This window comes from Arachis ipaensis, chromosome B9 (assembly GCF_059453495.1).
Source record: "Arachis ipaensis isolate K30076 ecotype BB chromosome B9, ASM5945349v1, whole genome shotgun sequence".
Taxonomy (NCBI): Eukaryota; Viridiplantae; Streptophyta; class Magnoliopsida; order Fabales; family Fabaceae; genus Arachis; species Arachis ipaensis.
Window position 1 is genome coordinate 129,152,238 of NC_142444.1, and position 72,089 is coordinate 129,224,326.

The 72,089-nt window shown below is 40.2% G+C and overlaps 1 protein-coding gene and 1 non-coding gene across 2 annotated transcripts; one reads left to right on the plus strand and one right to left on the minus strand.

Moving 5' to 3' along the window:
• Positions 1 to 25,376: 25,376 nt before the first annotated feature.
• LOC148546292 (small nucleolar RNA R71) lies at positions 25,377 to 25,484 on the minus strand. The gene has a single exon (XR_015900332.1). It is a non-coding gene; the product is annotated as a small nucleolar RNA R71 (small nucleolar RNA).
• Positions 25,485 to 45,564: 20,080 nt separating this feature from the next.
• Positions 45,565 to 46,077, plus strand: LOC148546293 (uncharacterized). The gene has a single exon (XM_088499175.1). The coding sequence runs from the start codon at positions 45,565 to 45,567 to the stop codon at positions 46,075 to 46,077; it is 513 nt and encodes a 170-aa protein (XP_088355301.1).
• Positions 46,078 to 72,089: the final 26,012 nt, after the last annotated feature.

The window sequence follows — 72,089 nt, forward strand, 5'->3', positions numbered from 1 at the left end:
TTTTGGAGGAACTTCAGCACTGTCTTAGTATCATTAGTGGGTGTTGCAATCGCCTCTACCCATTTAGATACATAGTTTACTGCCACCAGAATATACGTGTTTGAGTATGATGGTGGGAAAGGCCCCATGAAGTCAATACCCCATACATCAAACAACTCAATCTCCAAGATCTCTTGTTGAGGCATGGCGTAACCATGAGGCAGATTACCAGCTCTCTGACAACTGTCACAATTACGTACAAACTCTTGGGAGTCTCTATAGAGAGTAGGCCATTAGAAGCCACATTGGAGAACCTTGGTGGCTGTTCGCTCACCTCTGAAATAGCCTCCATATTGTGATCCATGGCAATGCCATAAGATCTTCTGTGCCTCTTCCTTAGGCACACATCTATGGATTATTCCGTCTGCACATCTCTTAAAGAGATTTGGTTCATCCCATAAGTAGTACTTTGCATCAGAAATCAATTTCTTTATTTGCTGCCTGCTGTACTCTCTGGGTATGAATCTTACAGCTTTATAGTTTGCAATGTCTGCAAACCATGGTCTTTCCTGAATGGCAAATAATTGCTCATCCGAAAAGGTTTCAGATATCTCAATAGAGGGGGAGGACACCCCTTCTACTGGTTCTATCCGGGACAGATGATCAACCACTTGGTTCTCTGTCCCTTTTCTGTCTCTTATTTCTATATCAAACTCTTGCAGAAGAAACACTCATCTTATGAGCCGGGGTTTTGAATCCTGCTTTGTAAGTAGATATTTAAGAGCAGCATGGTCAGTGTACATAATCACTTTTGATCTTACTAAGTATGATCTAAACTTGTCAATGGCATAAACCACTGCAAGCAGCTCTTTTTCTGTGGTTGTGTAATTTTTCTGTGCATCATTTAAAACATGGCTAGCATAATAAATAACATGCAGAAGCTTGTTATGCCTCTGTCCTAGTACTGCACCAATGGCATGATCACTGGCATCACACATTAGTTTGAATGGTAATGTCCAGTCTGGTGTAGAAATAACTGGTGCTGTGACCAACTTAGCTTTCAGAGTTTTGAACGCCTGTAGACACTTTGTGTCAAACACAAATGGCGTGTCAGCAGCTAGCAGATTGCTTAGAGGTTTTGCAATTTTTGAAAAATCATTTATAAACCTCCTATAGAATCCTGCATGCCCCAGAAAGCTTCTGATTGCCTTAACATTGGCAGGTGGTGGTAATTTTTTAATTACTTCCACTTTAGCTTGATCCACCTCTATTCCCTTGTTTGAAATTTTATGCCCAAGGACAATTCCTTTAGTCACCATAAAGTGACATTTTTCCCAGTTTAAAACTAGGTTGGTCTCTTGGCATATTTTCAGAACAAGTGCTAAATGGTCAAGGCAGGAGCTGAATGAGTCTCCAAATACTGAAAAGTCATCAATGAAGACTTCTAGAAATTTTTCTACCATATCAGAGAAGATAGAGAGCATGCACCTCTGAAAGGTTACAGGTGCATTGCACAGACCAAAAGGCATCCTTCTGTAGGCAAACACTCCAGAAGGACATGTGAATGCTGTTTTCTCTTGGTCCTGAGGATCTACTGCAATTTGGTTGTAACCTAAATAGCCATCCAAAAAGCAGTAATATTAATGACCTGCTAGTCTCTCTAGCATCTGGTCTATAAATGGTAAAGGAAAGTGATCCTTCCTGGTGGCTGTATTGAGCCTTCTGTAATCAATACACATACGCCACCCTGTAACTGTTCTTGTAGGAACCAGTTCATTCTTTTTATTATGAACCACTATCATGCCTCCCTTCTTAGGGACAACTTGGACAGGGCTCACCCAGGGGCTAACAGAAATAGGATAAATAATCCCAGCCTCCAGTAACTTGGTGACCTCTTTCTGCACCACCTCCTTCATGGTTGAATTTAGCCGCCTCTGTGGTTGAACCACTGGCTTAGCACCGTCCTTCAATAGGATCTTGTGCATGCATCTTGCTGGGCTGATGCCCTTAAGATCACTTATGGACCACCCAAGAGCTGTCTTATGTGTCCTTAGCACTTGAAGTAGTGCTTTCTCTTCCTGTGGATTTAAAGCAGAGTTTATGATCACCGAAAAAGTGTCACCTTCTCCCAGAAATGCATATTTCATGGATGGTAGTAGTGGTTTAAGCTCGGATTTAGGAGGTTTCTCCACTTCCTGAGGAATTTTCAGAGGCTCTTTTATTTCCTCTGATTCCTCCAGATCAGGCTGAACATCTTTAAAGATGTCTTCTAGCTCTGATTCGAGACTCTCAGCCATGTTGATCTCCTCCACCAGGGAGTCAATAATATCAACACTCATGCAGTCTTTTAATATGTCTGGATGCTTCATTGCCTCAACAACATTCAGCCTGAACTCATCCTCATTGACTCTCAAGGTCACTTCTCCTTTTTGGTCATCAATGAGGGTTCGTCCAGTTGCTAGGAAAGGTCTTCCTAGAATGAGAGTTGCAGTCTTGTGTTCCTCCATTTCCAGCACTACAAAGTCAGTGAGAAAGGCAAATGGCCCAATCTTGACAATCATGTTCTCAATTATGCCTGATGGATATTTAATGGAGCCATCAGCAAGTTGAAGACATATCTGGGTTGGTTTGACCTCTTCAGTCAAGCCAAGCTTTCTGATAGTAGATGCAGGAATTATATTGATACTTGCCCCAAGGTCACATAGAGCTGTCTTGGTACAAGTACCCTCTAATGTGCATGGTATCATAAAGCTTCCGGGATCCTTAAGCTTTTCTGGTAAGCTTGTTAGAATAACTGCACTGCATTCTTCAGTGAGAAAAACTTTTTCTGTTTCTCTCCAATCCTTCTTATGACTTAAGATCTCTTTCATGAACTTAGCATAAGAGGGTATTTGCTCAAGTGCCTCTGCAAACGGAATCTTTATTTCAAGAGTCCTGAGATAGTCTGCAAAGTGGGCAAATTGTTTATCCTATTCTGCTTGGCAGAGTTTCTGAGGATAAGGAATCTTGGCTTTATACTCTTCAACCTTAGTTGCTGCAGGTTTACTTCCTACAGAGGCAGGTTGAGAAGCCTTCTTGAGGGAGTTATTATCAGCACTTGCAGGTGTCTGATCCCTCACTGGCGTTTGAACGCCATAATTGGACATGGATTGGGCGTTTAACACCAGATTCCTACCCTTTTCTGGCGTTTGAACGCCAGAACTGGACATCGATTGGGCGTTTAACGCCAGTTTTTCACTCTTTTCTGGCGTTTGAACGCCAGAATTATTCCTCTCTGGGCGCTTACTATCCTCAAAGGGATTTTGGGTAACAGGTTGCTCATCCTCTGTCAGCTGTTCTTTTCTTGGCTTTCTGCTGCTTTGAGTTGAGGTATTTAATGTTTTTTCACTTCTTAATTGAACTGCTTGGCACTCCTCTGTTATCTATTTTGATAACTGCTATTTTATCTTATTCAATTGTAATTTCATATCCTTGTTGGCGATTTTGGTTTCTTGTAGCATCTCCTTAAATTCTGCTAACTACCTTGTTATAGAAGATAGTTGCTGATTGAGTTCAGCAACTTGTTCCTGAGGACTAAAGTCAGTTGATACTGCTTTAGCTTCTTCTTTCGTAGAGGACTCACTACTTATGTACAGATGTTCATTTCTAGCAACTGTATCAATAAGCTCCTGAGCCTCTTCAATAGTCTTTCTCATGTGTATAGATCCGCCAGCGGAGTGGTCTAGCGATATCTGAGCTTTTTTTGTAAGCCCGTAGTAGAAGATGTCTAATTGCACCCACTCTGAAAATATTTCAGAGGGGCATTTCCTTAGCATCCCTCTGTACCTCTCCCAGGCGTTATAAAGGAATTCATCATCCTCTTGTTTAAAGCCTTGGATGTCCAGCCTTAGTTGTGTCATCCTTTTTGGAGGGAAATATTAATTCATGAATTTGTCTGATAGCTATTTCCATGTTCTTATGCTTGCTGTAGGTTGGTTATTTAACCATATCTTAGCTTGATCTTTTACAGCAAATAAGAACAGTAATAATATGTAGACATCCTGATCTACTTTCTTGTCACGTACTGTGTCAGCAATTTGCAAGAACTGTGCCAGAAACTCAGTAGGTTCTTCCTGTGAAAGACCGAAATACTGGCAATTCTGCTGCATCATGACAATGAGATAAGGATTTAGCTCAAAACTGCTTGCTCTGATGGGAGGTATACAGATGATACTCCCATATGCAGCAGTAATGGGGTTAGCATATGACCCCAGAGTCCTTCTGGACTGTTCATTTCCACTTTGGTCCATGATGGAAAAAAAAGGGAATTGATGTGAATTGCAAATAAAATATATTTTTATTTTTATTTTATTTGATTAAAAACAAACCGCATAGATAAATAAAAAAAGATGAAATAAAATAATTAGAAGTTAAAATATAAATTTCGAAAACTAGAATAATTACTTAATTAAGAAGATTTTTGAAAAAGATTTTGAATTTTGAAATCCCAAAACTAGGATAAGATAAAATAAGAAGTTTTAAAATGAAAATTTGAAATTTTAAAGGCAGAATTCGAAAATCAATTAAAATAGAGAGAGAAGATAATTTTGAATTTAATGAAGAAAGAGAAAAATAGTAAAAACGACACCAAACTTAAAATTTTTTAGATCAAAACAAAGAAAACAAACAAGGACGCTTTGAATATCAAAACGAACACCAAGAACAAATTTTAAAAATCTTTAGGAAAATAGAAACACAAAAGACACCAAACTTAAAAATTTTATATTTTGGACACTAATAATTCGAAAGAAAAAATGAAAGAAAAATAAAATCATGCAATTGACACCAAACTTCAAATATGAAACTAAACTTAAACAGAAGACTAAATTATGAAGTTATTGGTTTTGAAAATTTTCGAAAATAATTAAGAAAAATAAAATAAGGATTCTAAAATTTTAACCAAAAATAATAATAGAAGACTCTAAACCAAAAAGAAAAATTTTTCCTAATCTAAGCAAGAAAATAAACCGTCAGTTGTCCAAACTCGAACAATCCCCGGCAACGGCGCCAAAAACTTGGTGCACGAATTGTAAATCACACTTTTCACAACTCGTACCACTAACCAGCAAGTGCACTGGGTCGTCCAAGTAATACCTTACGTGAGTAGGGGTCGATCCCACGGAGATTGTCGGCTTTAAGCAAGCTATGGTTATTTTGTAACTCTTAGTCAGGAAATCAATAATAATTCTCAGTTTTAATTGGAATGAATAAACGAACACAAATTAAATAATACTTGTTATGCAGTAATGGAGAACAGGTTGAGGTTCTGGAGATGCTCTGTCTTCTTTATTTCTGCTTTCCTACTGTCTTCTTCTTCACGCATGTAGGTCTCCTTCCATGGCAAGCTGTATGTTGGTGGATCACCATTGTCAATGGCTACCAGCCGTCCTCTCAGTGAAAAGGGTCCATGTACATGGCTAATCATCTGTCAGTTCTCACTAATGTTGGAATAGGATCCATTGATCCTTTTGCACACTGTCACTGCGCCCAGCATTCATGAGTTTGAAGCTCGTCACAGTCATCCCTTCCCAGATCCTACTCGAAATACCATAGACAAGGTTTAGACTTTTCGGATCTCAGGAATGGCCGCCAATAGTTCTAGCCTATACCACGAAGGTTCTGATCTCACGGAGTTGAATGCTCTGTTGTCAGGAGAGGCAGTCAAACTCGTGAACCAGGTGTCCAAGAGATATACATTCAATCTAAGGTAGAACGGAGGTGGTTGTCAGGCACGCGTTCATAGGTTGAGAATGGTGATGAGTGTCACGGATCATCACATTCATCATGTTAAAGTGCGAATGAATATCTTAGAATAGAAACAAGCGTGATTGAATGAGAAACAGTAGTAATTGCATTAATCCATCGAAACACAGCAGAGCTCCTCACCCCCAACCATGGAGTTTAGAGACTCATGCCGTAGAAGATACAAAATTCAGATGTGAAATGTCATGAGGTACATAGTAAGTCTCTAAAAGTAATTTTTATACTGAACTAGTGACCTAGGTTTACAGAAAATGAGTAAACTAAGATAGATAGTGCAGAAATCCACTTCCGGGGCCCACTTGGTGTGTGCTTGGGCTGAGCATTGAGCTTTACACGTGTAGAGGCTTCTCTTGGAGTTAAACGCCAGGTTGCAGCCTGTTTGTGGCGTTTAACTCTAGTTTGTAATCTGTTTCTGGCGTTTAACTTCAGAATAGGGCAGGAAGTTGGCGTTTAAACGCCAGTTTGAATCATCAAAACTCGGGCAAAGTTTGGACTATTATATGATGCTAGAAAGCCCTGGATGTCTACTTTCCAACGCAATTGAGAGCGTGCCAATTGGGTTTTTGTAGTTCCAGAAAATCCATTTCGAGTGCAGGGAGGTCAGAATCCAACAGCATCTGCAGTCCGTTTTTAGCCTCTGAATCAGATTTTTGCTCAGGTCCCTCAGTTTTAGCCAGAAAATACCTGAAATCACAGAAAAATATACAAACTCATAGTAAAGTCCAGAAATATGAATTTTGCTTGAAAACTAATAAAAACATAGTAAAAACTAACTAAATCATACTAAAAACTATCTAAAAACAATGCCAAAAAGTGTATAAATTATCCGCTCATCAAAACCTAAACATCCAAAATCACAAAATCTCACTTATCCCAAAGCCCTAGATTTTCGAAACTTTGTAGAGAAGAACAGGAAAGATTTCGTGGTTACCTCGCTACTTTCTTGTATGGGTTTTGTAGAGCTCTTCACAAGGAACACGTAGCCACAAACGGTGCGGCGATCGGAGCTCCGTAACTCAAGATATGAGCTTGGGAAGAAGAAGATGTATAGTGCTCATGGGGGTTTCTTCTCTTTCTCCCCTTTCAGTTGGTGTTGGTGTGTTTGTGATTGTGTTGTGCTGAGTTGGTTCATTAATGAACCCTTTTATATGTTGGGCTTGGTCCCAACATGGACCCGGTCCAACCCGTTAGTGTTTTTAGCCCGTTTGGCCCAACTTTGGGCCAAACCTTTAACACTAATGCCCAGTTTTCCATTTCTAACATTTTTCTAAGGTTTTTGACAGTTTTCACTTTTTTCTCATGCGGTACTAGGCAGACTTGAACCGGTTCAACTGCCGGTTTGCGGTTTTTCACAGTTTTTCGCAGAAAACACATTTTCTAACTCAGAAAAACCTACTGAGTTCAAAAATCACCTTTAAATCCTCAGATTCTCTCTCTAACTTTTCGGAATCTAATTTGGGGCAATATAATCACTTAATTAACCGGTTGATTAATTGCGGTTCTTACATTCTCCCCTCCTAAAAAGATTTTTGCCCTCGAAAATTCGAATCACGCGATGTAATATATATATATATATATTCTCATTCTCCATGAAGAGGCCTACTTTCAACGTTACAAACCCAACAAGTTGCCAAAGCATCTCATTCACTATCATCCCACCGTGTCGATGTTCTCTTTCGCCTTTCGCTACGTTACTCTGATTCTCGTCATTAGGAATCCAAAAATTCTTTCTTTTAAACCAATTACCGATTTTGTAATACTTTTCAAAACCTTTAAAACAAGTTCTATATAAATGAGCTCATTGTTAAAACTTTTTCAAAAGATTCAAAAATCATCTATTTGTAAATCAATTATTTTAAAGCATGATTTTCCTAAATTCATTGAAACCCTTAAATCAAAACCCTTTCTATTTGAATCCCTTTCTATAAGTGAAATTACAAACCCAAAGTCACAAGTCAACAAAATCATAGAACTCACTTTCCCTTTTAAACCGTATCATTTGATCAAAATTTTCAACCCTATTTTTAAAACCAAATCATTTAAACCAAAGCTCCAAATCAGATTTGAAAGTCATTCTAAACCTTAAAACCGCAAAAATTATAGTTAAAAACCGCAAAGGCAGTAGTCGGTACTTCCGTTGTCACAGGTGCTGAACTGCACCCATCACCCATACCGAAAACCGTCAAGACTTCTAATCATGTCTGGTAATCCTTCTGGCACGTACACTCTGGTCATTCGTCACCAAAATCCCGAAATCTTCGGCTACCACCGCTAGAACCCTCCTTTCCCATGGTTTACTTCCAACAAAACTCTAAGCTCTTGTAATCCTAACGAGGACTTGCCAAGGATAGAACCAAGCTACCCTCTGGTCTAGGTAAAATTAATACTCAAGAACACGCTTACCTTTCATCGGAGGATCCGACCCCGTCGTATCACGTGCATCCAAAGCAAGCACACGGCCTGACTGTTGTTGTTGACTGTAATAGCCCAGACCACCCGCTAGCACGATATTGTCCGCTTTGGCACAAAAGGCCTCACAGTTTTGCCTTTGACGATAGGGATGATAACCAAAGCCCCCATACTCACTCGTCAAAATGCGTCATGCTAGGGAAAGGTATCCACACCCTTATAAGGCATGCTTCGTTCCCCTCCCCAACCGATGTAGGACCTTACAATCCACCCCCCTAAGGGAGCCAGCGCCCTCGCTGGCACATCGATCTGGGCTCCGGCTCTGATACCATCTGTAACAGCCCAGACCACCCGCTAGCACGATATTGTCCGCTTTGGCACACAAGGCCTCACGGTTTTGCCTTTGACGATAGGGATGATAGCCAAAGCCCCCCACACTCACTCGTCAAAACACGTCATGCTAGGGAAAGGTATCCACACCCTTATAAGGCATGCTTCCTTCCCCTCCCCAATCGATGTGGGATCTTAAACACACCATCGTGCGGACGCACACCCTGCAAAAATTTTGACCTGTGCGGATGCACACACCTGTGCGCACGCACAGGCGGGGAGATGTGTTCTGTTTGTAGCACTAGCACAACTTGTGTGCGTGCATATCTAAGGAAGGATTTCAACCTGTGCGGACGCACACGTTGGGAAGGCCAGTCTGTTAGGGGCACTGGCACAGGTTGTGCGAGTGAACAGATTCTGTAAGTTTTGCCACTTGTGCGTATGCACACCCCTGTACGTATGCACACATTTTAAAATCTTCTAGGCGTGCGCACGCGCACACCCCTGTGCAGCCGCACACCCCCTGTTTCTCAAATTTTACTTATTTTTCAACTATTCTACCTCCCCAACAAGGTTGTAAGCTTCTATAATACTATTTTAAGACTTTTGGGCCTAGTTTTGAGTATTAGAACATGGGATATAACCTAGGGGTTCTAGTAAATGATTTTAGGATAAATTAAAAAATAGAGGCCTAGGTTTCTGGTGTACTGAGAATGGGTTGGGTGGAGATTAAAGAAGAATTGGTATATGAGATGAGAACTGAGGAACTATGAGTTCGGAATGGAAATCATGAATTGAGGACGGTTGATATGAGTCAAGGACTCGAAGAGAAATGATGATATTGATGAATATTGAGAATTGATAACTGAGAGTGAATTGAGATGAGGAATGGTAAAATCTGGTGATGATTTGATGATGAGGAAATGATTGGATTATATGAGAGTGTGCGGAGCCTATATCTCCGGCATAGCAGATTGTTCTACTGCATGACTAGTTGTTGTTGAGAGTGTGTGGAGCCTATATCTCCGGCGTGGCAGATGTTCTGCCGCATGATTTGTTGGATGTTGAGAGTGTGCGGGGCCTATATATAGAAGATTGTTCTGCTGCATGATTTGTTGTGGTTGGTTCCTTCTCTGCTGCAGGAAGTGTGCAGGGCCTATATCCCCGGCATAGTAGACTCCCTACTACATGAGTGTGCAGGGTACTATATCTCTGGCGTAGCAGAAGAGCTACTACATGAGTGTGCAGGGCACTATATCCCTGGCATGGCAGAAAAGGCTACATCCGGGAGGATGTGTCGGGTTGGCATTTACGGACCGACAAGTGATATCACGAGCCAGTAGGATAGACATTCATGATATGCATCTTTTCCATGCTTGTTTACTTTGATTACTTGAGTTTTCCTAAATGTATAATATGCTTACTTGCTTCTTGAATTACCTGTTATATATATGAATATTACCTGTGTTTTACTTGCTTGTATTATCTGTGTTTGTATGGACCTTGAGGAGGTTAGGTAGGCAGTGGCGATGGGATCGTACGGAGGGTAGGATGGCGAAGGCTGTGGGACAGCGGTGAAAAGTTTAGCTAGTAATCCCCTAAGATAGATTTCCCTCTATATGCTGTTAAGGTTTTAAGTCCTGATAAGATTTATGTATATATGCTTTATGGTTTTAGTATGCTTTAAGATGAAACATTGTAATGGATATGGACCTTAGGATTGCCTTCGGCATCCCGGGGTCTTATATCCTACATCACTAGGCACTGTTACCATACTGAGAACCCCCGGTTCTCATACCATATTTCTGTTATGTTTTTCAGATGCAGGTTGCAACCCACCTCGGTGAGTTGCTTTGGATGGTGACAGAAGCAGAGGATCTTGGATTCTTTTGGAGTCTTTTTGGTTTATCTTGTTTATACATCTCTCTTTTTGTATTTTGTCTTTTTCTAGAGGCTTGTATTATGAGAGAAAAATTTGTATAAGCTATTTTTAAACTGTCAGATTTCTGTATGGTTCTGTATACTTGTATATGGCTAGTCGGCTTAAACTCCGCGAGCCGTGGCTAGATCCTTATGATGTCATACAACTATCTTTCGATATATTTTATCCGTACCTTGTGGTTTAAGCTAGTAGCTTCGTTAGTACGTTTTGCGCCTTTCAAATCCAAAATTTTGAGCTATATCTTTCATCGGGCTTCTAGATTATACTATTCCTTCTATACATATTATGTATGAGTTTAGAACTGTCGTAATCTCTGATTAACCTTTGCTTTACATCGCGAGGTAAGGCTTAGGCTAATTAGGGTGTTACATTAGTGGTATCAGAGCGGTTCGTCCTCGTGAGCCTGAGGGATGGACCGATTGTGCTTCTTTGCATACTCTGTGTGTCTTTTTCCTTAATACTATTAGGCTATCTACTTATTATATGCATAGCATGCTTGTTTATGAGTGCCTGCTTGGGATAATTGAAGCATTAGACTTTTGATATTGAGACTGATCATCTTGATATCGATTGTTTGGTGTAGACAGGAACCCTACATGGCCACTCATGGGCGAGGTCGAACACGTACCCGAGAAAGTAGGAATGAGCAACCAGCTGACAATCATGCAGAATTCATGGCGGTAATGGCAAATTTCGCTAATACCATGGAAGTTAATGCTGCTGCGACTCTGCAAGCTGTGCAAAGGTTAGGCCAACCAGCGGGGAATGGCAATGGGAACAAAGAAGGAAATGCCAATGATAATGATGAGGGAAATGGCGATAACACGGGAGGAGTTCCGATGACCTTGGCGATGTTGCTCAAGGTTCATCCGCCAACTTTCCGAGGGTCCACTAATCCTACTGAAGCGGATCACTGGTTTCAGGCTATGGAGCGTGCCTTACAGGCACAGCATGTTCCCCTCAATCAATATGTCAAGTTTACCGCTTATTAGCTAGCGGGAGAGGCCCAGCCCTGGTGGTAAGCAAAGTGTCGCTTGCTACAACTTCAGAATGCCAACATTCCATGGGAGGTGTTCCAAACGGCCTTGATGGGAAAATTTGTGGAAAAATGAATTTCCAAAGCACCCAAAACTCACCGGCAAGTATACCGGGTTGCATCAAGTAGTAAAACTCACGTGAGTGAGGTCGATCCCACAGGGATTGATGGATCAAGCAACTTTAGTGGGTGATTAGTTTAGTCAAGCTAACATTGATGTGAATTGTGTGAAATTGTAACCAACAGGAAGTAAAGGACAATGAATTTAAAGTTGCAGAATGTAAATTGGCAAGTAACTTAAGGGGCAAGAAATGTAAATTGCAAGAATCTTAAATTGCAAGAAATGTAAATTGCATGAAATTAAAGGGGAGTGGGTGCTGAAAATTAAAGAGAGAAGTAGATCAAGTAACTGGAAAGTTAAATTGCAGGAAGAATAAATCAAGATCCCAACAACTCACATGTAAAGTGCAGAGGAACAAAAGTGCTGGAAAGTAAATTGGGAACAAGGAGATCAGAGAGCAATCAATCCAAGAATCAGAATGTGAAATCAAATGCAGCAGATTTTAAACAGAAGTGCTTGAAGAATTAAAAACAGAAAGTGACTGTGCTTAATTTGCAGCAATTTAAAAGGATGTTGAAGATCTCAGGAGTGGATCCTTCCTTGATCCAACAAGAGAAAAGTTGCAGAGAATTAAAAGAAAGATTGCAGAAGAAGTAAAGAGAAGTTGCAAATAGAGAATGAAAACAGAATTCCTTCCAATCTCAATTCAAGATTCAAAATAGAAAATGAAAATTCAGAGAGAGAGCTCTCTAGTGGAGTCACCCTCCCTTCTCTCTATTCGGGCTTTTCAAAAATGAGAATGATGCCTTATATAGGCTTTTTTTTACAAAATAAAAATAAAAATGAAAGTGAAATTAAAGAAAAATTACAATTAAATGAAATTCCTATTTTATCTATCTCTTGTGCCTTTGAGTGATGATAATGGGCTTTGCGTGCTTTGGATTTGGGTTGAAGATGGCCTCTGTTGATTGCACTTGGAGTTGGAGAGAAACCCATTGTGAATCGGGACATAAAGCACAAAAGCTTGAGTCAAAGTTTGAGGCAAACTTTTGCTCAAACTTTTTATATCAGCCACCCCCTTTTGCTGATATCCACGTTTGAGCTAAAGTTTGAGGTCAAACTTTTAGCCAAACGTGGATCACCTTGTATGCATGTGTGGGGTGTTACTTTGTCCTCTTGTCAACATTGCCAATTTCATGCCAACTATAGACTATTATATATGGTTGGAAAGCTCTGAATGTCAGCTTTCTAACCCACTTGGAATCATCTCAATTGGACATCTACAACTCAAGTTATGCTCCTTTGAAGAGGACAAGGTCGCTGGCTTTGGTGTGCAGCGTTTGAGGCGACGTTTGCCTCAAACGTGGTCGAAAACGCCAGATTTTGGAGACTCAAACACATTGTCCACCCCATACTATTATACATTGTTGGAAATCCCTGAATGTCTACTTTCCAATGCCGTTGGAAGCGCATCATTTGGAGTTTCACAACTCGAGTTGTACTCCGTCGAAGGTGCAGAGGTCAGTTGGCCTCACTGCAAGTTGCCACCATGTTCGTTTATGCACATTTCGGGGCAGTTTTCTCCCTCAATTTTAGTGTCCACCATGCAGTGCCATATATGCTTGGAAAGATCTCGATTCCTACTTTCCATTGCTTTTTGAATCATCTCATTTGGAGCTCTGTAGCTCAAGTTATTCTTGTTGGAAGTATACCCCTTCAGGCTGTTGTGGTGTGTGGCGCCAACGTTTGCCAAAAAGCTTGAGGCAAACGTTGGCGCAAGCTTTTTCCTCCAGGGTGTTTGTTTTGTGGTGCCAACGTTTGCCAAAAAGTTTGAGGCAAACGTTGGCTCAAGCTTTTCTCCCAAAAGTTTGAGCTAAAGTTTGAGGCAAACTTTGGCTCAAGCTTTTTTCCTCTGGGATGTTTTCAACTCTTCTAAAAGTTTGAGCTAACGTTTGAGGCAAACTTTGGCTCAAACTTTTTGTTCTCTCTTGCTCCTAGCCATTCCTTCTTCCTTCAACCTTCTTCAAAACTCTTTTCACCTATCATCAATCAATCAAAACAATCAAAGCTATGCCCCAAATCATAAGATTGTGTTTCTTTCATAATATATGACAATTATAGCACAAAATCTCATGAAAGTGCATTAATTCATCCATGGTTGATTGAATCAAAGGAAACATGGAAATCTACCCAATTGGCTTGCTTATGGCTTAAGAAAGTTCATAAAACCTATTGAAAACAAAGGAAAAAGCATAGAAAAACATGACATGGTGGCATGTCATCACAACACCAAACTTAAACCTTGCTTGTCCCCAAGCAAGAAAAGAATCATGCAGTAGAGATTGACAATCCAAGGTAAGAAGAATAGCAACTCAATGTTCATGGTAAGCTAGTTTTCTAAGCATGCTACAATCACAAAAGAAATGTAAATGATTGATGCTTCTATCTAGCTCATTTTATGAAATCTTTTCCTTATATTTCTTCCTTGAAACAAGCTTTTTGCTTTTCTTATTAGCTTCTCCTTTTGGGTGCTTTGCCCCATGAGTTAATAACAAAGCTACGACTTCTAAATGCTTTGTTTCAAGTATTACCACTTGATACATAAGCACCACAAGCATTTGATTAGAGGACTTCATTAAGCTCATTTTTCTTTTCTTTTCTTGACTCTCTAATCATTGATGCTCAGAGCCTTGAGCTTTGAGGGAGTGCTTTTGCACTTTGAGCCTAACCTTGACTTCTAAGTGTTTTGTTTTCAAGCATTTGGCTTGATACATAAACACCACAAGTACTTAACAAATAAATTGCCATTGGTACTCAGAGCCTTCAGCTTTTTCATTCTTTCCCTTTTTCTTTTCTTGCTTTAATTGCTTCTTCAAGGTTTTCATGATTTTCAAAAGATTTCACAAAATGTCCTAGTTGAAAACTTCAATTAAATAAAATCCAATGCAATTGAGCAACAATTAATCATACTAGCTTTCCAATACTTATATGCTCATGCTAAACTCTTCTTTAATTCCTTGTTTGTTTATGATCATGATGCTTTACTGCTTTTGAATTCACAAAACTCAAGTTGGTAATCATAATGGCACAGCACCATGTTGCAATTTAGAAATCAAACTATGCCTTTTCATACACACATGCATACAGAGAAGGTAAAGACAATCATGCAGTTTATAGTGCTTGAAACAAATGAGGAGAAAAGGAACTCTACAACCTTGTAGTTCATCTTCATTATTGTTGTCCTTTTTCCTCTATTCTTCCTCCTTCCCTTGCCAAACTCAGAATGCTTGCTCTTCCTCAAGCAACAATTAGAACAATGGCTATGGGGCTAAGATGGATCATGAATGTCTTATACAATGAAATGTTAGTAGCACATGTGTTTTAAGCAAGCAAAATTAAAGATATGAAGGCACAGAGACAGAGACATTTTGATTGCATAGATAAGAAGGTGTGCACAATACATTGCATAAAAGATAAGTGGCACACCAAACTTAGTGTGACACTTTCACTTGGAATTGATGCAAGTATCTTGTAAGGATTAGAACCAAATTTTGTTGCATAGCAACACCAAACTTAGAATGCAACCATATGCCAATTTATTGAATTTAAACAAAGCAAAGAAAAAGAAAACAAATCAGAGAAGAAATGTTACCTATGGTTGGGTTACCTCCCAACAAGTGCTCTTTTAGTGTCATTAGCTTGACATGTTGTTCTTCACTTTCTTCCTCTTCTTCCAGTTTGTTAAGAGGAATGACCTCAAAGGAGGGAAGGATTCAGCTAGTGTCCCTTGTCTTGGCCTTTCCTCAGCAAGCTTCCTTTTGCAAATGGCTTGATTGATCTTGCTTGCTGGATTAGGGACCGAATTGGTGTTCTTGCTAGTTGCCTTCACTTCTTTGGATTCAAGACTTGGTTGCTGTGTGATTATTGGAGTTTTGTATTCATCCAGAGCCTTTTGAATTGGTGGTTCCATGAGCTCTTCCTTCATGTACTTCTCTGCCCCACTTGAGTGTGAATTTTCTTGAATGACTTCCTCACTTTTTTGTTCCTCCACTCCTTTCTTTGCACCCAACATTTGACTTAATAGTTCTTTTATGGAGGAGGTTTGTTGTTCTTCCCAAGATTTCTTCATCTCTTCTTCATATTTTTCGATCACAGATTCAAGGGAAGTTTGTGAGGGTTGTGAATGTTCCTTTGTTACCTCAAGTACAGTTTCATTTTCAACCACCTCATTCTTCATTGGAAGTTCACTTAATACAGTAGCCTCCACATCATGCTCTTCCACTTTATCCTTCACATCCATCAATTGGTCTTCATCCTTACTGTTTGATGGTTTTAAGTTTCCCCTTGTTTGTTCTAAGGGCTCATTCATCTTCTTGAAGATGATTTCTTTCCAGGATGGGGATTTTGTGTATCTTTCCACTAGTTTTCTATGTATTTCAATGGCTTGAAGGTAATCCTCATCTGTTGGTTCAAGAGATGAAGGTTGAGAATAATTTTGGTGACATGGATGTATTGTGGTGAAGTTGTGTTGAGGGGTGTGGAATGAGTTGTGTGATTGATGGGATGACTTGTATGGATTTTGGGAGAAACTTTGTGTTGAGGCATAATCAAGTGATGAAGATCTTTCAACTGAGAAACTGGGACGTGAGGGTGGATGCTCTTCCATTCTTTGGTGATGCTTCCATCCACCATGAGGATAATGATATGAATCATTTTTGTGGTGGTGGTTGGTATCCCATATGATTTTCTTGCTCATCTTGTGTCTCTGAAGCAAATCTCCATGAATTGGAGTGCTCAGAATGTGTATTCTCTTGGTGATATTCCCAGCCACCATTAGAGATTGGTGATGGTGGGTAATATCCCATAAAATTTGTTTGATCATAAGATGAGTTGAACTCCATTTGAATTTTGTAAAACATAACACCAAGGAAAATTGAAATTCATATCTCAGAGATGAATTTCTTAGTGAGGCAATAACTCAAACACCTTGGTTTCAACTTAGAACAGAGAACCAAAATAAAGAAAATGCTTGATCTAGACTTCTCACCCACTTAATCATTGTTGATCTGAATCAATCCCCGGCAACGGCGCCAAAAACTTGATGGGGAAATTTGTGGAAAAATGAATTTCCAAAACACCCAAAACTCACCGGCAAGTATATCGGGTTGCATCAAGTAGTAAAACTCACGTGAGTGAGGTCGATCCCACAGGGATTGATGGATTAAGCAACTTTAGTGGGTGATTAGTTTAGTCAAGCTAACATTGATGTGAATTGTGTGAAATTGTAACCAACAGGAAGTAAAGGACAATGAATTTAAAGTTGCAGAATGTAAATTGGCAAGTAACTTAAGGGGCAAGAAATGTAAATTGCAAGAATCTTAAATTGCAAGAAATGTAAATTGCATGAAATTAAAGGGGAGTGGGTGCTGAAAATTAAAGAGAGCAGTAGATCAAGTAACTGGAAAGTTAAATTGCAGGAAGAATAAATCAAGATCACAACAACTCAAATGTAAAGTGCAGAGGAACAAAAGTGCTGGAAAGTAAATTGGGAACAAGGAGATCAGAGAGCAATCAATCCAAGAATCAAAATGTGAAATCAAATGCAGCAGATTTTAAACAGAAGTGCTTGAAGAATTAAAAATAGAAAGTGACTGTGCTTAATTTGCAGCAATTTAAAAGGATGTTGAAGATCTCAGGAGTGGATCCTTCCTTGATCCAACAAGAGAAAAGTTGCAGAGAATTAAAAGAAAGATTGTAGAAGAAGTAAAGAGAAGTTGCAAATAGAGAATGAAAATAGAATTCCTTCCAATCTCAATTCAAGATTCAAAACAGAAAATGAAAATTCAGAGAGAGAGCTCTCTAGTGGAGTCACCCTCCCTTCTCTCTATTCGGGCTTTTCTAAAATGAGAATGATGCCTTATATAGGCTTTTTTTACAAAATGAAAATAAAAATGAAAGTGAAATTAAAGACAAATTATAATTAAATGAAATTCCTATTTTATCTATCTCTTGTGCCTTTGAGTGATGATAATGGGCTTTGCGTGCTTTGGATTTGGGTTGAAGATGGCCTCTGTTGATTGCACTTGGAGTTGGAGAGAAACCCATTGTGAATCAGGACATAAAGCACAAAAGCTTGAGTCAAAGTTTGAGGTAAACTTTTGCTCAAGCTTTTTATATCAGTCACCCCCTTTTGCTGATATCCACGTTTGAGCTAAAGTTTGAGGTCAAACTTTTAGCCAAACGTGGATCACCTTGTATGCATGTGTGGGGTGTTACTTTGTCCTCTTGTCAACATTGCCAATTTCATGCCAACTATAGACTATTATATATGGTTGGAAAGCTCTGAATGTCAGCTTTCTAACCCACTTGGAATCATCTCAATTGGACATCTACAACTCAAGTTATGCTCCTTTGAAGAGGACAAGGTCGCTGGCTTTGGTGTGCAGCGTTTGAGGCGACGTTTGCCTCAAACGTGGTCGAAAACGCCAGATTTTGGAGACTCAAACACATTGTCCACCCCATACTATTATACATTGTTGGAAAGCCCTGAATATCTACTTTCCAATGCCGTTGGAAGCGCATCATTTGGAGTTTCACAACTCGAGTTATACTCCGTCGAAGGTGCAGAGGTCAGTTGGCCTCACTGCAAGTTGCCACCATGTTCGTTTATGCACATTTCGGGGCAGTTTTCTCCCTCAATTTTAGTGTCCACCATGCAGTGCCATATATGCTTGGAAAGATCTCGATTCCTACTTTCCATTGCTTTTTGAATCACCTCATTTGGAGCTCTGTAGCTCAAGTTATTCTTGTTGGAAGTATACCCCTTCAGGCTGTTGTGGTGTGTGGCGCCAACGTTTGCCAAAAAGCTTGAGGCAAACGTTGGCGCAAGCTTTTTCCTCCAGGGTGTTTGTTTTGTGGTGCCAACGTTTGCCAAAAAGTTTGAGGCAAACGTTGGCTCAAGCTTTTCTCCCAAAAGTTTGAGCTAAAGTTTGAGGCAAACTTTGGCTCAAGCTTTTTTCCTCTGGGATGTTTTCAACTCTTCTAAAAGTTTGAGCTAAAATTTGAGGCAAACTTTGGCTCAAACTTTTTGTTCTCTCTTGCTCCTAGCCATTCCTTCTTCCTTCAACCTTCTTCAAAACTCTTTTCACCTATCATCAATCAATCAAAACAATCAAAGCTATGCCCCAAATCATAAGATTGTGTTTCTTTCATAATATATGACAATTATAGCACAAAATCTCATGAAAGTGCATTAATTCATCCATGGTTGATTGAATCAAAGGAAACATGGAAATCTACCCAATTGGCTTGCTTATGGCTTAAGAAAGTGCATAAAACCTATTGAAAACAAAGGAAAAAGCATAGAAAAACATGACATGGTGGCATGTCATCAGGCCTTTTACAAGAAATATTTTCGTGAGTCTGCAAGGGAAGCAAAGGAGATGAAACTAATGCAGCTGAAGTAAGGTTTCCTATCTGTGGCGGAATACACCAACAAGTTTGAGGAGCTCTGTAGGTTTTCAAGGGTATGTCAAGGTGCCCCGGAGACTTACGAGAGCTGGAAGTGCATTAAGTACCAGAGGGGTTTAAAGGATAACATTATGACTGCTGTGCCTCCTATGGAGATCCGTACTTTTTCTGATCTGGCGAACAAAGCAAGGGTGGTTAAGGAGTATGCCAAGGTAGTAGCTACATCCAAAGATACCCATGGAGGGAATACTAATAGGGGACGTGATGATTACCTCGGACTAAGCGGACAGAACTTCAAGAAAGATGGACAAACTCCTCAGCATCTGCAAGGTCAAGGGAACTTCAGAAGGGACAACAATGCCCAGTTTTACCACATGAAAGGAAGTCGTCTGTGTTTTACTTGTGGGAAACCTAGACACATATCCAAGTATTGCGCCGTGGGAGAAACTGAGATGAGGGTCAGTGTAAGAACTGGAGTTTTCACGAATAAAATAATTTAAATACCCAAATTAGGTTCCAGAAAGTTGGAATGAGAATTTGGGGATTTAAATATGATTTTTGGACTCAATAGGTCTTTCCGAGTCAGAAAATGTGTTTTCTACGAAAAATTGTGAAAAACTGCAAACTGGCAATTGAACCGGTCAAACCAGTTTAAGTCTGCCCGGTTCTATGCGAGAAAAAGTGAGAACAGTCGAAAACGTTAGAAAAACATTAGAAATGAAAAACCAGGCGCTAATTTTAAAGGTTTGGCCCGAAGTTCGGCCAAACGGGCTAAAAATGCTAACGGGTTGGACCGAGCCCAAGTTGGGCCCAAATCCAACATATAAAAGCACCCTTTAATGAGCTTTGAGCTCATTTCAGCACACCCACAAGGAGAGGGGCGCTGGTGTTGAGAGAGGAGAGGAGAAAGAAGAACACTATTCACCTACTCCTTCAAAGCTCCATAACTTTTGATCTGGAGCTCCGATTGATGAGCCGTTTGTGGCCACGCGAAGCTCTCAACGAGATCTTACTTTCTATCTAAAGAAATCTGGTAAGATCCCTCTATTCACACCCCAGTTTCGTGCCCTAGGTTCTGTTCATTTTTGGGTTTAGTTTTTGAGTAGATTTTGTGATTTTGCTTGTTTAGGTGACCTCTATTAGCGGGTAATTGATGAATTTTACCCCTACTCACGTTGGATAAGATAAGGTTTCACTAAACCTTTGTGCTTAGTTATTTTATGTATCTTAGGTTTTGATTTTGGTGATATATGTGTTGTTAGTTTGAGCCTTGGTGTTTGTTGGAGTTGGTTGAGGCTTTGGATCAAGTTTGGTGGTTTTGTTTTGGTATTTGAAGCGTTTGGAAATTGGCCAAGGTATGGTTTTGGTTTTCTTTATGTAATATGTAATGTTTCTGGAAACTTAGGCTAGTTGACCCTAAGATAGGATTGAATGTTATTGGTGTACGAATATTTAAATGTGAATTGATGTTAATTGTTGGTTGTATTGGATTAGTGTGGTTGATGATGATTATTGGAGATTGTTGGTGTTAATGAGTATTGATGATTGGTGTTGTGGATGAGGGTTGTTGATATGATTGTTGAGAAGTATTGGTGATAATGATGAATTTTGATGTTGAGTGATGTGGGTGAGTGTGTATGTTGATATGGGTAACATGAATGTTGATTTTGATGACTATTGTTTGGAAGATGTGAGTTTTATGAGATTAATATAAATAGTTGTAGTAGTTGATGTTGTTGATGATTCATGGAAATGCCATTGTTGAATGAAGAGAATTATGATTGTTTATGATATCTTGAATGTTGAGGAATAAGGAATTTGATGGTTCAAAATGGTGTTGATGAGTTATGATGTTAATTGTGTGAGAAGGGTGAAGTTGAGGTTTAAATTTGTGAATTATGAGTTATGGTGAAAAGATTGAGTTGGAGAGGTTTGATGGTCGAGAATGGTATAATATGTTGTAAATGGTACATTATGATGGAAATTGGAGTTTGAAGTGGTTTTGGTTTGGCTTTGGTTGGAAATGTTGGTAAGTTGAGGTTTTGAGACTTTTGGTAAAAGTTGGTTTTTGGAAAAATTTGTCTGATCATAACTTTTGCCTCGGTTTTCAAAATTGATTGAAATTCGTTTAGAATTAAAGATATTGAAAACCCTTTAAATCGATATACATTTTGTGAAAATTAGAATTTTGTAGAGGAAGTTATGATCATTCAAAGTTGGTTTTAAAAATTTGAAATTCTGCAAGGTTGCAGAATTTCATGATTTCTGATATGGGCGAAGCGCACACCCTTGTGCGAACGCACACCCTGCGAAAATTTTGACCTGTGCGGATGCACACACCTGTGCGCACGCACAGGCACGGAAATGCGTTCTGTTTGCAGTGCTAGCACAGCTTGTGCGCGCACATATCTAAGGAAGAATTTCAACCTGTGCGGACGCACAAGCCTGTGCCGCACACGTTGGGAATGCCAGTTTGTTAGGGGCGCTGGCACAGGTTTTTCGAGTGAACAGATTCTGTAAGTTTTGCCACCTGTGCATTAAAATCTCCTGGGCGTGTGATGAGCTGATAATTTATACGCTTTTTGGCATTGTTTTTAGTATGTTTTTAGTAGGATCTAGTTACTTTTAGAGATGTTTTCATTAGTTTTTATGTTAAATTCACATTTCTGGACTTTACTATGAGTTTGTGTATTTTTCTGTGATTTCAGGTATTTTCTGGCTGAAATTGAAGGACCTGAGCAAAAATCAGATTAAGAGGTTAAAGAAGGACTGCAGATGCTGTTGGATTCTGACCTCCCTACACTCAAAGTAGATTTTCTGGAGCTACAAAACTCCAAATGGCGCGGTTCCAATTGCGTTGGAAAGTAGACATCCAGGGCTTTTCAGCAATATATAATACTCCATACTTTGAATAAGGATTGATGACGTAAACTGGCGTTCAACGCCAGTTCCATGCTGTAGTCTGGCGTCCAGCGCCAGAAACAAGTTGCAAAGTGGAGTTCAACGCCAAAAACACGTTACAAACTGGCGTTCAACTCCAAGAATGATCTCTCCACGTGTAAACTTCAAGCTCAGCCCAAACACACACCATGTGGGCCCCGAAAGTGGATTTCTACATCAATTACTTATTTCTGTAAACCCTAGTAACTAGTTTAGTATAATTAGGACTTTTTACTATTGTATTTACATCTTTAGTTTCATATTTAGATCACGTTTGGGGGCTGGCCATTCGGCCATGCCTAGACCTTCATCACTTATGTATTTTCAACGGTAGAGTTTCTGCACTCCATAGATTAAGGTGTGGAGCTCTGCTGTTCCTCATGATTTAATGCAAAGTACTACTGTTTTTCTATTCAATTCAACTTATTCCGCTTCTAAGATATCCATTCGCATCCAAGAACATGATGAATGTGATGATTATGTGACGCTAATCATTATTCTCACTTATGAACGCGTGCCTGACAAACACTTCCGTTCTACATGCAAACAAGCTAGAATGAGTATCTCTTAGATATCCAATACAGAGGACCGAGTCCGAGATATTAGAATCTTCGTGGTATAAGTTAGAACCCATGGATGGCCATTCCTGAGATCCAGAAAGTCTAAACCTTGTCTGTGGTATTCCGAGTAGGATCTGGGAAGGGATGGCTGTGACGAACTTCAAACTCGCGAGTGTTGGGCGTAGTGACAGACGCAAAAGGAGGGTGAATCCTATTCCAGTATGATCGAGAACCTCCAGATGATTAGCTGTGCCGTGACAGAGCATTTGGACCTTTTTCACAGAGAGGATGAGATGTAGCCATTGACAATGGTGATGCCTTATAGAAAGCTTGCCATGGAAAGGAGTAGGACTGATTGGATGAAGACAGCAGGAAAGCAGAGATTCAGAGGAACGAAAGCATCTCTATACGCTTATCTGAAACTCTCACCAATGATATACATAAGTATCTCTATCTTTATTTTCTGTTTATTTATTATTATTATTCGAAAACTCCATAACCATTTGATATCCGCCTGACTGAGATTTACAAGGTGACCATAGCTTGCTTCAAGCCGACAATCTCCGTGGGATCGACCCTTACTCACGTAAGGTTTATTACTTGGACGACCCAGTGCACTTGCTGGTTAGTTGTACAAAGTTGTGAAACAGATATAAAATCATGAACGTGCGTATTGAGTTTTTAGTGCCGTTACCAAGGAATGGAATGATCACGATTTCGCACACCAAGTTTTTGGCGCCGTTGCCGGGGATTGTTCGAGTTTGGACAACTGACGGTTCATCTTGTTGCTCAGATTAGGTAATTTTCTTCTTGTTTAAACTTTTATTTGGTTTTCAAAAACTTTTTCAAAAATTTTTTCTTTGTTTTCGCTTTTCTTAAAATAAATTTTTGAAAAAAAAATTTTAATAAAATCATAAAATTAAAAATATTTTTTGTTTCTTGTTTGAGTCTTGAGTCAATTTTTAAGTTTGGTGTCAATTGCATTTTTTCTAAAAATTTATGCATTTTTCGAAAAATTCATGCATTCATAGTGTTCTTCATGATCTTCAAGTTGTTCTTAGTAAGTCTTCTTGTTTGATCTTGATGTTTTCTTGTTTTGTGTCTTTTGTTGTTTTTCATGTGCATTTTTGCATTCTTGGTGTCTGAACATTAAAAATTTCTAAGTTTGGTGTCTTGCATGTTTTCTTTGCATAAAAAATTTTTTAAAAATATGTTCTTGATGTTCATCATAATCTTCAAAGTGTTCTTGGTTTTCATCTTGACATTCATAGTGTTCTTGCATGCATCACATGTTTTGATCCAAAATTTTCATGCATTGAGTCTTTTTGATGTTTTTCTCTTTCATCATTAAAAATTCAAAAATAAAAAAATACCTTTCCCTTTTTCACTCATAAATTTTCGAAAATTTGAGTTGACTTTTTCAAAACTTTTTAAAATTTAGTTGTTTCTTATGAGTCAAATCAAATTTTCAATTTAAAAATCTTATCTTTTCAAAATCTTTTTCAAAATATCAAATCTTTTTCATTTTTCTTATTTATTTTCGAAAATTTTAAAAATATTTTTCAAAAATATTTTTCTTAATTTTATCTCATAATTTTCGAAAATATCATCAACAATTAATGTTTTGATTCAAAAATTTCAAGTTTGTTACTTTCTTGTTAAGAAAGATTCAAACTTTAAGTTCTAGAATCATATCTTGTGATTACTTGTGAGTCAAGTCATTAATTTTGATTTTAAAATTCAAATCTTTTTCAAAACTAATTTTAATCATATCTTTCTATCATATCTTTTTAAATCATATCTTTTTCAAAAAAATTTGATTTTAAAATATCTTTTCTAACTTCTTATCTTCTAATCTTTTCAAAGTTGATTTTCAAATCTTTTTCAACTAACTAATTGACTTTTTGTTTGTTTTTTATCTTTTTCAAAACCACCTAACTACTCTTCCCTCTCTAATTTTCGAAAATACTCCCTCTTTTTCAAAAAATCTTTTTAATTAATTAATTGTTTTAAATTTTTAATTTTAATTTTATTTCATTCCTAATTTTCGAAAATTACTAACCTTTTTCAAAAACTATTTTTGAAATTTTATTTTTCGAATTCTCTCACCTCTCATCTCCTTCTATTTATTTATTCATCTACTAACACTTCTCTTTCACCCAAAAATTTGAACACCACCTCCCTCTCTGTGTTCGAGTTTTCCCTCTTCTCTTCTTTACATTACATTCTTTTCTTCTTCTACTCACACAAAGGAATCTCTATACTGTGACATAGAGGATTCCATATTTTCTTTGTTATTCCCTTCTTTGTCATATGAGCAGGAGCAAGGACAAGAACATTCTTGTTGAAGCAGATCCTGAACCTGAAAGGACTCTAAAAAGGAAACTAAGAGAAGCTAAAATACAACAATCCAGAGACAACCTTACAGGAATTTTCGAACAGGAAGAGGAGATGGCAGCCGAAAATAATAATAATGGAAGGAGGATGCTTGGTGACTTTACTGCACCTAATTCCAATTTATATGGAAGAAGCATCTCCATCCCTGCCATTGGAGCAAACAACTTTGAGCTGAAACCTCAATTAGTTTCTCTGATGCAGCAGAACTGCAAGTTTCATGGACTTCCATCTGAAGATCCTTTTCAGTTCTTAACTGAATTCTTGCAGATCTGTGATACTGTTAAGACCAATGGGGTTGATCCTGAGGTCTACAAGCTTATGCTTTTCCCGTTTGCTGTAAGAGACAGAGCTAGAGTGTGGTTGGACTCTCAACCTAAGGATAGCCTGAACTCTTGGGATAAGCTGGTCACGGCTTTCTTAGCCAAGTTCTTTCCTCCTCAAAAGCTGAGTAAGCTTAGAGTGGATGTTCAAAACTTCAGACAGAAAGAAGGTGAATCCCTCTATGAAGCTTGGGAGAGATATAAGCAACTGACCAAAAAGTGCCCTTCTGACATGCTTTCAGAATGGACCATTCTGGATATATTCTATGATGGTCTGTCTGAATTAGCTAAGATGTCATTGGATACTTCTGCAGGTGGATCCATTCACCTAAAGAAAATGCCTGCAGAAGCTCAAGAACTCATTGACATGGTTGCTAATAACCAGTTCATGTACACTTCTGAGAGGAATTCTGTGAGTAATGGGATGCCTCAGAAGAAGGGAGTTCTTGAAATTGATACTCTGAATGCCATATTGGCTCAGAATAAAATATTGACTCAGCAAGTCAATATGATTTCTCAGAGTCTGAATGGAATGCAAGCTGCATCCAACAGTACTCAAGAGGCATCTTCTAGGGAAGAAGCTTATGATCCTGAGAACCCTGCAATAGCAGAGGTAAATTACATATGTGAACCTTATGAAAACACCTATAATCCCTCATGGAGAAATCACCCAAATCTCTCATGGAAGGATCAACAAAAGCCTCAACAAGGCTTTAATAATGGTGGAAGAAACAGGTATAACAATAGTAAACCTTTTCCATCATCCACTCAACAACAGACAGAGAATTCTGAGCAGAATCCATCCAGCTTAGCAAATTTAGTCTCTGATCTATCTAAGGCCACTCTGAGTTTCATGAACGAAACAAGGTCCTCCATTAGAAATTTGGAGGCACAAGTGGGCCATCTGAGTAAGAAGATCATTGAAACCCCTCCTAGTACTCTCCCAAGCAGTACAGAAGAAAATCCAAAAGGAGGGTGCAAGGCCATTGAAATGACCATCATGACCGAAACCACAAAAAAGGAGGAGGATGTGAATCCCAAGGAGGAAGACCTCCTGGGACGTCCAGTGATCAACAAGGAGTTTCCCTTTGAGGAACCAAAAGAATCTGAGGCTCATCTAGAGACCATAGAGATTCCATTAAACCTCCTTATGCCCTTCATGAGCTCTGATGAGTATTCCTCTTCTGAAGAGAATGAGGATGTTACTGAAGAGCAAGTTGCCAAGTACCTTGGTACAATCATGAAGCTAAATGCCAAATTATTTGGTAATGAGACTTGGGAAGATGAACCTCCCTTGCTCATCAATGAACTGAGTGATCTGGATCAACTGACATTACCTCAGAAGAAACAAGATCCTTGAAAGTTCTTAATACCTTGTACCATAGGCACCATGACCTTTGAAAAGGCTCTACGTGACCTTGGGTCAGGGATAAACCTCATGCCACTCTCTGTAATGGAGAAACTGGGAATCTTTGAGGTACAGGTTGCTAGAATCTCATTAGAGATGGCAGACAACTCAAGAAAATAGGCTTATGGACTAGTAGAGGACGTGTTAGTAAAGGTTGAAGGCCTTTACATCCCTGCTGATTTCATAATCCTAGACACTGGGAAGGATGAGGATAAATCCATCATCCTTGGAAGACCCTTCCTAGCCACAGTAAGAGCTATGATTAATGTAGACAGAGGAGAATTGATCCTTCAACTGAATGAGGACAACCTTGTGTTTAAAACTCAAGAATCTCCTTCTGTAACAATGGAGAGGAAGCATAGAAAGCTTCTCTCAGTACAGAGTCAACTAAAGCCCCCACAGTCAAACTCTAAATTTGGTGTTGGGAGGCCTCAGCCAAACTCTAAGTTTGATGTTGAACTCCCATATCCAAACTCTAAGTTTGGAGTTGGAAAGTCTCAACAATGCTCTGAACATCTGTGAGGCTCCATGAGAGCTCACTGTCAAGCTATTGACATTAAAGAAGCGCTTGTTGGGAGGCAACCCAATTTTTATTTATCTAATTTCATTTTCATTCTTATTGTTCTTTCATGTTTTATTAGGTTCATGATCATGTGGAGTCACAAAATAAATAGAAAAATAAAAAACAAAATAAAAAATAGCAGAAGAAAAATCACACCCTGGAGGAATGGCTTACTGGCGTTTAAACGCCAGTAAGGAGCATCTGGCTGGCGTTCAACGCCAGAACAGAGCATGGATCTGGAGTTGAACGCTAGAAACAAGCAGCATCCTGGCATTCAGACGCCAGGAATGCACACTGAGGAAAGCTAGCGCTGAACGCCAGAAACAAGCATAGAACTGGCGTTCAACGCTAGAAACATGCTGCATCTGGGCATTGAACGCCCAGAACAAGTATCAATTCGGCGTTTAAATGCCAGAATTGCATGCAAAGGCATTTTACATGCCTCAATGGTGCAGGGATGTAAATCCTTGACACCTCAGGATCTGTGGACCCTACAGGATCATCTCAGCATCTGTGAACCCCACAGGATCCCCACCTACCTCCACTCATACTCTCCCCTCTTCTCATTCATCCTCTCTTCCCAATAAACACCTTTCCCAAAACCCTTCACCAATCACCTCAATCTCTCTTTTCCCTATTACCCATTCACCACTCACATCCATCCACTCTTCCCCATAAACCTACCTCATAAACCCCACCTACCTTCAAAATTCAAAATCACTTTCCCACCCAAACCCACCCCTATGGCCGAACCTTAACCCCTCTCCCTCCACTATATAAACCTCTCCATTCTTCTTCATTCTCACACAACACAATCCTCTCATCCCCTTCTTGGCCGAAACACAACACTCTCTCCCTCTCTTCCATATCTTCTTCTTCTTCTTCTTTTTTTTCTTCTCTTACTCAAGGACGAGCAATATTCTAAGTTTGGTGTGGTAAAAGCATAAGCTTTTTGTTTTTTCATTACCATTGATGGCACCTAAGACCGGAGAATCTTCTAGAAAAGGGAAAGGGAAGACAAAAGCTTCCACCTCCGAGTCATGGGAGATGGAAAGATTCATCTCCAAAGTCCATCAAGACCACTTCTATGATGTTGTGGCCAAGAAGAAGGTGATCCCTGAGGTCCCTTTCAAACTCAAGAAAAATGAGTATCCGGAGATCCGACATGAGATCCAAAGAAGAGGTTGGGAAGTTCTAACAAACCCCATCCAACAAGTCAGAATTCTAATGGTTCAAGAGTTCTATGCTAATGCATGGATCACTAGGAACCATGATCACAGTAAGAACCCGAACCCAAAGAATTATCTCACCATGGTTCGGGGGAAATACTTAGATTTTAGTCCGGAAAATGTGAGGTTGGCGTTCAACTTACCAATGATGAAAGAGAACGCACGCCCCTACACAAGGAGAGTCAACTTTGATCAAAGGTTGGACCAAGTCCTCATGGACATATGTGTGGAAGGAGCTCAATGGAAGATTGACTCAAAAGGCAAACCGGTTCAACTGAGAAGACTGGACCTTAAGCCTGTAGCTAGAGGATGGTTGGAGTTCATTCAACGCTCAATCATTCCCACTAGCAACCGGTCTGAAATTACTATAGACCGGGCCATCATGATCCATAGCATCATGATTGGAGAAGAGGCGGAAGTTCGTGAGATTATACCTCAAGAACTCTACAAGGTGGCTGACAAGTCCTCCACTATGGCAAGGTTAGCCTTTCTTCACCTTATTTGCCATCTATGCAACTCGACTGGGATTGACATAGACGGAGATATCCTCATTGATGAGGACAAGTCCATCACTAAGAAAAGGATGGAGCCAACAAGAGAGCCTATTCATGGATCTCAAGGGACGTGGTAGCACAAATCACGAATCACACTTTTCACAACGCGTGCCACTGACCAGCAAGTGCACTGGGTCGTCCAAGTAATACCTTACGTGAGTAAGGGTCGAATCCCACAGAGATTGTTGGTTTGAAGCAATCTATGGTTATCTTGTAAATCTTAGTCAGGAAATCAATTATGTTTATCAGTTGAATTATGAATAACCAGTAGAGCATAAATTAAAAGTTACTTGTTGTGTAGTAATGGAGAATATGTTGGAGTTTTGGAGATGCTTTGTCTTCTGAATCTCTGCTTTCCTCTGTCTTCTGATTCACGCACGCACGTCCTCCTATGGCAAGCTGTGTGTTGGTGGATCACCGTTGTCAATGGCTACCTTCCATCCTTCCAGTGAAAACTACGCTCACGCGCTCTGTCACAGCACGGCTAATCACCGGTTGGTTCTCGATCCGGTTGGAATAGGATTTACTATCCTTTTGCATCTGTCACTAACGCCCAGCCTTCAGGAGTTTGAAGCTCGTCACAGTCATTCAATCCTTGAATCCTACTCGGAATACCACAGACAAGGTTTAGACTTTCCGGATTCTCATGAATGCTGCCATCAGTTCTAGCTTATACCACGGAGATTCTGATTAAAGAATCTAAGAGATACTCATTCAATCGGATATAGAACGGAGGTGGTTGTCAGGCACATGTTCATGGTTTGAGGAAGGTGATGAATGTCACAGATCATCACCTTCATCACAATTAAGCGCGAATGAACATCTTAGATAGGAACAAGCGTGTTTGAATGGAAAACAGAAATACTTGCATTAATTCATTGAGACACAGCAGAGCTCCTCACCCCCAACAATGGGGTTTAGAGACTCATGCCGTCAGAGAATACAAAGTTTAGATCTGAAATGTCATGAGATACAAAATAAGTCTCTAAAAGTTGTTTTTATACTAAACTAGTAGCCTAGGGTTACAAAATATGAGTGGACTATGATGGATGATGCAGAGATCCACTTCTGGGGCCCACTTGGTGTGCTGGGGCCCACTTGGTGTGTGCTGGGGCTGAGACTTTAAGCAATTCACGTGCAGAGGCCATTTGTGGAGTTGAACGCCAGTTTTTGTGCCAGTTTGGGCGTTCAACTCCAGTTTTTGATCCTTTTCTGGCGCTGGACGCCAGAATTGGGCAGAGGACTGGCGTTGAACGCCAGTTTACGTCGTCTATTCTTGTGCAAAGTATGGACTATTATACATTGCTGGAAAGCCCTGGATGTCTACTTTCCAACGCAATTGGAAGCGTGCCATTTTGAGTTCTGTAGCTCCAGAAAATCCACTTTGAGTGCAGGGAGGTCAGAATCCAACAGCATCAGCAGTCCTTTTTCAGCCTAAATCAGATTTTTGCTCAGCTCCTTCAATTTCAGCCAGAAAAATACCTGAAATTACAGAAAAACACACAACTCATAGTAAAGTCCAGAAATATGAATTTTTCCTAAAAACTACTAGGAATAGATTAAAAACTAACTAAAACATACTCTAAACTATATGAAATTATCCCCAAAAAGCGTATAAAATATCCGCTCATCACAACACCAAACTTAAACTGTTGCTTGTCCTCAAGCAATTAGACAAATAAAATAGAAGACTAATAGGTTGAGAAGCAATAATATCTCAGAGTTTTTGATTGAAGCTCAGATTCTAATTAGATGAGCGGGACTAGTAGCTTTTTTGCTTCTGAACAGTTTTGGCATCTCACTTTATCCATTGAAGCTCAGAGTGATTGGCATCTATAGGAACTCAGAATTCAGATAGTGTTATTGATTCTCTTAGTTTAGTGTGATGATTCTTGAACACAGCTTCTTTATGAGTCTTGGCCGTGGCCCTAAGCACTTTGTTTTCCAGTATTACTACCGGATACACAAATGCCACAGACACATAACTGGGTGAACCTTTTCAGATTGTGACTCAGCTTTGCTAAAGTCCCCAATTAGAGGTGTCCAGAGTTCTTAAGCACACTCTTCTTTTTGCTTTGGACCTTGACTTTAACCGCTCAGTCTCAAGTTTTCACTTGACACCTGCACGCCACAAGCACATGGTTAGGGACAGCTTGGTTTAGCCGCTTAGACCAGGATTTTATTCCTTTAGGCCCTCCTATCCACTGATGCTCAAAGCCTTGGGATCCCTTTTAATTGCCCTTGCCTTTTGGTTTTAAGGGTTATTGGCTTTTTCTGCTTGCTTTTTCTCTCTTTTTTTTTTCTTTTTTTTTTTCTGCAAGCTTTGTTCTTTGCTGCTTTTTCTTGCTTCAAGAATCATTTTTATGATTTTTCAGATCATCAATAACATGTCTCATGTTCATCATTCTTTCAAGAGCCAACATATTTAACAGTCTTAAACAACAAATTCAAAAGACATATGCACTGTTCAAGCATTCATTCAGAAGACAGAAAGCATTGCCACCACATTTAACTAATTAGAATTTCTCTTATTAAAACTCGAAATTTTATTGCCTCTTATTCAAAAGATCTACTACTTTATTCATGTTTGCTGATGATGAGAAAAATAAACTATAGCTTAATTGGAGATAAAATCAAAATAGATACTAATTACTACTATATGACTCCTAAGGTAAAATTAAAATAAGAACAGTTATCACAGAGTTAAGGCTAAGATTAGAACTCAACAACCTTGAGGTTTGGGAAGTGGATGTTCCTCTAGCCTGTGAGGTGCTTGGTCCTTCAAGAGAGAATTTTTGGCGCTTTAGTTCCTTTAAATCACGCCCTTGCTCCTCTTGGAGTGGGTTGTTTTCCTTTAGGGGCCATGATCTTAGTGATCATGGATAAGCACACCAAACTTAGAGCTTTGCTTGTCCTCAAGCAAAAGAAAAAGAAGGAGATGGGTAGAAGGAGAGCTCCTCCCCACCATCCTGGCGTTTGAACGCCCAAACACTGCCTGTTTTGGGCGTTCAACGCCCAAATGCTGCTCTCTTGGGCGTTCAACGCCCAGTTGTTGCCCTTTTCTGGCGTTGAACGCCAGATAGCTATCCTTACTGGCGTTCAGCGCCCACTGGATGCCCATTTTGGGCGCTGAACGCCCAAAATGGCCTTCACTGGCGTTTTCTTGCCAGTAAGCTCCTTATCTTTGTTTTGTGTGTAGATTCCTTCTGTAACCCTGTAAACTTATGCAAATGATTCTTTACCTTAGTGTCAGTGAACTTTATATAAACAAATAAAAATAAAAATAGGGCAAAATGCTTAGAGGATTGTTGCCCCATGGCTGGGTTGCCTCCCAGCAAGCGCTTCTTTATTGTCTTTAGCTGGACCTTGCTGAGCTTTTAATCTAGCTTCAGCCTTGAGCATTCTTGCTCAGTGTTGCCTTCAAGATAATGCTTGATTCGCTGTCCATTGACAATGAACTTCTTATCAGAATCAATATCTTGAAGCTCCACATAACCATATGGTGACACACTTGTAATCACGTATGGTCCCCTCCACCGGGATTTCAGTTTCCCGGGGAATAGCCTGAGTCTAGAGTTAAACAACAAGACCTTCTGTCCTGGTTCAAAGATTCTAGATGATAGCTTTCTGTCATGCCATTTTTTTTATTTTTCTTTATAAAGCTTGGCATTTTCGAAAGCTGTGAATCTGAATTCCTCTAGCTCATTTAGCTGGAGCAATCGTTTTTCTCCTGCTAATTTGGCATCTAAGTTTAGGAATCTGGTTGCCCAATAGGCCTTATGTTCCAGTTCCACGGGCAAGTGGCATGCCTTACCATACACGAGTTGGTATGGAGAGGTCCCTATAGGGGTCTTGAATGCTGTTCTGTAAGCCCACAGAGCATCATCCAAGCTCCTTGCCCAATCCTTTCTACGGGTATTTACTGTCCGTTCCAGGATTCTCTTTAATTCTCTGTTAGAGACTTCAGCTTGCCCGTTGGTTTGTGGATGATATGGAGTGGCCACTTTGTGGCGAATTCCATACCGAACCATGGCAGAGTAAAGCTGTTTATTGCAGAAGTGAGTGCCCCCATCGCTGATTAACACTCTAGGGACACCAAACCTGCTAAAGATATGTTTCTGGAGGAATTTCAGCACTGTTTTAGTATCATTGGAGGGTGTGGCGATAGCCTCAACCCATTTTGATACATAGTCAACTGCCACCAGAATATAAGTGTTTGAGTATGATGGTGGGAAAGGTCCCATGAAGTCAATTCCCCATACATCAAACAACTCTATTTCCAAGATTCCTTGTTGAGGCATGGCGTAACCATGAGGCAGATTACCAGCTCTTTGGCAACTGTCACAATTACGTACAAACTCTCGGGAATCTTTATAGAGTGTGGGCCAATAGAAGCCACATTGGAGGACCTTGGTGGCTGTTCGCTCACCTCCGAAATGGCCTCCATATTGAGATCCATGGCAATGCCATAGGATTCTCTGTGCTTCCTCTCTGGGGACACACCTACGGATAATTCCGTCTGCACATCTCTTAAAGAGATAGGGCTCATCCCACAAGTAGTACTTTGCATCAGTAATTAGTTTCTTTTTTTTGTATTCTATTGTACTCCTTGGGTATGAACCTTGCAGCTTTATAGTTTGCAATATCGGCAAACCATGGTGCTTCCTGAATGGCAAATAGATGCTCATCAGGGAACGTCTCAGAGATCTCAAGGAAGGGGAGGGACGTCCTTTCCATTGGCTCTATCCGGGACAGATGATCAGCCACTTGGTTCTCTGTCCCTTTTCTGTCTCTTATTTCTATATCAAACTCTTGCAGAAGCAATACCCATCTGATGAGCCTGGGTTTTGAATCCTGCTTTGTGAGTAGATATTTAAGAGCAGCATGGTCAGTATACACAATCACTTTTGATCCTACTAAGTATGATCTGAACTTGTCAATGGCGTAAACCACTGCAAGTAGTTCTTTTTCTGTGGTTGTGTAATTTTTCTGGGCATCATTTAGAACGCGACTGGCATAATAAATGACATGCAGAAGCTTGTCATGCCTCTGTCCCAATACTGCACCAATGGCATGATCACTGGCATCACACATTAACTCAAATGGCAATGTCCAGTCTGGTGCAGAAATGACTGGTGCTGTGACCAGCTTAGCTTTCAGCATTTCAAACGCCTGCAGGCATGCTGTGTCAAACACAAATGGCGTGTCAGCAGCTAGCAGATTGCTTAGAGGTTTTGCGATTTTTGAAAAATCCTTTATAAACCTCCTATAGAATCCTGCATGCCCCAGAAAGCTTCTGATTGCCTTAACATTGGCAGGTGGTGGTAATTTTTCAATTACCTCTATTTTTGCTTGATCCACCTCTATTCCCTTGTTTGAGATTTTATGCCCAAGAACAATTCCTTCAGTCACCATGAAGTGACACTTTTCCCAGTTTAAAACTAGGTTGGTTTCTTGGCATCTTTTCAGAACAAGTTTCAGGTGATCAAGACAGGAGCTGAATGAGTCTCCATATACTGAGAAGTCATCCATGAAGACTTCCAGAAATTTTTCCACCATATCAGAGAAAATAGAGAGCATGCATCTCTGGAAGGTTGCAGGTGCATTGCATAGCCCAAAGGGCATCCTTCTATAAGCAAACACTCCGGATGGACATGTGAATGCTGTTTTCTCTTGATCCTGGGGATCTACTGCAATCTGGTTATAGCCTGAGTAGCCATCCAAAAAGCAGTAATAATCATGACCTGCTAGTCTCTCTAGCATCTGGTCTATGAATGGTAAAGGAAAATGATCCTTTCTGGTGGCTGTATTGAGCCTTCTGTAGTCAATACACATGCGCCACCCTGTAACTGTTCTTGTAGGAACCAGTTCATTTTTTTCATTATGAATCATTGTCATGCCTCCCTTTTTTGGGACGACTTGAACAGGGCTCACCCAGGGGCTATCAGAAATGGGATAAATAATCCCAGCCTCTAGTAATTTGGTGACCTCTTTCTTCACCACTTCCTTCATGGCTGGATTTAGCCGCCTCTGTGGTTGAACCACTGGTTTGGCATTATCCTCCAATAGGATTTTGTGCATGCATCTAGCTGGGCTTATGCCCTTAAGGTCACCTATGGACCACCCAAGAGCTGTCTTGTGTGTCCTTAGCACTTGAATAAGTGCTTCCTCTTCCTGTGAATTTAAGGCAGAGCTTATGATCACTGGAAAAGTGTCACCTTCTCCTAGAAATGCATATTTCAAGGATGGTGGCAGTGGCTTGAGCTCTGGTTTAGGAGGTTTTTCCTCTTTCAGAAGAAAGTTCAGAGGCTCTTTCATGTCCCCTGAATCCTCCAAATCAGGCTGAACATCTTTAAAGATGTTTTCCAACTCTGATTCGAGACTCTCAGCCATGTTGATCTCTTCTACCAAAGAGTCAATAAGGTCAACTTTCATGCAGTCTGTTGATGTGTCTGGATGCTGCATGGCTTTGACAGCGTTCAACTTGAACTCGTCATCGTTGACTCTCAGGGTTATTTCCCCTTGCTGGACGTCAATGAGGGATCGTCCAGTTGCTAGGAAGGGTCTTCCTAGAATGAGAGTAGCACTCTTGTGCTCTTCCATTTCCAGCACAACAAAGTCAGTGGGAAAGGCGAATGGCCCAACTCTGACAATCATGTCCTCAATCACGCCTGATGGGTATTTAGTGGAACCATCAGCAAGTTGGAGACATATCCGGGTTGGTTTAACTTCATCAGTTAAGCCAAGCTTTCTGATAGTGGATGCAGGTATTAGGTTGATGCTTGCCCCAAGATCGCATAAAGCTGTCTTGGTGCAATCACCTTCTAATATGCATGGTATCAGAAAACTCCCAGGGTCTTTAAGCTTTTCAGGAAAGCTTTTCAGAATGACTGCACTGCATTCTTCAGTGAGGAGAACTCTTTCTGTTTCTCTCCACTCCTTTTTATGACTCAAGATCTCTTTCATGAACTTGGCATAAGAAGGTATTTGCTCAAGTGCCTCTGCAAATAGAATCTTTATTTCAAGAGTCCTTAGATAATCTGCAAAGCGAGCAAATTGCTTATCCTGCTCCTCTTTCCGGAGTTTTTGAGGATAAGGTATCTTGGCTTTATATTCCTCAACCTTAGTGGTTAAAGAAGCCTTTTTAGAGGGGTTGTTATCAGCACTTATGTGTGTCTGATCCCTCACTGGCAATTGCGTACCAGAGTTAGAAGCTGGAGTGACGTTAGACGCCAACTCACTGTCTGTTCCTGGCGCCTGAACGCCAGAAATGTGCCCCTGTTGGGCGTTCAACGCCAGATTCTTGCCCATTTCTGGCGTTGAACGCCAATCCTGCCTTGTTTCTGGCGCTGAACGCCAGTTTTGGGCATGGTCTAGGCGTTCAGCGCCAGCCTTCCACCCATTTTCTGGCGTTTTAGTGCCAGAATTATTTTTCCCTGGGCTCTTACTGTCCTCAGGGGAATCTTTGGTGGGTTGCTTATTTCTTGAATTTTTGATGCCTTGAGGTGGGGTATTTAATGTTTTCCCACTTCTTAATTGAACTGCTTGGCATTCTTCTGCTATTTGCTTTGATAGCTGCTGCTTTGTTTGCTTAAACTGTTCTTCCATATGTATATTAGCTATCCTTGTCTCCTGTAACCTGTCTTTGAATTCAGCTAGCTGCTTTGTTAGAAAATCTAATTGCTGATTGAATTCAGCAGCTTGTTTTACAGTACTGAATTCAGCAGTTACTGTTTTAACCTCTTCATTCATGGAAGGGTTGCTGTTTAGATACAGATGCTGATTCCTGGCAACTGTATCAATGAGCTCTTGAGCCTCTTCGATTGTCTTTCTCATATGGATAGATCCACCAGCTGAGTAATCTAAAGACATCTGAGCTCCTTCTGCAAGCCCATAGTAGAAGATGTCTAACTGAACCCACTCTGAAAACATTTCAGAGGGGCATTTTCGTAGCATCTCTCTGTATCTCTCCCAGGCATCATAAAGAGATTCATTATCTCCTTGTTTAAAGCCTTGGATGTCCAGCCTTAGCTGTGTCATCCTTTTTGGAGGGAAATATTGATTCAGGAATTTTTCTGTCAGCTGTTTCCATGTTCTTATGTTGGCCTTAGGTTGGTTATTTAACCACCTTTTAGCTTGATCTTTTACAGCAAATGGAAACAGTAATAGTCTGTAGACATCCTGATCTATTTCCTTATCATGTACTGTGTCAGCAATTTGTAAAAATTGTGCCAGAAACTCTGTAGGTTCTTCCTGTGGAAGACCGAAATACTGGCAACTTTGCTGCACCATGATAATGAGCTGAGGATTCAACTCAAAGCTACTAACTCCAATGGAGGGTATGCATATGCTACTCCCATACGAAGCAGTAGAGGGGTTAGAATATGACCCCAAAGTCCTCCTGGACTGTCCATCTCCACTGATGTCCATGATGGATCTATGGATATAACTTGGACTAATTTACCTTTTTATTTATTTTATTTTATAAGAAGTAAATACTTAAATAAAATAAAATAACTAAAAAGAATTTGAATTTTTGAAATTTTTTTTTTTCGAAAAAAAAAAATTTAAAAATAATTAGTTAAAAAAAACGAAATTTTTGAAAAAGAGGGGAGATATTTTCGAAAATTTGAGAGAGAGAGAGTTAGTTAGGTAGTTTTGAAAAAGTTAAGAAACAAACAAAAAAAGTTGGTTAGTTAGTTGAAACAAATTTTGAAAAGATAGGAAGTTAGAAAAGATATTTTGAAAAGATATTTTTGAATTTAGTGAGGAGAGAGAAAAACAATAAGATAGTATAAGATTTAAAATTTTTAGATCTAATGCTCCTTGTTTTCGAAAAATTTGGAGGGAAAACACCAAGGAACACCAAACTTAAAAATTTTAAGATCAAGACACAAGGAAAACTCAAGAACACTTTGAAGACTCACACGAACACAAGAACATGAAGGAAGAACACCAAACTTAAAATTTTTAGAAAACCAAACCAATATTTTCGAAAATCAAAGGGAAATCACCAAGAAAACACCAAACTTAAAGTTTGGCACAAGATTTAATAAAAAAAATATTTTTGAAAAAGAAGGTTTTGAAAAGAGCATAAAAGATTCTAACCCAATCAAATTAATGTTGTAGCCAAATGAGTTATGGGACCTTCAAAAATTTTAAGAAAGATTATTTTTGAAAACACCAAACTTAAAGTTTGGCACAGGATTTAATAGAAAAATTATTTTTGAGAAAGGTTTTTTTTTTTTAAAAATATGATAGCCAATTATCATGAACATAAACACCACGTTCTAAATAACTGAGCTATAAATTTAAAGTATTTTAACAAGGGGTAATTAATAAAAGACTCTAAACAAAAAAAAGAAAGATTTTTCCTAATCTAAGCAACAAAATAATCCGTCAGTTGTTCAAACACGAACAATCCCCGGCAACGGCGCCAAAAACTTGGTAGCACAAATCACGAATCACACTTTTCACAACGCGTGCCACTGACCAGCAAGTGCACTGGGTCGTCCAAGTAATACCTTACGTGAGTAAGGGTCGAATCCCACAGAGATTGTTGGTTTGAAGCAATCTATGGTTATCTTGTAAATCTTAGTCAGGAAATCAATTATGTTTATCAGTTGAATTATGAATAACCAGTAGAGCATAAATTAAAAGTTACTTGTTGTGTAGTAATGGAGAATATGTTGGAGTTTTGGAGATGCTTTGTCTTCTGAATCTCTGCTTTCCTCTGTCTTCTGATTCACGCACGCACGTCCTCCTATGGCAAGCTGTGTGTTGGTGGATCACCGTTGTCAATGGCTACCTTCCATCCTTCCAGTGAAAACTACGCTCACGCGCTCTGTCACAGCACGGCTAATCACCGGTTGGTTCTCGATCCGGTTGGAATAGGATTTACTATCCTTTTGCATCTGTCACTAACGCCCAGCCTTCAGGAGTTTGAAGCTCGTCACAGTCATTCAATCCTTGAATCCTACTCGGAATACCACAGACAAGGTTTAGACTTTCCGGATTCTCATGAATGCTGCCATCAGTTCTAGCTTATACCACGGAGATTCTGATTAAAGAATCTAAGAGATACTCATTCAATCGGATATAGAACGGAGGTGGTTGTCAGGCACACGTTCATGGTTTGAGGAAGGTGATGAATGTCACAGATCATCACCTTCATCACAGTTAAGCGCGAATGAACATCTTAGATAGGAACAAGCGTGTTTGAATGGAAAACAGAAATACTTGCATTAATTCATTGAGACACAGCAGAGCTCCTCACCCCCAACAATGGGGTTTAGAGACTCATGCCGTCAGAGAATACAAAGTTTAGATCTGAAATGTCATGAGATACAAAATAAGTCTCTAAAAGTTGTTTTTATACTAAACTAGTAGCCTAGGGTTACAAAATATGAGTGGACTATGATGGATGATGCAGAGATCCACTTCTGGGGCCCACTTGGTGTGCTGGGGCCCATTTGGTGTGTGCTGGGGCTGAGACTTTAAGCAATTCACGTGCAGAGGCCATTTGTGGAGTTGAACGCCAGTTTTTGTGCCAGTTTGGGCGTTCAACTCCAGTTTTTGATCCTTTTCTGGCGCTGGACGCCAGAATTGGGCAGAGGACTGGCGTTGAATGCCAGTTTACGTCGTCTATTCTTGTGCAAAGTATGGACTATTATACATTGCTGGAAAGCCCGGGATGTCTACTTTCCAACGCAATTGGAAGCGCGCCATTTCGAGTTCTGTAGCTCCAGAAAATCCACTTTGAGTGCAGGGAGGTCAGAATCCAACAGCATCAGCAGTCCTTTTTCAGCCTAAATCAGATTTTTGCTCAGCTCCTTCAATTTCAGCCAGAAAAATACCTGAAATTACAGAAAAACACAAAACTCATAGTAAAGTCCAGAAATATGAATTTTTCCTAAAAACTACTAGGAATAGATTAAAAACTAACTAAAACATACTCTAAACTATATGAAATTATCCCCAAAAAGCGTATAAAATATCCGCTCATCAGGACGCATGAAGAAGCTCATCACCAAGAAATCCCTGAGATGCCTCAAGGGATGCACTTTCCTCCACAAAATTTTTGGGAGCAAATCAACACCTCCCTAGGAGAATTAAGTTCCAACATGGGACAATTAAGGGTGGAACATCAAGATCACTCCATCATCCTCCATGAAATTAGAGAAGATCAAAGAGCAATGAGGGAGGAGCAACAAAGACAAGGAAGAGACATAGAAGAGCTCAAGGACATCATTGGGTCCTCAAGAAGGAAACGCCACCATCACTAAGGTGGACTCATTCCTTGTTTTCAAATTTTCTGTTTTTCATTTTCTTTATGTTAAGTGCTTATCTATGTTAGTGTCTTATTACATGATCATTAGTATTTAGTAACTTTGTCTTAAAGTTATGAATGTCCTATGAATCCATCACCTCTCTTAAATGAAAAATATTTTTAATTCAAAAGAACAAAAAGTACATGAGTTTCGAATTTATCCTTGAACTTAGTTTAATTATATTGATGTGGTGACAATACTTTTTGTTTTCTGAATGAATGCTTGAACAATGCATATGTCTTTTGAAGTTGTTGTTTATGAATGTTAAATATGTTGGCTCTTGAAAGAATGATGACAAGGAGACATGTTATTTGATAATCTGAAAAATCATGAAAATGATTCTTGAAGCAAGAAAAAGTAGTGAATACAAAAGCTTGCAGAAAAAAAAGGAGAAAAAAAATGGCAAAAAAAAATAGAAAAAGAAAAAGCAAGCAGAAAAAGCCAAAAGCTCTTAAAACCAAAAGGCAAGAGCAAAAAGCCAATAACCCTTAAAACCAAAAGGCAAGGGTAAATAAAAAGGATCCAAGGCTTTGAGCATCAGTGGATAGGAGGGCCTAAAGGAATAAAATCATGGCCTAAGCGGCTAAACCAAGCTGTCCCTAACCATGTGCTTGTGGCGTGAAGGTGTCAAGTGAAAACTTGAGACTGAGCGGTTAAAGTCAAGGTCCAAAGCAAAAGAAGAGTGTGCTTAAGAACCCTGGACACCTCTAATTGGGGACTTTAGCAAAGTTGAGTCACAATCTGAAAAGGTTCACCCAGTTATGTGTCTGTGGCATTTATGTATCCGGTGGTAATACTGGAAAATAAAGTGCTTAGGGCCACGGCCAAGACTCATAAAGTAGCTGTGTTTAAGAATCAACATACTGAACTAGGAGAATCAATAACACTATCTGAACTCTGACTTCCTATAGATGCCAATCATTCTGAACTTCAATGGATAAAGTGAGATGCCAAAACTATTCAAGAGGCAAAAAGCTACAAGTCCCGCTCATCTGATTGGAGCTATGTGTCATTGATATTTTGGAATTTATAGTATATTCTCTTCTTTTTATCCTATTTGATTTTCAGCTGCTTGGGGACAAGCAACAATTTAAGTTTGGTGTTGTGATGAGCGGATAATTTATACGCTTTTTGGCATTATTTTTAGTATGTTTTTAGTAGGATCTAGTTACTTTTAGGGATGTTTTCATTAGTTTTTATGTTAAATTCACATTTCTGGACTTTACTATGAGTTTGTGTGTTTTTCTGTGATTTCAGGTATTTTCTGGCTGAAATTGAGGGACCTGAGCAAAAATCAGATTCAGAGGTTAAAGAAGGACTGCAAATGCTGTTGGATTCTGACCTCCCTGCACTCAAAGTGGATTTTCTGGAGCTACAAAACTCCAACTGGCGCGCTTCCAATTGAGTTGGAAAGTAGACATCCAGGGCTTTCCAGCAATATATAATAGTTCATACTTTGAATAAGGATTAATGATGTAAACTGGCGTTCAACGCCAGCTCCATGCTGCAGTCTGGCGTCCAACGCCAGAAACAAGTTGCAAAGTGGAGTTCAACGCCAGAAACACATTACAAACTGGTGTTCAACTCCAAGAATGACCTCTCCACGTGTAAAATTCAAGCTCAGCCCAAGCACACACCAAGTGGGCCCCGGAAGTGGATTTCTACATCAATTACTTATTTCTGTAAACCCTAGTAACTAGTTTAGTATAAATAGGACTTTTTACTAGTGTATTTACATCTTTAGTTTCATCTTTAGATCACGTTTGGGGGCTGGCCATTCGGCCATGCCTGAACCTTCATCACTTATGTATTTTCAACGGTAGAGTTTCTGCACTCTAGATTAAGGTGTGGAGCTCTGCTGTTCCTCATGATTTAATGCAAAGTACTACTGTTTTTCTATTCAATTCAACTTATTCCGCTTCTAAGATATCCATTCGCACCCAAGAACATGATGAATGTGATGATTATGTGACGCTCATCATCATTCTCACTTATGAACGCGTGCCTGACAAACATTTCCGTTCTACATGCAAACAAGCTAGAATGAGTATCTCTTAGATATCTAATACAGAGGACCGAGTCCGGGATATTAGAATCTTCGTGGTATAAGTTAGAACCCATGGATGGCCATTCCTGAGATCCGGAAAGTCTAAACCTTGTCTGTGGTATTCCGAGTAGGATCTGGGAAGGGATGGCTGTGGCGAACTTCAAACTCGCGAGTGCTGGGCGTAGTGACAGACGCAAAAGGAGGGTGAATCCTATTCCAGTATGATCGAGAACCTCCAGATGATTAGCTGTGCCGTGACAGAGCATTTGGACCTTTTTCACAGAGAGGATGGGATGTAGCTATTGACAATGGTGATGCCTTACAGAAAGCTTGCCATGGAAAGGAGTAGGACTGATTGGATGAAGACAGCAGGAAAGCAGAGGTTCAGAGGAACGAAAGCATTTCTATACGCTTATCTAAAACTCTCACCAATGATATACATAAGTATCTCTATATTTATTTTCTGTTTATTTATTATTAATATTCGAAAACTCCATAACCATTTGATATCCGCCTGACTAAGATTTACAAGGTGACCATAGCTTGCTTCAAGCCGACAATCTCCGTGGGATCGACCTTTACTCACTTAAGGTTTATTACTTGAACGACCCAGTGCACTTGCTGGTTAGTTGTACGAAGTTGTGAAACAAATATAAGATCATGAACGTGCGTATTGAGTTTTTAGCGCCGTTACCAAGGAATGGAATGATCATGATTTCGCACACCAGCGTGCGCACGCACACACCCCTGTGCGGCCGCACATATCCTGTTTCTAAAATTTTACTTGTTTTTCAACTATTCTACCTTCCCAACAAGGTTGTAAGCTTCTATAACCCCATTTTAAGACTCTTGGGCTCAATTTTGGATGTTGGAACATGGGAAAGGTCCTAGGAGGTTTAATTTGGGTTTTACTTTGAAAAGTTAGCAGACGGAGGTTTAGGTTTCTGGTGTAGTGAGGAGAAGTTGGTTGAGAGAGAAGGAAGAGTGGTGAATATGGTGATTGCTGATAACGAATTTGAGAAATTGATGAACTAAGAGTTTGGAATGGTACTTATGACTTGAGGATGGTTGTGATGAGTATGAGTGGAAATGTTAAGAGAAGTGGCCTCTAAGATTGAATATGTGATTACAATTTGTAATGTTCTCCATCGTAGGGGCTGTGGCAGTATCCCGCCTACGTTCGGATGTGAGAGTTGAAGCTGGGCTTCTCACTCATATTTCTAGCAACCAGAGCAAGGTGGTAGGGCACGCTCCCTCGGAATATTTCCCTCTGAAAGGAGAAAGTGGTAGGGCACTCATCCCTCAGAATTATTCCTCCTGAAAATGCGATTTCTCTCTGATTGCAAGGTGGTAGGGCACTGACCCACAGAATCATGCGGCAACCAAAGGAAGGTCGTAGGGCACGCTCCCTTGGAATATTTTCCTCTGAAAGGAGAAGGTAGTAGGGCACTCATCCCTCGGAATATTCCTCCTTATGCGCAATAGAGAGACTAGTCCGGGGGTTGTCAACCGAATTTTCTGTCGGGTTTGGCGATAACCGACATGTGATATCACAGCCAATAAGGCAGACATTCATCATATGCATCTTCTATATGCTTGCTTGCTTTGTTTACTTGAGTTTGCCTAATTGCCTAATTGCTTGTGGTTTCTTTGTCTGCATTATCTGTGCTTGTTTGGTGTTGAGGAGGTTAGGTAGGCGGTGGCGATGGGATCGCGCGGAGGTTAAGTTGGCAAGGGCTGTGGGATACAGCGGTATGATTAGTTTTAGTTAGAATTACCCTAAGTTTAGATAACCCGATTCATGGTTTAAGTTCGTTATATAATTATTTATTTTGTTCTAAGCTTGAATATTGGTTTGATTTGAAGTTCTAGGATTGCTTTTGGCATCCCGGAGCCTTATATCTTACATTATTGGGCACTGTTACCATACTGAGAACCTCCGGTTCTCATTCCATATGTTGTTGTTGTTTTTCAGATGCAGGTCGCAACCCACCGCAGTGAGTTGGGTGATGGTAGCTGCGCGGAGGATCTTATTCTATTTTGTTGTCATCTTGGTTCTTTTAACTTGTACTCTCACTTTTGTATTTTGTTTTGCCTAGAGGCTTTTATTTGAGGGAACAAAACTTGTATAAGCCTTTTTGAACTACAGTCCTCTAATTGTCGGTATATATGGCTAGCCGGCTTAAACTCCGCGAGTCATGGCTAGATCCTTATGGCATTATACTATGATATTTTGATATAAATTGTATCTATTTCTAGTGCTTTAAGTTAGTTGCTCCATTTATACGTTTTGCGCTTTCCATACCCTAACTTTGAGCTTTATTCTTTCATCAGGCTTCTAGATTATATTATTCTTTCTATATAAATATGTATAAGCCTTAGAATTGTCGTAACCTTTGGTTAACCCTTGCTTTACGGCTAGAGGTAAGGCTTGGGTTAATTGGGGTGTTACATTTAGTGGTATCAGAGCGGTTTGTCCTCGTGAGCCTGAGGGATGGAATGATTATGCTTTGTTGCACACTCTGGGCCATTTTTCTTTCATGCTATTTAGGTTATCTACTTGATATTGCATAGCATTCTTGTTTGTGAGTGCCTGTTTGGGTTAATTGACACACTAGGCTTTTGATATTGAGACTGATCACCCTGATATCGATTGTTTGGTGTGGACAGGAACCCTAATGGCTACTCGTAGACGAGGTCGTACACGTTCACGTAGAGAGAGTAGAAACGAGCAACCGGCCGATAACCATGCCGAGTCCATGGCGGCAATGGCGAATCTTGCAAACACCATGGAGGCGAATGCTGCTGCGACTCTGCAAGTTGCACAGAGGTTAGGCGAACTGGCGGGGAATGGAGATGAAAATGGTAATGACTTGGGAGGTGCTCCGATGACCCTAGCTACATTTTTGAAAGTTCACCCATCGATTTTCAGAGGATTGACCAATCCTACGAAAGTGGATAACTGGTTCCAAGCTATGGAGCGCGCACTGCAAGCATAGCATGTCCCGAACAACCAATACGTGGAGTTTGCTGCTTATCAGCTTCTGGAAGAGGCTCAGCATTGGTGGCAAGAAGAATTCTGCTTATTACAACTCCAAAACACCGATGTTCGTTGGGATGTATTTCAAACGGCCTTCTACAAGAAGTACTTTCCTGAGTCTGCAAGGGAGGCAAAGGAGATGGAACTTATGCAGCTGAAGCAAGGTTCTTTGTCTGTGGCAGACTACACCAACAGATTTGAGGAGCTCTGTAGGTTCTCTAGGGCGTGTCAGGGTGCCCCGGAGACCTATGAAAGTTGGAAGTGTATCACGTATCAAAGGGGCTTGAAGGACGACATCATGACTGCTGTAGCTCCTATGGAGATTCGGATTTTCTCCGATCTAGTGAACAAGACAAGAGTGGTTGAGGAATGCGTAATGACGGTAGCCTCGTCAAGGGACACTCGTGGAGGAAACACTAGTAGAGAACGCGACGTTTACCTTGGGCCGAGGGGACAAAACTTCAAGAGATATGGTGAGGGGAAGCGGTCAAGAGCTTACTCCCCTGATATGAAATGTCAGGAGTGTGGGAGCTACCATCTGAATAGGCCATGCCAGTTGGGTAAGAAACTATGTTACAAGTGTGGTGCACCAGGACATTTGGTTAGAGATTGTCCACACCGAGGAACACGTGGGGTGGATAGATCACAACAACAGGGTTGAGGTAATTATGAAACCGATATCCAAATCTCAACTTATCTTCGTAAGTATAGACTATTGTCGTTCGTGTAAAAAAAAAAGAGTTTTAAAGCTTAGATTGATTTTTAAACTTGGTTTGGAAACTCTGGTTTGAATGATTAGTTTTGAAACTAGGACTGGAACTTTTGGTCAAATGATATTATTTAAAAGAGGAAAGTGAGTCCTAAGATTTTGTTAACTCGTGATTTTGATTTGCAAATTTGATTTATTAAAAAGGGATTCAAATTGAAAGGTTCCGATTCAAGGATTTTAATGAATTTAGGAAAAATCGTATTTCAAAGTGATTGATTTACAAATGGAAGGTTTTGACTTTTGATAGGGTTTTAACAATGGACTCATTTAGATTGAACTTGTTTTAAAGGTCTTGAAAAATGTTACAAAATTGGTATTTGATTTAAGAAAAACTTTCGGAATCCTAGCGACGATAATCAGAGTGATGCAGCAGAAGACGAGAGAGAACGTCGATGCATTGGGATGATGGTGAACGAGATGCTTTTACAACTTGTTAGTTTGGCAACGTTGAAGTAGGACTCTTTGTGGAGAGTAAATATATATATATATATATATATATATATATATATATATATATATTACATCGCGTGGTTCGGATTTTCGAAGGCGAAAATCTTTTTAAGGAGGGGAGGATATAAGAACTGGAGTTTTCACGAATAAATAATTTAAATACCCAAATTAGGTTCCGGAAAGTTGGAATGAGAATTTGGGGATTTAAATATGATTTTTGGACTCAGTAGGTCTTTTCGAGTCATAAAATGTGTTTTCTGCAAAAAATCGTGAAAAATTGCAAATCGATAGTTGAATTGTCAAACCGGTTCAAGTCTGCCCGGTTCTATGCGAGAAAAAGTGAGAACAGTCGAAAACCTTAGAAAAACATTAGAAATGGAAAATCGGACGTTAATTTTAAAAGTTTGGCCCGAAGTTGGGCCAAACGGGCTAAAAATGCTAACGGGTTGGACCGGGCCAAAGTTGGGCTCAAACCCAACATATAAAAACACCCTTTAATGATCTTTGAGCTCATTTCAGCACACCCACAAGGAGAGGGGAGCTGGTGTTGAGAGAGGAGAGGAGAAAGAAGAACACTATTCACCAACTCCTTCAAAGCTCCATAACTTTTGATCCGGAGCTCCGATTGATGAGTCGTTTGCGGCCACGCGAAGCTCTTGACGAGCTCTTTCTTTCTATTTAAAGAAATCTGGTAAGATTCCTCTCTTCACAATCCAATTTCGTGCCCTAGGTTCTGTTCATTTTTGGGTTTAGTTTTTGAGTAGATTTTGTGGTTTTGCTTGTTTAGGTGATCTCTAGTAGCGGTAATTGATGGATTTTATCCCTACTCACATTGGATAAGGTAAGGTTTCACTAAACCCTTGTATTTAGTTGTTTTATGTATCTTAAGTTTTGATTTTGGTGATATATGTGTTGTTAGTTTGAGCCTTGGTGTTTGTTGGAGTTGGTTGAGGCTTTGGATCAAGTTTGGTCATTTCATTTTGGTGTTTGGAGCATTTGGGAATCGGTCAAGGTATGGTTTCGGTTTCCTTTATATAATATGTAATGTTTATGGAAACTTAGGCTAGTTGACCCTAAGATAGGATTGAATGTTATTGGTGTACGAATATTTAAATGTGAATTGATGTTAATTGTTGATTGTATTGGATTAGTGTGGTTGATGATGATTATTGGGGATTATTGGTGTTAATAAGTATTGATGATTGGTGTTGTGGATGAGGGTTGTTGATATGATTATTGAGAAGTATTGGTGATAATGATGAATTTTGATGTTGAGTGATGTGGGTGAGTGTGTATATTGATATGGGTAACATGAATGTTAATTTTGTTGACTATTGTTTGGAAGATGTGGGTTTTATGAGATTAATATAAATAGTTGTAGTAATTGATGTTGTTGATGATTTATGGAAATGCCATTGTTGAATGAAGAGAATTATGATTGTTTATGATATCTTGAATGTTGAGGAATAAGGAATTTGATGGTTCAAAATGGTGTTGATGAGTTATGATGTTAATTGTGTGAGAAGGGTGAAGTTGAGGTTTAAATTTGTGAATTATGAGTTATGGTTGGGTTAAGGTGAAAAGATTGAGTTGGAGAGGTTTGATGGTCGAGAATGGTAGAATATGTTGTAAAGGGTAGATTATGATCGAAATTGGAGTTTGAAGTGGTTTTGGTTTGGTTTTAGTTGGAAATGTTGGTAAGTTGAGGTTTTGAAACTTTTGGTAAAAGTTGGTTTTTGGTGAACTTTGTCTGATCATAACTTTTGCCTCAGTTTTCGAAATTGATTGAAATTTGTTTAGAATTAAAGATCTTTGAAAACCCTTTAAATCAATATATAGTTTGTGAAAATTGGAATTTTGTAGAGGAAGTTAATGTCATTCAAAGTTGGTGTTAAAAATCTGAAATTCTGGAAGGTTGCAGAATTTTATGATTTCTGATATGTGCGAGCGCACACTGTAACTCCCCAATTTTGTTCGGGACATGCTGTGCTTGCAGTGCGCGCTGCATAGCAGAAATCATGAAATTCTACAACTTAGCAGAATTTCATATTTTCAGCACCAACTTTGAATGATCATAACTTCCTCTACAAAATTCTAATTTTCACAAACTTTATATCAATTTAAAGGTTTTCAAAGATCTTTAATTCTAAACAAATTTCAACCAATTTGGAAAACCGAGGCAAAAGTTATGATCAAGCAAAGTTCACCAAAAACCAATTTTTACCCAAAAGTATCCAAATGACCAATTTTCCCAACTATCATATCTCAAACCACCCAAAACAATACCAAACCATTTCAAACTCCCTTCTTCATCAAAATTTACCTTTTGGATCATATCACACTAATCATACCACAATTTCCTTCACATTCCATTATTTCCAACCTCAATTAACACATATACAACATATCCACCAATCATCATTATCTCACTACCAATACTCATCATCAACTCAACCATGCTTCCTATTCATAATTAACAATACTCATTCATCTAAATCCATTATATTTCAAATTCATCATTTAATCACAACGATACATCAATTCATTATACCTCATCAACACAAACAATTATCAACAACATAAAATTTCAAACCTATCCTATGGGGCACTAGCCTAAGTGTCCATGGATATTATATACTACATAGAGGAAACTGTTCCGAGGATTACCTGAAACTGTATGTTGATCTCGGACGAGATCTTTTGTGCTGGTTGGAGATGACGTGTCTGACTTTGGGCAGTGGCCGGAGCGGTTGTGTCCGACTTGTTGGGCTGGCGATGCTGCTGATCCTTTGTCACCGGAGGGTGGTGGTACCTACAAGGGACTCCGATGCTTAACTTAGCAAGGGTATTAAGCAGATTTTTAGTAGAATCAGAGTATGAGTTATACCTGGGTGCTCCAGTATATTTATAATGATGAGGAGTGACCTTTCTGGAGATAAGATCTTATCTTTGAGTGAGGTCATCTTATCTTCAAGGGAACTGCCCTTATCTCTGTAGGCTTGGACTGCCTTTGGACTTGGGTCGTGTTCCTCTGTTTGGGCCCTATTTGGGCTTTTCCTGGTAATTTGGCTGAGCTCTTTGAGAAGAGTTCAGATAGACCTTACCTGAAGAGGTCGGTTGACTTGTCGTTAAACACCCCGGGTCGGATAGCTCGACCCAGGGTATGAACAGTGCCCCTGCTCGAGTGTGGTCTTCCTTCTGAGGTCGAGTCTTTAGTTTTAGGACTTCGATCCTTCTCTAGTGAAGCCGAACTCGAGTATTTTGTCGACTTCGCTGAAGCTTTTGAATGTGAAGCATTTTTCCTTCGTTTTCTTTTAAAAGCGCGCACTTTGCATTAGCATTCTTGTCTTCAAAATGTGCGAGGGTTTAATACCCTCATTAATTAGCTTTTAATGCCCCGTTTCTCTTGCCTCTTTTATTTTGAACTTTACACAAAAATAGTTTTCTCTTCTCTGTAACTTCCCCCCCTTTTCTCTCTGTCTTTCTGTTTTGCCTGAGGCCTGCATATTCGCGTTTTTCTTTGCAACGCTGTGATTGTTGGTGCTTTGCTCAAAAGGCAATTCCGGATTTGTTGCTCCGTCTTTCAACTTCTTCAGCTCGTTTTTCTTTAGGTTGGCTCTCATTTCTTTACTTCTTTCGTTGCTCCTTTTCCTTGGTAAAGTTTAAATTTCTGCATTGTTGGAAAGCTTGAACCTTTTCATGCTTTTGTGCCTGCCTGTCATTTATGATGTACCTTTCTAGCTTTCTTTTGACCTTGTGTATATTTTGGTATTTCTTCTGATGGTTGAGGCTTCTTTAGGGCTTTGCATGTTTGTGTACTGCTTCTGTAGATTTTATGGCTTTTTGGGATAATGGTTTGCTTGATTCTGAAAAAAGGTTGCGTCTTCCGTGGCATGTTCTGTTTGCTCGTCAGTTTCTTTTGCTGATAGACCGAAACTGTAGTTGAGAGGTGGCTTTATTTGGTTTTTTCTTCGCGGAGTGTTGGTTGTGAGAGGGTTCTTCTTTGTTGGGATAGCTTTGTAGAGGACGATGGTCTTTTGGTAATCTTGCTTTGATTTGCGTCTTTCTTCTTGAAGTGTTGCCTAGAATTTATTTTTGCTGGGATGTTTTAGTCTCTTTCGCCTTTTCTGAGTCTTTTACTCTGTGTCGCTGCCTCCAAAGGATGCCACTGGACCTTGGTGTGTGTCTTAGGGCTTTCCTTTTACTGTTTGTATTGCTCTGAGTCATATTATCCGAGTTGTTTTGATATTGCCCGAGCTGTATTTCGTTAGTAATCCATTTTCTTTTCTTGTTTGTAGGACTAGTTGGTCATGTCTTCTCGCAAAAATATTGTCGAGGCGTCTTCTAAGGTTCCTGAGGGGATGTCCGATTGGTTGGACTCTCTTGTGTTGCCGTGTGTTTCTCTAGCTAATTCTGAATTTTGTGTGGAGCTTAGGAAACATCATCAAACTGCAATAGTAGGGATCAGGAGAACAACTATGAGCTGGTAGCACCTGATTTTGATGAAAGGGTTTGCATCCCTGCTTTGACCCAGGGGGAGTGCCCCTTTTTCTACACATACGACTTCTTTTTTAGCCAGATGAACATCACTCTTCCCTTTACTCCTTTTGAAACTGACCTGTTATGGTCGTGTAATGTGGCCCCATCTCAGCTTCATCTGAATTCTTGGGGTTTCATTAAGATTTTTCAGTTGGTTTGTCAAGAATTTGATGTCAAACTTTCTCAAACTCTTTTTCTGTATCTCTTTGTGTTGACCAAGCCTGGGACTACCAAAAAGAAAGCTTCTTGGATTTCTTTTAGGTCTGCCCAGGGACATAAAGTTTTTTCCATGTATGATGAGTCCTTCAGGGATTTTAAGAATTACTTTTTTAAGATCTGAGCTATTGAAGGAGCTCGTCCTTTCTTTTTGATGAGAATGGCGAGCCCCGCTTTCCCTTAGAATGACAGAAGAACGTAGTGGTGTCTAGGTATACTTGGGAAATGTTGGACAAGGTCGAGCAGGCTTTTGTGATTGTCTTGGAGGATATTTGGGGGGAACCTCCCCATCTTGATACCAAGAAATTTTTGGGGAATCAATCCCTTGTCTGAACTGTGCTGGGTATTCATTATATTTTGCTCTACTTTATTTTGCTTTCTTCGTTTTCTAGTTTGTAATCTGCTTCTATGGTTGATTTCCTTTTTCAGAGATGGTTAAAAATAATGACTCCATGAGGGCCTTCAAAAAGGCAAGGAAGGCTACTGTTGCCCAGAACATCTCGGCCAAGGTGGCTGGGGAAGGGTCTTCTCATGTTCTGCCGAAGCCATCAGTACCGAGCTCTCCTGGACAGAGGAGAATGATTCCTATCCCTCGGGTCCATGTGCTCGACCCTCCCTAGTCCTCTGTTGCCGTTTTTTCTCCTACCTCCGTTCCTCCTTCAAAAAGACCTCGGACTGTTGAGCCCTTTAATCTGGACGCTTTTGATTTTGATGCCATTGTGTTTGTCGATCAGCAGATTGGTCCCTATGGTGCCCTTCCTATGGATGATGTTTCTCTTCTTCGTCATTTGGATTTCATAACTCGGAGTAGCATCAAGATGGCACATATGGGGGCGGCTCTGTACCGGACTGCCCAGGATCTTCCTATCCATGCGACGAAGGCCTTTATGGAGGAGGCCAAATCAGAGTTTGACCGGATTAAAGGTTTAAAGGAGGAGCTCAAGGTGAAGGTGACCAAGTTGGAGAAAGAATTGGAGGGTGAAAAGACTAGAGCTATTGCCTTGGCGGCTTCTGCAAAGTTGGCTGAGGATACGGCATTGAAGCATAAGGAGAGCTATGTTACGACCTATAGGGAAATGATGCGACTTAGGGAGGATTTAGAGTCAGCCCGAGCTAATTACGCCGAGCTTCAAGGTCATCTTGTGGGCAGTGTCAATGCTGCATATGAGAATTTGAAGGATCAAGTTCGAGTTCTTGCGCCCGATCTTGACCTCTCTCTCTTCAGCTTGGACAATATTGTAAAGGATGGTAAAACTGTCCCTGATGATCCTGATGATGATGACGACATCGAGCCTCCTCCTGTGCCTGCCGCCAAGGTCTCTGTTGCGCCGAATTCTTCAACCCCTGCAGTTGTTCATCGCGAGTCAGATCCTAATTGTCAGATCTTGAACCGGGATGATGGGATGGTAGATGCGGTGCCTCTTCAGACTCGCCCTCCTTCACCTCGTGATGATGCAGTTGAGAAATCTTTGGATCCTCAATGATTATTTCTTTAGTGTTCTTGTGTATAGCCCGACTTGTGGGCTTTGAACTTTTTATCTTTTGTAGTCTGCAGTAACTGTTGGATACTTTTTAGTTGCTTCTCTATTAGCAACTTTATTTTTGAAAAAACAAAGGTAGCTTTTCAGGCTCTTTGGGGTTGACATCAAGTGGCCTCTTGAGTCCTTTTATTATAATCTTTTTCTTGAATGATGTATTTGTCTGCACCTTATCTGACATCTTTTAGGTTTTTGGGAGTGTTGGAGCCTTGTCGTTCGACCTCTCTTGATTGCCTTCGTATTTTCATACTTTGCAGCTTGACTCTTTTGAGGTCGTGGATTTCTGGGTCCAACTCGGATGCCTTCCGTTGGCCGACTTCTTTATCTTGGCCTGAAATTATTTTGTAGTAATCCATTTTGCTTGGACCTTTGTTAGGTATCTTCCATGGATTTACCTTTAATTTTGGCATCTCGGTCGGGCCGACTTCAACATGTCGGTCCCTTCTAAGTTATCTCTAGGAATCCTCTTTTTGGACCTTTGTCAGGTCTCTTTTAGGGATTACTTTTTATAAATTATTGGTTTTGGGCCGACTTCTTTACGTCGGTCCCGTCTAAGTTATTTCTAGTAATCCTCTTTCTTGGACCTTTGTCAGGTCTCTTTCAGGGATTACTTTTTAAAACTTTTTGGTTTTGGGCCGACTTTTTTACGTCGGTCCTTTCTAAGTTATTTCTAGTAATCCTCTTTCTTGGACCTTTGTCAGGTCTCTTTCAGGGATTACGTTTTATAAATTTTTGGTTTTGGGCCGACTTTTTTACGTCGATCCCTTCTAAGTTATTTCTAGTAATCCTCTTTCTTGAACCTTTTTCAGGTCTCTTTCAGGGATTACTTTTTATAACTTTTTGGTTTTGGGCCGACTTCTTTACGTCGGTCCCTTCTAAGTGATTTCTAGTAATCCTCTTTGTTAGGGCTGGCCAGGCCTCTTTCCAGGGATTTACTTTTTATAACTTTGGTTATTGTGGTCAACTGGTCCGACTTCTTTACGTCGGCCGGTCTTTAAGTTATTTTTAGCAACGCATTTTATTAAGACCTCGTCAGGTTCTTTCTATGGATCACTTTCGATAACTTCTTGCATTATTCTATTTTTGTCGCTTTTTCATCTTTGCCGATTTCGTAGAAATTGGGTTTTATCCCGTTGGTCGACCTTTTGATGAATTTGGTTTTCATCTTTGTTGGTCTTTACCGTGATCGTGCAGTGAATTTGATTTTCACTTTCTGCCGATCTGTCACTTTATAATCGGGTGATGAATTTTTTTGCGTTTCAGATTAATGCGTCTTGATAAAGGATTTGTGGGAAATCTGAAAAACTTTATTCAACATAGAAAATATGCAAATATATACATGTGGGAGTTTTAATCCTCTAAGTTAGGTATTTTACGAATCTTTGTTTGGCGCCTCATTAAAAAACCTTCTCAGGAAAAAGAGTGCACCTTATCCTAAGATTCTTATTACCTCTAACTATAATACTTTCGTAGGTTGCAAGCGTGCCATGACCTGGGGAGCTCTTGCCCTTCGAGTTCGGACAGCCTGAAGTAGCCCTTTCCAAGTACTTCTATGACTCGGTAGGCTCCTTTCCAGTTTGCTGTCAGCTTTCCTTCTCCAGGTCAAGATGTTCCGATATCATTTCGGATTAGGATGAGGTCATTCTCAGCAAAACCTCACGGCACTACCTTTTGATTGTATCTTGAAGCCATTTGTCGTTTTAATGTCTCTTCCCTGATCCGAGCTTTTTCTCAGATTTCTGGAAGTAAGTCGAGTTTTTCCCTTTGAAGTTGGGAGTTAGCCTCTTCATTGTAGTGGATCACTCTGGGCGACCCTTCTTCGACCTCTATTAGGATCATTGCCTCCATTCCGTAAGCTAATCAGAAGGGTGATTCCTTTGTGGTGGAGTATGGCGTTGTCCGATATGCCCATAGAACTTGTGGAAGCTCTTCGGCCCAAGCTCCCTTTGCATCCTGTAATCTTCGTTTTAGCACGGCTAATATGACTTTGTTAGCAGCTTCTGCTTGTCCATTGGCCTGGAGGTGTTCTACGGATGTGAATTAGTGTTTTATGTTTAGGTCGGCCACCAACTTTCTGAAGCCTGCATCTGTAAATTGAGTTCCATTGTCTGTGGTTATAGAGTATGGAACCCCAAACCTTGTGATAATATTTCTATATAGGAATTTTCGACTTCTTTGAGCCGTGGCGTTATCTAGGGGTTCTGGCTCGATCCATTTTGTGAAATAGTCTACCCCTACTATGAGGAATTTGACTTGTCCTGATCCTTGAGGGTAGGGTCCGAGAAGATCGAGTCCCCATTTTGTGAATGGCCAGGGTGAGGTTACGCTGATGAGCTCCTCTGGCGGGGCGATGTGAAAGTTGGCATGTTTCTGACATGGTGGACATGTCTTGACGAATTCTGTTACTTCTTTTTGTAAGGTCGACCAATAAAATCCGGCTCGAAGTACTTTCTTGGTGAGTGCCTATGCTCCGAGATGGTTACCACAGATACCACTGTGCACTTCTTCTAAAACTTCTTTTGTATTGGAAGTTGACACGCATTTTAATAGTGATGTTGAAATCCCTCTATTGTATAGAGTATTATTTATGATAGTGTAGTGTTGCGCTTCCCATTTTAACCTCTTTGCCTCCTTCTTATCTGTAGGGAGTGTTTCTGTTTTGAGGTAATTAATTATTGGAGTCATCCATCCTTGATCTAGACCTGTTATGGCTAAGACTTTTTTCTTCTTCCGAGATTGACGGGTTCTGCAGCATCTCTTGGATGAGGCTTCTATTGTTGCCCCTTGGTTTGGTACTGGCTAGTTTTGAGAGTGTATCAGCTCGAGCATTCTGTTCCCGGGGTATGTGGGGGACCTCGTATTCCCCGAGTTGTCAGAGCTGTTCCTTGGTTTTGTCCAAGTACTTTTTCATGGTGGGGTCCTTGGCTTGATAACTCCCTGCTGTTTGTGAAGTGACCACCTGTGAGTCACTGAAGATGATCAGTTTTTGAGCTCCAACCTCCTTAGTCAGCTTTAAACCAGCTAGTAGTGCCTCATACACAGCTTGGTTGTTTGAGGCAGGGAACTCGAATTTGAGGGAAAGTTCGATTTGGGTTCCCTAGTCGCTTTCAATTATCACACCTGCGCCACTTCCAGTTTTTTTTGAGGAACTGTCTACATAGAGATTCCATTCTGTAGGAATTTTTGGGGTGTCTGTAAATTTTGCAATGAAGTCGGCTAAATATTGCGATTTGATGGCTGTCCGACTTTCGTATTGAAGGTCAATTCAGACAACTTGACTGCCCATTGTAAGATTCTTCCTGCTAAATCTGTTTTCTGCAGAATACCTTTTATTGGCTGGTTGGTCCGAACCCTGATAATGTGGGCTTTGAAATACGGACGAAGTCGCAGATATTTTAATATGAGAGCATAGGCGAATTTTTCTATTTTTTGGTAGTTCAGTTCGGATCCTTGTAGTGCCTTGCTGATGAAGTATACAGGCTGTTGCCCATTGTCATCTTCTCAGACCAGTGCTGAGGCTACTACCTGATTTCCTACTGCGAGGTACAATACAAGTGGTTCTCCTTCCCGTGGCCAAGTTAGGATAGGTGGTTGTCCTAGGAATCTTTTTAAATCTTGGAAGGCCTGCTCGCACTCCGTTGTCCATTCGAATCTTTTTCCCATTCCTTAAAGTGGCGTAAAAGGGTAGGGATCTTATTGCCGATCCGGCTAGGAATCTGGACAAGGCTGCCAGTCTTCTGTTGAGTTGTTGTACCTCTTTGATACAGGTCGAACTTTTCATATCGAGTATAGCCTTGCATTTATCCGGATTTGCTTCAATTCCCCTTTGTGTGAGCATAAAACCCAAGAATTTACCGGCTTCTATTGCGAAGGTGCATTTTGTAGGGTTGAGTCGCATGCCATGCCTTCTTATAGTGTCAAATACTTTGGTGAGGTCGGACAATACCGAATCCTTACTTTGTGTCTTTATTAACATGTCATCCACGTAGACTTCCATGACTTTCCCGATGTGGTATACGAAGACCTTATTCATTAATCTCTGATAAGCAGCTCCCGCATTTTTGAGTTCGAAAGGCATAACAATGTAGCAGTAGTTATGCTTTTGGGGTTAAGAATGAAGTTTTTTCTTGATCGGGTGGGTACATCGGGATTTGATTGTATCCCGAATAAGCGTCCATAAACGAGAGGTATTTATATCCGGAGGAGGCATCCACCAGAGCGTCAATACTTGGGAGTGGATAGGGATCCTTTGGGCAGCTTTGTTGAGATCAGTGTAGTTGGTGCACATCCGCCACTTCCCGTTTGATTTTTTCACCAAGACGACGTTAGCTAGCCATAGTGGGTACTTGACTTCTCTTATGAATCCTGCCTCCAGTAAAGCTTGTACCTGTTCTTCCATAGCTTGGGATCATTCTAGCCTGAGCTTTCTGCGTCTCTGCTGTACTGGCCGAGATCCTGGGTAAACTGCCAGCTTATGGCACATTAACTTTGGATCTATGCCCGGCATGTCTGTGGCTTTCCATGCAAAGAGGTCGACATTGTCTCTTAAAAACTGTATGAGAAACTCTTTTATGTCTCCTTTTACGATTGTGCCAATATTGGTTGTTTTGTCTGGGACGTCTCTGATCTGGACTTTTTCTACTTCGCCTTCGGGTTGTGGATGGAGTTCTTCCTGCCCTCGAACTCCACCGCGTTTGATGGTGTGGAATTCTTCTCCTTTACCTTTGAGGTTTAGACTTTCGTTATAACAGCGGCATGCCGTCTTCTGGTCTGCTTTTATTGTAGCTATTCTCTCTGTTGGGAACTTCATGCACAGATGTGGAGTCGAGACTACCGCGCTAGTTGATTTAACGTTGTCCGACCTATTAGGGCATTATAGGCTGAACTCACGTCGACCACGATGTAGTCTATATTGAGTGTCCTTGACTGGTTTCCTTTTCCGAAGGTCGTGTGTAGTGAGATGTACCCAAGTGGTTGGATTGGAGTGTCTCCCAGCCCGAACAGATGTTCAAATACGCTCTGAGTTATTTTTCTTCCAGGCCGAGTTTTTCGAAGGCAGTTTTGAACAAGATGTTGGCCGAGCTTCCTTGGTCTACCAGTGTGCGGTGGAGATTTGCGTTGGCCAATATGATAGTGATGACCATGGGATTGTCATGTCCCGAGATGATGCCGGCTGCATCCCCTTTAGTAAAAGTGATTGTGGGGATGTCGGGTGCTTCCTCTCTTCTCTCGACATGATATATATCTTTAAGATGTCTTTTGCGAGATGATTTAGAGATTCCTCCCCCCGCAAATCCTCCGTGTATCATGTGGACATGTCTGTCCGGGGTACGAGGTGGTCATTCAGTTTGTCCGACATCTTCGTCCCTTATTCTTTTTCTTGGTTCCTCAGCTCGACTGGCTAGGTACCGAGCTAATTTTCCTTCTCTTACTAATTTCTCTATGAAATTTTTTAAGTCAAAACATTCGTTGGTAGAATGTCCATAGATTCGATGGTATTCACAATATTCACCCCGATTTCCTCATCTTTTTTTGCTTTTGAGTGGTCGAGCTGGGGGTATTTTTTCAGTATGGCATACTTTTCGGTAGACGTCTACGAGAGATACCCGAAGAGGGGTGTAATTGTGGTATTTCTTGATCTTTTCTCCATGCTGATCTTCTTTTTTCTTGGACTCTTTATCCTTATCTTGGGAGGAGTAGGAGAAAACAGATTTTGAGGTCTCTCCTAGTCGAGAGTTTTCCTCCATGTTGATATACTTCTCTGCTCGTTCTTGCACTTTGTTCAGAGATTTGGGATGTTTTTTTGATATAGAGTGGCTAAAAGGCCCCTCTTGTAAGCCATTAATGAGACCCATAATGGTTGCTTCTGTTGGTAGATTTTGTATATCCAGACATGCTTTGTTGAATCTTTCCATGTAGCTGCGGAGACTTTCCCGATCTCCCTGTTTGATCCCTAACAGACGTGGGGCGTGCTTAGTTTTGTCTTTCTGGGTGGAGAATCTGGCCAGGAATTTCTTGGCTAAGTCGTTGAAGCTTGAGATAGACCTGGGGGGCAGATTGTTGAACCATTTAATTGCTATTTTTGTTAAGTTGGTCTGGAAGGCTTTGCAGCGGACTGCATCTGAGGCGTCAGTGAGGTACATTCGACTTCTGAAATTACTGAGGTGATGACTGGGATCTACTGTGCCATCGTATAGAGTCATGTCGGGAAGTTTGAAGTCCTTCGGGATTTTGGTCCTTATGATCTCTTTAGTGAATGGGTCTTGGTCCTTATGGGGGCTGTCTTCGTGACTGGATCGGGTTGTCTTGGCCTTGAGATCTGCTTTGAGTTTTAGGAGCTTGTCCTTTAACTCGCGGCGTCGTCTAACTTTCCTTCGTAGGTCTCTCTCAGCTTCTCGTTGATGCTCCACCTCTTTTTCGAGTTGTTTTAGGCGGTTTTGAAGTGCCTCCATGGCTTCCGTGTTTGGTGAATCTTTGTCTTTGTTAGGTTGAGGAGTATCTTTTAGTGTAGTGTCTACGTTTTTATTTGGAATTCTGTCTACCAAACCAGAGTTGCGGTCGTTGTTCTGGTCGTCCGCCATGTGGATGGAATGACTTCCAGGTTCCCCGGCAACGGCGCCAATGTTCTGAGGGTTACCTGAAACTGTATGTCGATCTCGGACGAGATCTTTTGTGCTGGTCGGAGATGACGTGTCCGGCTTGTGGGCAGTGGTTGGAGCGGTTGTGTCTGACTTGTTGGGCTGGCGATGCTGCTGATCCTTTGTCACTGGAGGGTGGTGGTACCTGCAAGGGACTCCGATGCTTAAGTTAGTAAGGGTATTAAGCAGGTTTTTAGTAGAATCAGAGTATGAGTTATACCTGGGTGCTCCAGTGTATTTATAATGATGAGGAGTGACCTTTCTGGAGATAAGATAGTTATCTTATCTTATCTTTGAGTGAGGTCATCTTATCTTCAAGGGAACTGCCCTTATCTCTGTAGGCTTGGACTGCCTTTGGACTTGGCTCGTGTTCCTCTGTTTGGGCCATATTTGGGCTTTTCCTGGTAATTTGGCCGAGCTCTTTGAGAAGTGTTCGGATAGTCCTGACCTGAAGAGGTCGGTTGACTTGTCGTTAAACACCCCAGGTCAGACAGCTCGACCCAGGGTATGAACAGAAATCGAAACCATACCTTGGCCGATTCCCTTTATGCAGCAAAACTTCAATTTAGCACAAACAAGCTCCCAACCACAATCCAAGCTTTCAATTCCACTGCAATAAGCACAATTAAGTTCCAAAAGCTCCCAAAGTCACAATAATCAAACTATATATGCATAAACCATCACAAATTAACCTAGGGTTCCATTTAAACATAAATTCACAAGGGTTTAGTATCTCTTACCTCTCCCAACAGATTTGATGGCCAAAATCCAAGGCTAAGCAAGGATTAGAGCAAACCTAAACATCCAAAATCACAAAATCTCACGTATTCCAAAACCCTAGATTTTTGAAACTTTTTAGAGAAGAATAGGGAAGATTTTTTGGTTACCTCACTACTTTCTTGTATGAGTTTTGTAGAGCTCTTCACAAGGAACGCGTAGCTGCAAACGGTGCGGCGATCGGAGCTCCGTAGCTCAAGATATGAGCTTGGGAAGAAGAAGATGAATAGTGCTCATGGGAGTTTCTTCTCTTTCTCCCCTTTCAGCTGGTGTTGGTGTGTTTGTGATTGTGTTGTGCTAAGTTGGTTCATTAATGAACCCTTTTATATGTTGGGCTTGGGCCCAACTTGGACCCGGTCCAACCCGTTAGCATTTTTAGCTCGTTTGGCCCAACTTTGGGCCAAACCTTTAACATTAACGCCCGATTTTCTATTTCTAACATTTTTCTGAGGTTTTTGACGATTTTCACTTTTTCTCATGCGGTACCGGGAAGACTTGAACCGGTTCAACCGGTTCGCAGTTTTTCACGGTTTTTCGCAGAAAACACATTTTCTGACTCAGAAAAATCTACTGAGTTCAAAAATCACCTTTAAATCCTAAAATTCTCTCTGTAACTTTTTGGAATATAATTCGGAGCAATATAATCACTTAATTAACCGGTTGATTAATTGCGGTTCTTACATGAAGTGCCAAGAGGGGTAAAGAATCCGAAAATAATTATAAAATTTGCAAGGAAAGTTGGAGAATCGACTACTGAACATGTCGCTCGATATTTGGTTGAGATTGGAAATCTAGCCAATGATGAGAATTTGAAAATGAAGTTTTTTCCTTCTTCGTTAACGAAGAATGCGTTTACTTGGTTTTCGAATCTTAGACCAAATTCGATAATAACGTGGAATCAATTGGAAACTGCTATTCATGCTCAATTTTATCGAGGGGAGTTGAGTGTGGCAGTTACTGACCTAGTAGCTTTTGTAAGGTCCTACATCGATTGGGGAGGGGAACGAAGCATGCCTTATAAGGGTGTGGATACCTCTCCCTAGCATGACGCATTTTGACGAGTGAGTGTGGGGTGTTTTGGCTATCATCCCTATCGTCAAAGCCAAAACCATGAGGCCTTGTGTGCCAAAGCAAACAATATCGTGCTAGCGGGTGGTCTAGACCGTTACTGATGGTATCAGAGCCGGAACCTAGATCGATGTGCCAGTGAAGGCGTTGGGCTCCCTTAGGGGGGTGGATTGTAAGGTCCCACATCGATTGGAGAGGGGAATGAAGCATGCCTTATAAGGGTGTGGATACCTTTACCTAGCATGACGCGTTTTATTGAGTGAGTGTGGGGGGTTTCAGCTATCATCCCTATCGTCAAAGGTAATACCGTGAGGCCTTGTGTGCCAAAGCGGACAATATCGTGCTAGCAGGTGGTCTAGGCTGTTACGGCTTTGAAACGAGAAGATGGTGAAACCATTGATGACTATATGATACGTTTCAAAAATGCTAGAAGTAGGTGTTATGTGTCATTACCTGAGAGTGAAGTGGTGAAAATAGTAGTTATGGGATTAGGATTCTACATGCGTCGAAAACTGCTTAATGTGCATATACCTGATTTGGCCCATTTGGCTGAAAGGGTTCGTCGGGTTGAACATATGAAGAAGGAAAAAGAGAAATATAACAATGAACAAAGGTTAAAGAGTAAATCTTTTACTCAAAAGGAGAAGGTTGCTTTTGTGGCCATGGAATCCTCGAAAGAGGAATCCGATTTCGAAGCGGAGGTTGATTTGGCTGAACTTAAGAAGGGTCCTCCATATGTTTATTCTTTACTTAAAAAGCTCCTTAGTAATGAAAATTTGAATGATTCAAAACTAAAGAGTGGAAAGAAATATAGTTTTGATATCTGAAAATCTGATCAGATTTTCGATGTGTTGCTTAAAGATAAACAGTTAATTCTGCTTGAGGGTAGGACTTTACTTTCGGTGAAAGATTTAAAAGGAAAACCTTATTGTAAATTTCACCAAGCAACTAGTCATTTGACTAACAACTGTGTTCATTTCAGGGACCTAATATAGGAGCCCATTATGGAAGGACATTTGAAGTTTGATAATGGGAAGAAAGAGATGAAAGTCGATGCTGATCCTTTCGACGCTGAGGCCAATTTTGCTGAACCATTTTTTGGAGTAAATATGGTTGGAATGTCTTATGATTTTGATGTGGCTCTAGGTGATTTCAAGTCACAAGTTTGATCTGTATACCTTGGCGTAGGGGATAGATTATTGGAGTTCCTTATGCAGCAAAAACTTAAAGATCGGGATATATCTCTGTGTCCTCGATGCAATGCTGTTTTCAATGCTGAGGCTGCAGAAATCTTTGAGAAAGAGAGGATGAAAAAGGAATTGGCTCATAGAGAGGAGAAGGCTCGTCAAAAGCAACCAATTAGACGAGTGGAAAGACAAAGTTCCAAGGCTCCTCAGTAGAATGCTATCGTACCGATGAGCGGTTCTCAGGCTATAAGAGTTCAATAGATTCAAAATTATCGAGAATTCCAGAGTCGAGATGCCCAATACCGACGGAACCCACAGTGGGACATTGGGGACCTCCTCGAGGTCAATATCCTTACCACCATGGCCGAGCCAAAGGGTACTCAAGGGGTAGAGAAAGACTAGATCAACCGTAAAATAAGAAAACTCATTCTGGTAAAGGCAAGGGGGCAACGCCCTCGGTGCACCCTCGAATAGTCTTTTCCTCTGATGGATAAACATGCCCAAAGGGTATTCCTTCCCCTGCGAAGTTGGATAAAGGTAAGGGGGTAGCTAATACTCCAGGTGCTGACAAAGACAAGGATGTTGATTTAGATGAAGAGTATTTCGAAGAGGGAGATGATAAAATGGTTAGAACTATTTAAATTATTCCAACTGAATACCTAGGTGAGTATGAAGGCGACCCTGAAGAAGATTGTGATATGAATGCTGAAGAAGCCTTTTCTTTCATCTGATATGAGGATGAACCAGAGTATTTTCTGAAGCCTTCTGAAAAATAAAAATCTCATCTTCACCTACTTCATATTACTACCACTATGAGTGGAATTAAAGTAAATAAAGTTTTAATTGATGGTGGAGCAGCAATAAGTCTCTTACCGGAGAGGATGCTGATGAAAGTTGGTAAGCATCATGATGATTTGGTTCCCACCAACATTGCTGTAACTGACTTTAGTGGTGCTTCTACTGCTGCTGAAGGTCTGGTTACCTTGGGGGTGAAGGTGGGGTCTTTTGAGCGAAACACTGCTTTCGTGGTGGTGCCTTCGAGGGCAAGCTATAATGCTTTATTAGGCCGGGACAGGATTCACGAAGTTGGAGCTGTACCATCTACTGTGCATCAGAGTGTCCTCCTTTAGACAAAAGATGGAAAGCCTGAAATTGTTAAGGCTGATTCGAATCTGTATGTCAAACAGCTACATGTCAATTTTAGGGTATAGTTCAAAATTGAATCCTTTAAATGTTGACAGGGTGTTAAATTCTTACAACTATGAGGGCTGCTATTTGTCTTCGGAAGGCCTAACGGTGAAACTGCGCCATCCACACCTTGCTGTGCCCCCAACTGGTTGGGATTGTTTGTCTTAAAATGGATTCGAGACGTTGTTCACTGGATCATTTTAAATAATTATATAAGTAACTTTCCTTCAGTAGAGAATAAAGTTGGTTCTTCTGATGAAAAGTTGAATCATTTAGGAACGTAATTTTTTATTTTAGTAGCAAGAATTCGATGTCTTCAATCAAATTTAGTCATGGTTTAAGTTTTTCTTCATTATGTAATTCAAATGATATTATTAGTTAAATTACTGATAAAATAGCAGAAGTTCATTGTATCAAAAATGAAGCTGTTGCTAATCTAGCAAATGATCAAGTTCATTCTATTCGTAATGAATTTGTTGATTTCTCTTTTGATTGTATCTATGATTTAAAACCTTTGGGTTTTGAAAAATATTCAGTAAAAGATGAGGATCACTTTAAAGGGTTTGAATCCCAAGATCTTTTAGAAGAAATTAATTTGGGATCTGTTAATGATGTTCGAATTACTTATATCTATAAAGATCTTGCGGATCCTTTTTGAACTGAACTTTTCTGTCTTTTACATGAATTTAAAGATTGTTTTGCTTGGGATTATCATGAGATGCATGGTCTCGATCGTTCTCTCGTAGAACATCGATTAGTATTAAAACCAAATGCTCGACCTGTGAAGCAAACTCCTCGATGTTTTGCTCTAGAAATCAATCAAAAGATTAAGGAAGAAATAGAACGGTTGATTAAAGAAAAATTTATTCGAACAGCACGTTATGTTGAATGAATTTCAAACATTGTTCCTGTAATGAAAAAAATTGGAAAATTAAGGGTGTGCATTGATTTTAGAGATCTGAATAATGCCACCCTGAAGGATGAGTATTTCATGCCAATAGCAGATATGTTGATCGATTCCGCAACAGGAAATGAAATTTTAAGTTTTATGGACGGTTATTCAGGATATAACCAAATCTTCATTACAGAAGATGACGTGTCCAAAACTGCTTTCCGTTGTTCCGGGGCATTAGGCACTTATGAGTGGGTGGTTATGCCTTTCGGTTTGAAAAATGCTGGTGCAACTTACCAACATGCAATGAATGCCATATTCCATGAGTATATCGGGAGATTTATGGAGGTATATATTAATGATGTCATGGTCAAGTCAAATTCAGTGAATCAACACATTAATCACTTAAGAAAGGCGTTTGTTACTATGTGGAAAAAGGAATTGAAAATGAATCCTTTAAAATGTGCCTTTGGTGTGTCGGCAGGAAACTTCCTAGGTTTTGTTGTTCACAAAAAAGGGATTGCAATTGATAAGAGTAAGGCTGATGCAATATTAGCATTGTCTTCTCCTAAATCGAAAAAAGAAGTGCAATCATTCCCGGGGAAAGTAAATTATCTTCAAAGGTTTATTTCGAACCTTTCTGGTCGAACTCGAGTATTTGAACCTTTAGTAAAACTAAAGAATGATTCACAGTTCGAATGGACACATGAGCATCAACAGACATTCGTGTCGATAAAGGCTTATTTATCTAAAGCTCCAATAATGGCGAATGTTTGCCCACATGAGCCTTTGAAACTGTACATTGCAGCATCTACAAACACAATTGGGTGTATGTTAGCCGAAGATGATGAGAATGGACATGAGCGGGAATTTATTACCTTAGTCGAGTTTTGATTGATATCGAGGCAAGGTATTTCCCAATAGAAAGATTGTGTTTATCCCTATACTATGCGTGCATGAAATTAAAGTGCTATATGGTAGCTAAACCTGTGAAAGTTGTTGCACAAACTGAGCTTGTCAAATACATGTTGAGTTTTCCAATGTTACGAGGTCGTTTGGGGAAATGGATGCTAGCTGTTCCGAGGGTTACCTGAAACTGTAGGTCGATCTCGGACGAGATCTTCTATACTAGGCAGAGCTGATGTGTCCAACTTAATGATGGTGGCCGGAGCTGCTGTGTCCGACTTGTTGAACTTGGTGGTGGTGCTGATCCTTCGTCACCGGAGGGTGGTGGTACCTGCAAGGGACTCCGATGCTTAAGTTAGCAAGGGTATTAAGCAGGTTTAGTAGAATCAGAGTATGAGTTATACTTGGGTGCTCCAGTGTATTTATAATGGTGTGGAGTGACCTTTCTGGAGATAAGATAGTTATCTTATCTTATCTTTGAGAGAAGTCATCTTATCTTCATGGGAACCACCCTTATCTCTCAAGGTTTGGGATGCCTTTGGATTTGGGTCGTGTTCCTCTGTTTGGGCCCTTTTCCGGGCTTTTCTGGTGACTTGGCTGAAGTCTTTTGAGAAGAGGTCGGGTAGTTCTGACCTAAAGAGGTCGGTCGACTTAGCCCGGGTCTGACAGTTCGACCCAGGGTATGAACAGTGCCCCTGCTCGAGTGTGGTCTTCCTTTTGAGGTCGAGTCTTCAATCCTTCTCTGGAGAAGCCGAGCTCGAGCATTTGTTGACCTCTTTTTGTAGAGCTTCCCTCTGAATGAGGAACGTTTTTCTTTTTTTCTTTAATTTTGAAAACGTGCGTTCCTTGCCTTGGGAACGTACGAGGGTTTTTAATGCCCCATTAACTCCTTAATGTTTTGTTTTCCCTATTTTCATTTTGAATTGTAAAAAAGACTTTTGCTTTCTGTTTTCTCTCTTTGCTTTTTTGAAACTCCATTCTTTACCCTTCTGTTTTTCTGGCTCGCCTGGGACTCTTTGCTTTCAAGTTTTTGCGCTTCTCCTTGTCGTGCCATTAGTGATTGTTGGTGCTTCGTTCTTTTGAGGGGTGATTTTCGGCCTTGTTGTTGCTTTAACTTCTCAGTGTTCATCGTCTCTTCCCCTTTGCAGGTTAGTTTTCTTTCTGCCTCTTTCTTTTACTTCTTTTACCATTTCTTCTTCGTGCTTGCATTGTTCTATTTTTGGCAAAGTTTTTATTTTTCTTGATTTTACGTTGGAAAGATTGAACCTTTTCGTATCGTCGTTCTTGATTGTTGCCGTGATGCATTTTTTCTGGAGTTCCTTCGACTTATATATGCTTCTTGGTGTTGCCTGATAATTTGATATTTTTAGGGTTTTGCATGTTGTCATTGCTTCTTATAGTACTTTTTGTGGCTTATGAACTGCTTGACTCTGAAAAAGATTGTGCCTTTGGTGATTTTGATCTGTTTGATGTTGACAGTTTCTTTTGCTAGTAGTTTTGTTGAAAGATGGCTATTTTTTATGACTTTTGATTTTGTGAGTTTCTTCTCGGAGTGTCTTTTGTTTGAAAGAAGGTTATTTTTCTTGCTGAGATAACCTTGTAGATTTTCCTGAGTCTTCACTCTGTTGCTGCCTGGTTCGTGGAAAAAACTAGGCCAATTAAGAGATTTTGAAATAAGAGAATAGCGTTGCATGTATAGCTCTTAACCAGCTAAGATCTGCCTCACCAATTTAAAAAGGTGTCACAAAAATTTTAGAATAAAAATGCTGGGAGTATGAATCCCAGGTCGTCTCCCAACGAGTTGCGAGAAAGTATGCTATTCTATTAATTAGGAATTTTCCGAGAGTTTTGAGAGTTGAATAATGAGCAGTTAAACAATTGTAAACTAAAGCAATAAAAATAAACTAAGAATAATTATTGATATTCTAATTAAAAAGCCTTGACTGGGGGAATGATTAACTAGAAGTTCTATCCTTGTTGGGATCTCTTAGGTGTAGTATTAAAGAGGTTGTTGTTTTCACTTAGTTAACCCTTACTAAATAAAGGAAAGTTAAGTGATTAAGCTAACCCTTATTCGCAAATCCTAGTCCTCTCCCTTAGGAAGGTCTAGCGTTAGTAAATACAAAACTAGCAAACAACGTACAGATTAATCAACACGTAAGCCTTCCAACTCAAGTGTCTCCTTTTAATCAACCCCCATGTCAAGTATGGAATCTACTCCATTGACATGAATATAACGCTCATAAAAATATAAGAAGACATGATGAAATTAAATAAAATAAGGATTTAAAATTAATTAAAAGGAAAAGTAATTCTCTGCACTAACAATTCATGAAAATAATCCAATTGTAACTCTTAAATAAAGTGAATAAGGATATGGAAGAGTAAGGGACAAAGTAAACAAACTAGAATAATATCTTCAACGGAGGTAATGACTTCTTCAATATCCAAAAGCATAAAACAATGAATTAGGAATGTAAAATCCTAAAAACTACCCTAGTGAATGTATCTAAACTTGTGTAAAGAGGTGTGTAGATGCGTGTTGAGTCTCTGCACATTCCCTGGCTTTATTTTGTGTTTCTGGGCCGAAAACTGGGTTAAAACGTGGCCCGAAATCGCCCCCATCATTTTCTATTAATTCTGCAGATCGCGCAGGTCACGCGTACGCATCGTCCACGCAATACTAGGAAGGAAAATGTAAAATCATGCAATTAGTATGAATAAGTGGGTGAAGATGATAAACTATTATTTTATGATTTTTATTGTGTTTAATTGAGCAGTTTTATCAAGTCTTTACCTACTTATTCATATGATTAGCATGATATTACAATTCCTTCCCAAAATTGTTCCATCGTTGAAAAACTTGCTTCCTAGAGATCTTTTAATTATACATTTTAATTCGCCTTTATCCCATTCGATGCCGTGATCCGTGTGTTAAGTGTTTCAGACTTCATAGGGCAGAAATGACTTAGAGAATGGAGAGAAAGCTTGCAAAAATGGAAGGAACACAAGAAACCAAGGAGATGACCAGCGAACAGTGACGCGAGCGCATGGCTGACGCGAGCACATGGCTCACGCGAGCGCGCGAAATGAAGAAATCACAGTGACGCGAACGCGTGCCTGACACAAACGCGTGGATTGAAGTCTGCACGAATGACGCGAACGCATGGATGACGCGAACGCGTGACAAGGAAAATCGCTGAATGATGCGAACGCATGGACGACGCGTACGCGTGACCTGCGCGATCTGCAAAAAAAAAAAATAGAATACGCTGGGGGCGATTTCGGGCCGCATTTTGACCCAGTTTTTGGCCCAGAAACATAGATTAAAGCTAGGGAATATGCAGAAACTCAACACGCATCCACACACATTCAGATTCATTGAGATTAGGATTATTCTTAGTTTTAGATATGAATCTAGATTAGCTTTACATTAGTAGTTTATGCTTTTGCTTTGGATTTTTTGGATGCTGAAGAATCATTACCTCCGTGAAAACATCACTTTAGTTTGTTTCCTTATTCCTTTATTCTTAATTAGTTACTCATTGACCCTATTCAAATAAGTATGTTGTATTTTGAATTTATTAATATACAGAGTTATTTTTAATTTTAATTAATTTCGATTCCCTATTTTATTTTATTTAATTTATTATGTCTTCTTATATTTTTATGAATATTAATTACATGTAAATGGAGTAGATTCTCTACTTGACATGGGGTTGATTAAGAGGAGACACTTGAGTTGGAATGCTCAAGTGCTTAGTTAAATTGAACATTGTTGGCTAATTCTATATCTACTAACGCTAGACCTTCCCAAGGGAAAGGACTAGGATCTGTGGATAAGAATCAGTTCAATTACTTGACTTTTCCTTTACTCAGTAAGGGTTAACTAAGTGAAAATAACAACCACTTTACATTACACTTGAGAAAATTCCAACAGGGATAGAACTTCTGATTAATCAACTCCTCAGTCAAGGCTTTTTATATTAATAATAATTCTTAGTTTTATTACTTTAATTTATAATTATGTTAATTACTTATTATCCAATTCAAACCTTCTGGATAATTTCTAATTGATAAATTAGCACTCTTTTCTGCAACTCGTTAGGAGACGACCTGGGACTCATACTCCCAGTATTTTTAATTTTAATTTTTATGAAAACCCCTTTTAAATTGAGAAGGTGGATCTTAGTTGGTTAAGAACTGTACTTGCAACGCATTTTGTTTATTAAATTTCTTAACTGGTCGATTTCCGCCACCATCAATTTTTAGTGCCGTTGTCGGGGAGTTGCAATAGTGTGCTAGATTATTAATTAGTGTACATATTTATTTTATTCGCATATTTTATTTTTATTTTGTTACCATGAGCTATATGTCTTTCTCATTGAATGACGCGTTCGTTGCCTGATCTGAGCTTAGCCGCTTTTGATCCTGAAATTGAAAGAACTCTTTCACGTATTAGGCGAGCTCGACGTCGGTTAGCCTCTGAGGGTGGTGAAGTGATTGTTATCGATTCACCAGTCTCATATGAGGGCGAATCTGAACCACCATCTGAGAGCGAGACAAGCTCATTTACTACTGATTTAGTTGATTCACGTGCAGGTAACATGGCAGCACCTAGGAGGATTACTCTCTAGGTGGCAGGAGCCCCAGATTTTACACTGCAACCGTATCAAGTACGTCATCCAAATCTGGCTGCAGATTTTGAACTGAAGACAGCACTAATCAACTTGATGCCCAAGTTTCATGGCTTACCTGCTCAAGAGCCTATTAAGCACCTTAGGGATTTCCAGACAGCCTGTTCTACTGTTAGGCGTCATGGTGCAGATGAAACTTCTATTCTGTTAACCGCTTTCCCATTTTCTCTTGAGGGAAAAGCGAGGGAATGGTACTACACCCAACCTGAAGCGACTGTTACTAACTGAGATACGCTTAGAAGAGAATTTTTGGAAAAATACTTTCCAGTTGAAGTTACTGACAGATTGAGGAAAGAGATTCCAATGATTGTTCAGGGCGAATCTGAGACTCTCTATGAATACTGGGAGCGCTTCAACAATCTTCTGGATGCGTGCTCCCATCACATGATTGATAGACTAGTATTGATCAGCTACTTCACTCAAGGCATGAACTCCCAGGATAAGACAACACTGGATGGTGCTAGTAATGGTTCTCTGAAAAAGTACAGGACCGTAGATGAAGCATGGCAACTGATTAGCGACTTAGCTGAGTCCACTAGGAATCACAGGCAGAGGCGTAGGCACTCAAAAGCTGTTACAGAGGTTTTCTCTAGCGTTGAAACTACTGCTCTTACCCAAAGCATATGTGAAATGACCAACAACAGAAGTAGATGCAGTTAAACCAACAACAAATACATAAAGCTCAGCCTTCCCCACCATAGCAAAGCCAACAGTTGGTTCCACAAAGAGTATGCGGGATCTGTGCTGATTATAGTCATTATACTGATGAATGTCTGGAGCTCCAACAGGAAGACAACACTGTGGCAGCCACTCATAACTTCTATGAGCGCCCAAATCAAGGATACAATCAACAAGGTGGCAACTACAACCAAGGTGGAAACTATAACCAAGGATGGCAGGACAACTCCAACCAAGGTTGGAGGGACAACTATAACAGAGGAGGAAGAGACAATAATGGAAATCAGAGGTGGAATAACAATAATAACAATAGATAGCAGAATCAGAACCAACCTTACAGAGCACCTCACCTAAGACAGCCCCAAGGACCCCAGCAAAACCAACAGCAGGTTCCTCAGATCACTTACTCCAATTCCTCATCAAATGACGAGATGCTCCATTCTCTTGCACAACGGCAACAAGACATGCAGACGCAGCTGAACTCTACTTTAAATGGTATGACTGCCATTTTACAAGCTCTCGTCTCCCGGTTAGATTCATCACCAAATTCCACCAATCAACCTTCAAGCTCCAGTGGGATTCCTTCTCAACCCCTACCTAATCCAAAGGGTGGCATCAATGCCATCACTTTAAGGTCCGGAACCACATTACAGGAGAGGAACCATGAGGAGCCAAGCTCACCAGAACGCATCCCAGCTGAGGATGTAGTGGAAGTGGAAGATGTTGAAGAGGAAAAGGACGTACAAAACATAGTTGAAGAAGAAGCATCTCAACCACCGAATGAAACACCAAAGGATGCAGAGGCTAAAAGTAACACCCCTCTTATCCCATTTTCACACCTTGCACGGAAGCCCAGAAAACAGATGGAACTTGATCCCAAAATGGTAGAGATATTAAAAAAGGTTGAGGTAACTGTTCCCCTTTTTGATGTTATTCAGCAGGTACCTAAATATGTGAAGTTTCTAAAAAATTTGTGCATACATAAAGATAAAATTAATGAATTAGAAACTATTTCTTTAGGTAGTTCTATATCTTCTTTAATGGGAGGTATACCTGAAAAATGTAGTGATCCAGGTCCATGTATGGTTAACTGTACCATTGGAGGTGTAATATTTTCTGACTGCATGTGT

What these genes read in the sequence shown, in the direction of transcription:
- LOC148546293 (XM_088499175.1), top strand. Translation starts at nt 45,565, where the DNA reads ATGCAGCTGAAGCAAGGTTCTTTGTCTGTGGCAGACTACACCAACAGA.